Here is a 62,974-nt window from a genome sequence, read left to right on the forward strand (position 1 = left end):
CCGATCCAAGCCAGTTTTCTAAATGGTTAATTCACTTGCCTGATCTAGGGTCTAAAACACTAGACTAATCAAACCCGGGTCCTCTTTTAAGAGTTGAGGGTTTCATAGTGATTTGGGGTGTTAGGGACATTTCTAAGAAGTTTCCCATGTAGTACATTTATTTTTGGAGTGCCATTACGAGAGCCAACATCGTCAATCACGTCCGATTCCACAATGGGAACACAATAATTGAACCTAATCCCTTGGACAGAAAATTGTGAAAACAATTAATAAGAGAAGGCCATGTCTTTGTAACTATGACCTTTCAGGCAACCTAACTTCAAAAACAAAGCAATTATATGGAAACGCTATTTGATTTGTAGACATAGGAGGCTTTCACAAGAACGAAAGCATTAGGAAGGGAAATTTGGCGCGTGTAATATTTCGTTAATAAATGAATGCGCACTAGTTAATTATTGGAAAAATAAGTAAATAGGCGCAATTAGTGTAAGTCCTGGGATTTATGATAAAACTAATCACTATGTAGAAACCACTTATAGTTTCGGCGCTTGAAATGGCCCAAGAGTTTATCACATTCTTATTGTAAAATTTACTTAAAAAATAATACAGATGTGATAGAACTATGAACACTTAAACACAGACGATATCACATTTTGGAAACATGAAATCCATTCTATCCATAATGTTGAGGTCGAGATCATGGATATCATAACAACTTTTAAGTTGATTCTCAACCAAAACGCCTGAGCTATATAAACTTTCATTAAAACTTTTCTCTTATATTTAACTTCTTACCTAAAATCGTGGAGATTTATCAGTGATTTTAAAAAAAGATTGTATACAAGGGTAACGCTATGTTAAAAACAGAAGGGGGACGGAGGGTATGAATGTCATTTTTGGGGGCGTGTAAATTCCGTGTTTTGGACACGTCACCATTTCACCCCTCCCTCTTTCTCTAAAACAATTTAGAGGCGAGAAAACATGGAAATGTCACCTCATTGCAGGTCCCATCTCATAGAGTTCACAACCGCCTCGGCCCTACTATGAACACGTGTCAGGATATCAGGCTCTAGATGACGACACGTCGTTCCACTCCACGTTGTGGGCCCACTTCCTCGAGGTCCACGAGGCTTCGTCCTTTTAAATAATTTATAGGGAAAATTTTTATTTTTTAGATATAGCCACCTATTTTGTAAAATTTTCCACTCAAATATGAGTATCAACATTTGAATAAGTGTAATACTAAAAAACTTGGGTTTCTAATCAGAAAGTTTTATTTTTTATTTTTTATTTTTTATTTGTTTTAGGTTTCTGATCAGAAACTCCTTCTTTTTAGTTTACAAAGAATTGATAATTAGGAAATATCACCCGCTCAGAATCCACGATGTAGACCCCACGCCGACCATCCGCTGTTTTCAACCGTCCGATGGAGGACGTGTCTCCATCGGGACACTCGTGGTGTACCACATGGAAAGCCGGTGATGACGTCTTTTTTGTACACGTGTGGAAAGGCAGATTTTTCCCGTGGGTCAAAGATTGTTAATACCGGTCAAACCTCCATTTGGGTCAAATAAATAGACTGATTGACAAATAAAAGATACGTTAGCGTGATAATTAATATTTTATTTTAGAGAAGATTAAGAAGCAAGCTTCTATTCATTCTCTCTAGAAGTATCTTGTCTATTTCCTAGAGAACCTCTTCGATAGATCTGGGCCGTTGATTTAACAAACCGAGACTATCGCAGTTGTTTGATGGACACCTGGGTCCCACTCTTGTGCTTTACACATGTACATGAAAGCGTGTGGGTCTTCTGATTATTGTAGTCTCCAATAGAATCACGCCAAGGCAACGCGCTTTTGTACGTGAGACTTCACTATATATTTGAACCGTGGATAAAAAGTGATAAGATATTTCGTTTAAAAAAAGGAAATGTTTTAGTTATTTGTACACGTGTAAAGGTCTAAGTGATACTAGTACTAAACGGTCTAGTAAGTAGTTACCATGTCTAAATCTCCTCCTTTCAAAATTACGGATAAACACTTGTCGAATATCACATATCTTAGAAGCATCCATAGAGCTTTCTTAGAACTTCGTAATTAAAGAAAAAAAAAAAAGGTTAAATCTTGTGGGAAGAGATGGACCTCTCTCCCAATATTACTAGTGGTATCGCGAGACTTGAAATAGTAGAGATTAAAGCCTGTTTCAAAACAATGAGAATTCAAAATTGATTATATGGTATACCTCTCCATAACCATGAATCCGAGACGAAAGGAGGCCGTTCTTCAAAATTCGGTTGAGTTCCTGAAATATCTAAGAAACATGGCCCTATAATTGTAGGAGGTGGGTAGTTATTTTCTACTCGTTAGATAACGACACTTTCTTTCTTTAAGAAGCCTCCCTATTTTAGTGATAAGCATTAAAATATAAGAGAGAGAAAAATTACACATTTAAAGACCCCATGGCCACACGCACATATCAACATCTCTCACTTGGCTATGACGACCGGATATATTGAAATATTATAAAGTCTTTACCACTCAGTGAGTTTAACGTTTATGAGCATATTTTTATCATGAAGCTTTTCACGCTAGTACGGTTATACATATCATAACAAAAAATATCCAAAATCATGTCATGGCGTTTCTCATGCAGCTTTTCCTTACATGACCAAGACATCAAAGAAAAAGATCCAATGTGTAAGTTCCATACGTGAAAATTCCTAAATCCCATCAATGCTACATGCTTTGATAATATTTCCGCACTCAACCCCTTGTTAAAGGGCCTGCAATCATATCTGAAGATGACAAATAACTTATAGTTATTTTATTCTTTCCAATAATATCATAAGTATAATGATAATCAATTTCAATGTGCTTACCCTTGAAACTATAAACTTCATTTCCAATTGATGAAATAGCAGTTTAATTATCACAAAAAAATTTAACAGGTTTGTCGGCTATATCCAGCTACAAAACATTATGAAGCGCTTAATCCATACAGCATAAGTTGTAGCAATGCTACAAGCAATATACTCGGCTTCCATAGTATACCGAGCTACACAACCTTGTTTCTTGCTAGACCAAGAAACACATCCACCTTCAAAGAGGAATACAACTCTTGAGGTTGATTTTTTATCATCTGGGTCTCCTGCAAAATCTTCATCAGAGTACCCAATAACATCTAAATTGTCAGTTTGGAAGCACAACTTGTAATTTTTAGTTTTATGAATATATTTGAGTATCCTTTTTACGGATTGCCAATGAGCCATCCCAGGATTACTCTGAAATATACTTACAAGACCATATGTATGACTCAAATCAGGTCTTATATACAACATGACATAATTTATGCATCCTACAGCTTGAACATATGAAATTTTTTCAATTTCAGTTTTGTCACTATCATTTGATAAATACATTTTTTTTGATAATTTCAAGCCTTTACAAACATATGTATCTATGGGATTACAATTTTTCATTTTAAATCTCTTTAAAATACTTTCTAAACAATTTTCTTGAGATAAACATAGAAGTTTTGAACTTTTATCTCTTGTTATCTTAATGCCCATTACATATGATGTTTCTTCCATATCTTTCATCTCAAATTGGGAACTTAACCATGATTTTGTATCGTTAATCATGTCAATATCATTACCGTCTATCAAAATATCATCAACATATAGTGGCAATATAACAAAATTGCTCCCACTATTCCAGACATACACACAATGGTCTAACCTATTGGCTATATAACCAATTTCAGTGATTGCATTATAAATGTTAAGTACCATTGCCTAGAAGACTGTTTTAGACCATATAAAGATTTTTTAAGTTTATATACTTTGTCTTTTTGGCATTTAATTACATATTTTTCTGGTTCTTTTATGTATATATCTTTTTTTAATTCTCCATTTAAGAAAGCTATTTTGACATCTATCTAAAATAATTCTATATCATAATATGCAACTAATGCAAGGATGACATAATAGATGAAAATTTGGCGACAAGAGAATAAGTTTCTACATATTCTATTTACATAACAATTGTTATTGTTTAGCATATTTATCATATGCTTTGGTCTCTTTAAGTGAGAAAATTTATGATCTTGATTTAGTGAACACAAATTTTTTGTGATTATGTTATGCCATATTTTTTGTTGAAAAATATTAAATATTATTGTAAACTCTCTTTCTAGAGCTAAAGCATATTTTATGAAAATTAGTCTCATGCAAGATTTGAGATAAAGTAATATCCTTAAATCCTAGTTGAAGCATATAAAAAAATGTAGTAGCAGAAATACAAATAAATTATTGACTGCAGTTACATGTGTCTTTGTCTCTCTCTTTAAAATTCCAGCAGCAATTCCGTGGCTCTAAAAATATCAAGAGTTTTGACTTTATAAAAATTATAGCAATAGCTCTATAGTTATCTTTAAATTACAGTAGTACTAAAAATTCAAAGAGTCCCTTGTTTATATTACAAAAGCACGGACCTACTTGTTAGTTAAGATTTTATTTATTTATTTATTTATTTAAGACACTGATTTTCAGCGGCAGTTATATCTCTGTCTCTAAAATTTCAGCAACATAAAATTACAGTAGCAATTTTTATTTATTTATTTATTGATGACCCTCAAAATTCGAGAGAGAATTACCGCTTCACTATGGCCGAGTGGTTAAGGTGTGTGCCTGGTAAGTGCACGAGGTTTCCAGGGAAAAACTTGAGTGAACTATTTTGGGCAATGAGTTAAACAACAGAAAAGAAAAACCTTGAAATTCACTGAAATTTACTGAAATGTAGTGAGTTTCATTGTGATATTCAACGAAAAAAAAAATGTTCAAAAGGGCTTGGCAAAAAAAAAAATACGTTGAGCTTCTGCTAGGATAAATATTAATTCACTGCAAGAGGTAGGTATCTATCCAGATATATACGAGATCTCCTACCTATCAGTTATTGACTTGATACATATGGGAACAGTGAATCAGTCAGATACGATGGCTATATATCTATGAGCGTCAATAATTTCTATCCATAAGATATATATGAATCAAGAACAATGAATCAATAACTTTATCAATAAGAGCATCAAGGTCGTTAAATTATCAATAATGTTATCATCCAATATGTATGAGTGTCAAGATAGGGGTAGTAAAACACCGTGCACCAAAAATCGTCAACAGTGGAAAAAACCACGACTCAGGCAATTGTGACTCACAGCTCAGGCGACAGCATTAGAGAGCCAAAATTGAGGATATAAAATTTCCAGCAACCTTGCTCTGATACCAATATTGAAATCTTGAGGGAAGAGATGGACCCCTCTCCCAGGATTAATGGCGGTGTCGCGAGACTTGGGATTGCAGATATCAGGCCCTTTCCCAGGACAATGAGAATCAAAATTGATTTTGTAGTCTACCTCTCCATGGCCATTAAACCCTTCTTAAAGAAGGATGGAAGGATGCCGTTCTCCAACGTTCAGCTGAGTTCCTGAAATCTCTAAGAAAGGTGACCCTGTAATTTTAGGAGGTGGGTAGTTATTTTCTGCCCGTTAGATAATGACATTTTTTCTCTTTAAAAAGCCTCCCTATCTTAGTGATAATCATTAAATTATAGGACAGAGAAAAATAGCACATTTAAAGGCCCCATGGTCACACTCGTACAAACAAAAAAGAAGCAACAAAAATCTAAACCCGTGATGGTGAAATCTTTTGAAAATTTTGATATTTATTAGATTATCTGGGTATGCTTGGTGTGAGAATGCATGACCAAATATATTTTGGTGCCTTTTCGTGGGATAAAAATTGGAAAAAGTGGAATTGTCTTTTTATTGTTTTGTTTGTTTGGGGTTTTCCTTGGAGTAGGCACTCATGGTATTCCATGTTATAAAAGATCATTTATATTTGAAACAAGAAAGTCACAATTATTCAGACAGGATTTGAAATCTAACGTACTGAGATGTGTTATAAAATATAATAATAGTTTTTAAAAGGTACATTCGAGCTATTGTCAGATTTTATATTTGACAATTAAAATTGATTGTGACTTCCTGATACCAAAAGATAAACACTTTTAGGGTGTTTTCTCCATTTTTATTTTGGAGTGCTCTATCTTTTGCTTGGTTTGAGATTTTGCATAAAAATTTGGTTTTCATCTGAAATAAGATAGAAATTTGGAGGGTGTTTAGGATGTTACTTGGTGATTGAGGTGAGGGTCTAACCAAAACGTAGAACATTGGAATTGTGTATGTTGTCCCACATATAAAGAGCACATGAATGACGGATGAGAAGCTATCCACGTGAGATTCATCTCTACGTAAGTGTGCTTGTGCGTGTGCGTGTAGAGAGACAGAGAGAGTAATGTGAAAGATTGAGGAGCGAGAATCACCGTAGACATGAACATAATCTCATGTGTATGCCAGAGAGAAAGCAGTTGATCTCTTTGTGTGTATTTGCATGTAGGTGTAAAAGAGAGAGTAATATGAAGGAATGAGGAGTGAGAAGCGTGATAGACGACATGAACGTAACCTCATGTGTGTGTGTTAGAGAGACAGACAGAGTCACATTGATCTTAAGCCTTGCACTCTTCAAAGAGAAGAAACTCTAGCATTTTGGAATTTTGGTGGGGAGAAAAAGGGGCAAAAAGATAGTATAAAGGAAGAAAACTAAAGCTTGAATCCTTCTTGTTTTCGGGCACACATGAGCACTATCTCATGACGATATTTGTTCCCTTTCGATACTGTAAAATGTGTGCATAAAGAAAGAAAATTCGTCATCTAGATACAAAAAATATAAGGATATCTTTTGATGCTCAAAAACTCTATGCATCCACGCTTGAAACACAGTAGACACTAGAGTCTTGAATTGTTTACATAGAAAAAGAGAGAATCTTGAAACTTGCAGAGAATAATGTGAGAAAAGATATGAGAAGAGCGTTGCAAGAGTATATTTTGTATGGGAAAAAAGACCTATTTAATATAGCTCCAAGAGGTTGCCCATTTGTTGTAGGAGTGGTTACATGCACCATTAATAATCACAAGTTACATGCACCACCAATAGTCACAAGTTACATGCACGCCCTTAATTCGACGATTGCTGTTACAAATCTCTATTTTTTCGATAGCTAATGACCGTTGGATGTCTCACACAAATCATGCCCACAAAAAGATATACCATCAGTCACAAGTTACAAGCACACCCTAACTCGACGGTTGCTATTACAAGGTTCCATTTCTTCAACCAATAATCATAAGTTACATGCACACCCTTAACTCGACGGCTGCAGTTGCAAGCCTCCATTTCTTTAACGCCCAGTGACTGTCGTTGGATGTCTCACAAGAGTCGTGCTCACAAAAAAATATCGAGCCTCGAACTCAAACTATACTCAGGCAAGGGACATCTCATGTGCTCATCTCATGTGCTAATGAGAGTGCAAAGTGTGACATCAAGCACCCTTGCACCACGCTTGCACCTCACCTGAATCATGCTCTACACATACACTATTATTCTCTCTGTTGTTCTAAAAGTATAAAGTATGAGAATCCCTATACTTGAATACCACTCAATCATCTCTCATCTTCAATATGGGACTAAAAACATACATATTTCTCTCTACAAAATATTGCTTAGAAAAACTATACAAAACCATATTGAAATACATACAAACAAAAAATTACTACCATAGCATACACAAAGCTATGAATGGTAGGTAGGTAGTGTTGGACTTATTAGGGAAGAGATGGACCCATTAAACTCCCAAGAATTAATGGCAGTGTCGTGAGACTAAAGATCGCAGAGATCAGGCTTTATCAGAACAATGAGAACTTTGTGATTTTCTGTGTTCCTCTCCATGGCCATAAAACCCTTTTTAAAGAGGGATGAGAAGTGGTCATTCTCCAACATTCGATTTTTTCCTGAATTTTTTGAAAAACGTGGCCTTCTAATCTTGAAAAGTAAATAGTTATTTTCTATCCGTTGAATAATAACATATTTTCTACCTAAATTTTTTTTTAATTGATAAATATGAAAAATATTAAGATAAAAAATAAAAGAGAAGAATATGAAATATGTGAGGCCCCATGGCTATCACAAGTACCAACATGTAGATGGTGACTCATTTGGCAATTCAACGAAAGAGAAAGGTGACTCTTTGTGCACCTGTTCTCGTGAAAAAGAAGGCATCTTGTGACGCGCTTGTTTTTGGTGAACGAATGTGGCCTCTTGGTTTCCTCGCATGATTTGAGAAAGATTTCGCCAAAATCATGGCCCTGTTTTTTTACTGTTAATATGCCCTATAATCACACTGTCCATGGAAAAATCATAGTCCTTAGAATCATCACCATCTGTTGAGATGATGGAAGGTGATAGAAAGAGGGTGGGACAAACTAAACAAGAAAAGACACCGGTGGCAGATAGAGCAGGTAACGGGCCGGGCAGAGGGCTATAAAAGAGTTAAAAAGATAAGAAAAGAAAAAGAAAAAAAAATTGGGCTGGGCTAGCCCTAACTTGTGCAATCCATGGCTTAGGCCCGCCCCATGCCATGGGCCTAGGTTTTTAGGTCCGGGCCGAGCCGCTCTGCCTCAATAGTAGGTTCCTAAGTACTGAGCATATTCCCTAGAATCTTAGAATTATGGAGTACATATTTTTGTGTGGTCCACGAATCTCCATATAGGGAGAATACTTGTCCTACACTTTGTGCAATGATTTTACGTTGGCATGGTTAATGAGAAAAGAGACCAACGGTCAGACTTTTTGTCGTGAAAAAAGAAAAGGTTTCGGCGGTGATGTTCCCAGGCCCTCACTGTAGTTGTCGTGCTAATTAAGAGAGGAGAAACTAAGCGCAAATAACCAAAACTATGCGTCTCCTGCAACTTAACTTTCTTTCTAACACGATGGGGGCAGCGCTTCAGTCCTTAGTAGCAACCGACAAATCCAAACTAGGGATTTTATGGATCGGAATCGGACCCTGGATCCACATAAATCGGTTCCCAATTCACTTGAACGACCACTTCTTCCTGAATCAGATGGGTGTATAGAAGCAACAATGAAAATAAAAAATTAAAAAGTAGGGATAATCACATGATTTTTTTGGCTGCCCTAGACTTGGTACACTTCTTGAACTTTTCTGCTTCAGATATTGTCTGTTTGAGCGATTTCTTAAAGGGAAATGCTTCAATGGATTCCCACCTACATATTTAGTATAGGTGACCTCTGATTTCAGCCCTATGATCTGAGTAGATCACTGAGATAGCTTGAGTCATAATATCACAAATTAGCTCTTAATCGTTAGATCTTGATCGGACATATCATATTTTTTTTATTTGTAATTTTTATTCTATAAATTATTTTAAATCAAAATTTGGGGCTGACAATATAAATAAAAAGAAAAAATTTATGGTGATGAAAAATTACCAAAATATCCCTAAAAATTGTAGAGGCATTTTGATCATTTGTTTTTATGGGAAATATTTATTTTTTATTTTTTAAGTTTGACCTAATTTTATGATGGGACGCCTAAAATTCATCGAAAGAGGTTTTGTAAAAAAAATGAAAAATAAAATAGTATTTAGCGTGGCATTGTGGTATGAATAATCGTAGCCGTTCGATTAAGATGGAATGGCTAAGTAGTGGGATTACATATACCTTATATGTTGTCGGGTCACACAGAAAGTTCCCCTTTTTTAAAACCCGATCCCACCTGAAAGTTGCGAAAAATAAACTCAATTAATAACTAGTTAGAAGTTGGCAACTTTTGCTGAAATCAAGGATAAAACATAGGGGGTAGTGAGTCTGGTTAACCCGAACTGATTAGGTTTAACAGGGACCTGGACCCACCCCGAAGTTGAGTCGGGTCCAAGGCTTGGACCTGGACCTGGGGCTAGTATATATATTCATATATTATATGTATTTTATGTCGGGTCAGGTCAACCCAGACCTGGACCCACCCCAACCCAACCCAACCCCTTGGGGGTCCATATTATTACGATATATAATATTTTTAAGACTTGAAATATTTTTTAATACACATACATCTTGAAATCATGATGATCAATTGGAGGATTTTCTGGCATTAAAAAAAAAAAAAACCTTTGTTTTGTTGCCGGAGTAAAGTGCATGGTGATGGCTTATATAAGCTTTTTGCTTTCTAAAATCAAACGCCTACCCATAACAGTAGCTATTGTTAAAGATCGGAAAAGGAATTGACGAGTACAATGTGGATGCAATGTGATAGATATTGGGAAATTCTTTTTTCCTATACTGCACACACATAACATTAGCATTGGGAAAGGTTTCTAATTTTTTGGGTGACAAGCTTGGATGTGTGTTCAAATTGCAAGCCTTCAACCCTAACTCCCCAAATGTAAAAGGCAAGAGGCCAAACCCCATTACAAGATGTCTCCTCCTAAATAGTATGCCTCATGTCTCCCTCCATTTCAAGCTAAAAAAAATTCACACAAGGCTATTTTAGTCCCTATCTTTCCTTGCTCAAGCCTCTCATAAATAGACATGTGAAGGTATTCTAATAACTGTCTTGCAACAAACTTCATTCTGGGGAGCAAGGGGAATCTCCTCTTGCCCTTCTACGAGGCACCTTTTTGAAAAGTAAGTGTTGAAACTCCTTAGTATTTCAATCTAGCTGAGGGATTGGTTCCTGAAACTGATCGCAAATGTTATTTCTATCTAATTTTGAGGCACTGGTTCTAAAGAAATGAGTTCTTTTTATGCATTTTACACTATTTGGTTTATTCTTCTAGTTACAAACATAGAAGGAACGGGGATATGTAATATCAAATAAATCAAGAGTAATGATCCCATGAGACCCTCCCACATCCATGTGTGTAGAACTCCAAAGGATCACCATTAAATCTGGCATATATCTCTAGAAAAATCAAGTCTCACAATCATGTGATAACTTTTTTAGAGATCTGTACCAAATTGAATGGTGGTCTTTTGGGGTCCTACACACATCGGTGTGGGAGGGTCTCATAGGATCATTATTCATAAATCAAAATGGAGATGGATGTATAAGCGGTGTATAAAAAGCTCAGGCTCGCCTTGCCTGAGTTACCCGGTTCGAAAAATCGAATCAGCGACAGAAACTGGCCAACGGCCGAGTCCAAGTAACCGGTGTACCGGCCAGTTCAACCGGCCTAATCGAGCAGGCCCTGACAGTCCAAAAAGTATTAAAAGAATAAAAAAATACAAAGCAAAATAAAAAAATAGGAAAAATATATTTAAAGCTTGATTAAATAAAGAGCATCTAAATGAAGTTGAAAAGTAATAAATATATATATATATATATATATATATATATATATATATATATATATATATATATATATATATATATATATATTTTAAAAAAGGGTGCGGTTTCTATAAGGTTGCAACCTTAAACAATCCAATTAAAGCGCACCTCCAAAATTTATCATAACATGTATTTTTGGTGAAAAAAATTCTTAGGATTATCTCAAAATCTATTTTCATATCTAATTATAAAATTTTAAACTTCAAAAAAGGTTAAATCAAGTAGATCTATAAATATATGAAAATCTTGAAAATGGACGGTTTAGATAATGTATTGCAAGATGCATTATTTTTGGGATTCAAAATCTTTTTTTTTTTTTTTTTTTTTATATTCATGTATCAATTAGAGGTTTTTTCGACCTTAAAGTAACATTTTCCAATAGATTTTTGAGGTATACCTGTAATTCTACATTTTAAGGTTGCAACCTCATATAAACTTTTCCCTTTAAAAAATCTCTTTGTGCCCAGCGTTATTGTCGAAAGGTTCCAAAAAAGAGGGGAAAATGGTAAAGCTTTGTATTCTTGCCCAAACACTTTCCAATCTTTAATCAAAAGATAAAAAAATATTGGAAAACACATTACAAACAAATCCCTTATTTTTAGGATTGTATTTAGTTATTTAATTTTTTAAAAAAGTACTTGTTGGGACCACCAAAACTTATCGGCCCGTGCCTAGTTCCGGTTTAACTGGCCGGTTCCGAGTTGGACCAGCCAAGTTTGCTAAATATTGATCCGGACTGACTCATGCCTGAGTCACCAGTATCTACCCAAGCAGGTCGATAGTCAGACTGGTGATCTGTAAACAAAAGAATTGGGGTTAGGGGGCTTATGTAATGCGGGTCTCACAACCATGACGTTTAAAGTTTCATTATCACCAGGTTTAAAGTCCACCAATGCTTTGAAGAAACTCAGTCATCTTTCTTTAACATGGTTTTTTAATGTTTTAAAACACATGAAACTTAGAGATCCAACTTTTTCATTTTTAGATTCAAGAATTAAAATACATATCCCAAAAAATAATGGAAAAATACACAATAAGATCTTTTATCTTTGTGATAAGGTGGTCACAAATAATCTTGACCATTGGATGTGAAATTGGATGGCTGAATTTTATTCTATAGACTAAACTCAAAGTTTAAAAGAAATTTTCTCGAACTTTGTGATACATCCAAGCTATCATATTTCATATTGGATGGGTACAAAATGTAAATGGTCTCATTGGATTCAATCCCAAAAATAATACAAACCTTTTTAAGGCCCAAAATTCATTTTCATCTTTAAATTCATTATTATGGTAGTCTAGATGATAGGCATGTAAAGTTCATTATTATTCTGAATTGTTAACTTGCTATGTTTCCATTAATCTGCAGAAGGTAGAGCTGTTAGAATATGAAAACAAAAATCAAAATCTATCAACTACCAGGGAGTGGAGGGAGATGCCTCGTTTCGCCAAGGCATCAGCTAAAGTGTTGCATTCCCTATAACAGTGGTGTAGTTGCAATTGATGAGCCATCAAAATGTCCCTTATCTGGTAAAAAACTACGGTTAATCATCACAAGATTTGCTGAGCCCCTTAAACCCATTGAATTACATTTTGAGAGTCCTCAATAATAAGTTCCATGCCACTACTATATAGGAGTACGAGTCCCTGCAGCAGTGCTTCTGCTTGTGCCCGATTTGCGGAGCACAGCTTTAGTGGGCCTGTGAAGGTGAAAACGTTGTCTGCTTGCAGAATCCTTAGAACTCTGCTGATACCTGCTATTCTTGGGTCCCCCTAAAAAATTACCGTCAAAATTTAGCGTAACTGTACCAGGTCGGAGTGAGATCCAGTGTGCTCTTTTTAGAGCCTGCCTCAAACCTCCAATGCTTTAGAGATAATATTGGTTCTAGATATACCTACGCATGCCTTAGTGATGGCATATTATGAGACAATTTATCTGTTTTATAAGGTGGTCATAATTACTCTGAGACGTAAATTGGATGGCTTGCGGTACCGCAAGGAAGTCACAATTCTTTTGCCTGTTGTTATACAATAGCCTAGACATTAGATGTCAAATTGGATGGCTTGCGGGACCGCAAGAAAGTCACAATTCCTCTGTCTATTGATTGTTATACAATAGTCTATACAAGGAGATGACCGAAAAGGTTCCATTTGGGGAGACCTCGATAACTATTTGATCATTTCTATCAAGGGAGTGGTTAAGTCTGGGAGAGAAGGCTAATCAGGGACGTGAATACTTGAGCAATCTGATCATTCACCCTTCTATAACAACAAATTATAATCTAAGATACAAAATGTTAGCCTAAGAACTTTTGCCACAATCTTAGCATGGCCTCTTATTCAGCTCGTGTGCTTCATCAACCGTTGGATAGCGTCATATTTGGGCATAATTTTGCTCCTCCTTACCTCGATATGGGAGTTACTACTCAAGCCTTGCAAAAAGCAATGGTTTCAGTCTTGGTAATAAGGATTTATGTGAATTATTTTTTCAGAAAATTTCAATCCTGATGATATTTGTGAAAGGTTTTAGGAATGGATTGCATTTCTATAGGGGATGGTTTGTATAAGGCTGAGGCCCTAAACAATCCTCCAAACAGTACTGAAGGATGTTGTTTCAGTATTGAAAATCTTTGTGATGGCCTGAAATTTATTTTCATCTCTAATTATAAAATTTAAAGGTTATAAAATAGTGTAGATCGACATGATGCACTATTTCCAATACTTAAAATCTATTTTTTCTCATGTCCATACGTCTTGAGGTTGAGATGATCGATTTGTTAATTTTTGGGCATCAAAACAACCTTTTTTAACGAAATTTTAAAGTGCACCTTAATTTGATTGTTTAGGGCCTAACCCTTATAAAAACTTTTTCCTTTTCCATAAGGCCTAGGTTTTATGAAAACAAGGTAAAGCCTCACCTCGTATACTCATATGAGAAGCACTTTGGGCATAAAAAAAATCTCTATGATAGCTCTAATATCAAAATTTGACACCGACAATGAAGTTTGAAGCTAAAAAAAATACACATTTTTTATATCTGTGAAGACTTACTTTTAGGGTGAAATGGACGGTCTAGATAATGTATTAGAACATACACTATTTTAAGGCTTGAAATCCTTTTTTTTTTTTTTAACTATAATTGTCAAGGCCAAGATGATCGATTTGAAGGATTTCCTCCGCCAAAGCTGCAATTTTCATGATTTTTGACATGACTACAACCCTATCAAAACATATTCCTTTAAGAATTTGAGTTTTTTTTTTTTTATTTAAAAAAAAGCAAAAAAAGCGAAAAGTTCAATAAATTTTAATTCAAGCTATTTAAATTATGAAAAAAGTTTATATAAGGTTGCAAAATGTAGAATTAAAGATTTTTTTTAGGTAATATAAAGAAAAGGACAAAAAAAAAGGTACGCCAGTGGGGATTTGGGACCCTATCTTTTTGGTGAGAAGGAAGTTAGAGACTTTATCATAGAGCTTGTTGGTACTACTGCCAATGCCCCAACCCATTCTCTAGAATTAAAGATTGACTTAAAAAGTACATCATAGAAGGTTGTTTTGATGTTCGAAAAACATCGAATTGATCATCTCGACATCGAAATATATGAATATGAAAAAAAAAAACATTTGAGTCCCAAAAATAGTGTATCTTGCAACAAATTATCTAGACCGTCTATTTTCAGGTGTTTATAGATGTACTTGATTTGAACCATTTTTGGAATTTAAGATCTTATATTTAGAGATGAAAATATATTCTCAAGCCCTCCTATGAATTTTTGACACCAAAATTATATTTTATGATAAAATTGGGAGGTGCTCCGTAATTTGATTGTTTATGGTTGCAACATTATAAAAACCACACCCTAAACTTATATTTTCACAGTTTTCTAATTTTAAAAACGTTGTTCATGTACATAATTCATGTAAACGTGGATTTATCTTTCAAAATACATCATAGGAACGCAAATAAAGTAAAATTTTCTAATGTATAGTAATATTGGTTTGCTATGCCATGTTTTTCTTTTTAGACGTTATGGTTTGCTATGCCATGTTTAGCATACCTGAAATACCACCCGATAACGAATACGATATGAGAACACTGAATTATATCCTGATTAATATATATGCACAAAAATTTAAGTATTTATTAGGGAATGTTATATAGACGTGAATACATCTCTCTGCATTTTATTGACATGTGTTATTAAAGTATCAGTATCAAAATTGAATTTTTAAACATGACATATAAACATATCGAAACATCATTTTAAGAAAAAAGGATGGGAGATTTTAAGTAGCGTTAAATACTTTTCTATTGTGATTTCGAATTGAAATCTTCAGAAGAGTCAATGTTTCTAGGTGTGATGCACATGTATCACATTATTGGTGTATCGACACGCAAAAAGAATCATAAATGCGATGAGTAACTCTATGATGTTAAGCTGACATACAAATAAATAAATAAATAAATAAATAAAATTAGATGAACACTCATGACATTAGAGGGAATAGACAATAGGATGAAGTTTTTATAAAGCCTAGGCCTCATGAAAACAAAATAAAGCGTCACCTCACTCTAAGTAACAGAAGTTTCCATGATGGTTCTAAATCAATTTCCAACACCAATAATAAATTTTGAAACTAAAAAAATGGTGCAAATCTTGTGGATCTATGAATGCTTAATTTTAGGGTGAAAATGGATGGTCTAGATAATTTGTTACAATATACATGATTTTTAGAGTTAAAATCCTTTTATGTTTTCACAACTATCATGTTCAAGCCAAGATGATTGATGCACTTGACTTATATGTTTTAATGAATTATGAGGTGAGACTTTTTATTTTTTTGACAATGTTACTAAAGCTTTATCAATCAGTCAAAGGTTACATCCAATCAGAGAAGGAAAACATCCGAAATAAACAAATTCGGCATAGACACCCCTCGTTTTGCCAATCCATCGACAATGTCATTAGCCTTCCTATACACATGCTGAAATGAGATTTGGAGACCTTCATACATATCCATAATATTTAGCCATTTCTTCCTCAAGCTCCATGGTGGCCTGGATATCTTATTGCACCAATTTATCACATTCAAATAATCCCCTTCTACAATACGTGGTCTTCGGATATTCTTCTGACTCCCAATCTGAACTCCACACTCTAACGCAACCAATTCTGCTTCATTAGCCGTTACCTCCCCACAAGGGCCAGCAAAACAAAAGATCGCCTCTCCAAATACATCTCGCAAAATTCCTCCAACTCCAGATAGGCCTGGGTTTCCTAATGAGCTTCTATCAAAGTTAAGTTTGATACTCCCTAGCATAAGTAAGCTCCACCTACCTTTTGGTCTTTCATTACTTTTTGAAGCATCAAATTATGAAAATTAATCTCAACATCCACTTTGGTCACTCCAAACCCTTCTTTTGTCACAGAGAACCAACTCCAAACCGAATGTAGAATCTTTCTTTTAACCAATTCCACCTCCAGAACTTTATTATCAAATTTCCTCCTATTGCGCTCCATCCAGATCTCCCAAAGAACATCAACTCTTACCATCTCCCAAATCATCTTGCCCACCATTGATAAAGAATCCAACTCCATGTTACCCAAAATATTCATATGACTACTCGGCACCACCATCATATGTCCAATTTTTTGAAAAACCCATATCCAGATGTGAGAAGAGAAAGGACAATGAAGGAAAAGATGATCTCTATTCTCATCATTTTCCTTACAAAGAATGCAAATATGTGTAATAATCCTGCCCCTTTTTATGAGCTTATCCACAGTAAGTGACTTTCTTTGGTACAAAATCCATAAGAAAATTTGAATTTTGAAAGGGACCTTCCAACACCATATTTTCTGCAATAATGGCTTACTCCACTGAATCCTATCATGAAACAACAGACTGTACGGTGATTTAACTGAAAAAATAACGTCATTCTCAGCCTCCCAAACCAACTTGTCTTCCCTCTCTCTATGCGGTGTAAACCTATGAATATCCCCAAGCAGCGAAGTATATTGATCAATCACTGAGTCCGAAACTCTGTTATACCTGCAGTTTAAAGACCAGACATTTGCATCTCAATCAAATGTCTGAGATGCCATAATATCTTGTTGATTTGTCGCCCCAAAAACCAGCGGATATGCCGATTTTAAGCAACAATCTCCCACCCACTTACTATGCCAAAAAGATATATTTCTCCTATCACCCAAAATCCATTTACAACCACCAATCATAAAAAGCATGTTTTGAAGAATTCCTTTCCATATCGGTGATTTAAGAACATCCATTCCCCCGTTGCCTATCCAAAGATTATGCTGGTCCACACTATACTTGGCTATTAATATATCTTTCCAAAACATCCCATCATGGCTCATTAATATCCACCACCACTTTGAATGCAACGCTTGATTCATATATTTGAGTTTTTTAATTCCCAAATTACCTTTTTTTTTTTGGTGTGCAAATCCTCTCCCAACTTACCAAATGATATTTATTGCCAAAATCTCCCGAACCGCATAAAAAGTTACTCATCTTCTGTTGAATCTTTTTTGACACTGAACTCGGCATTACTAAATAGGACATTTGGTATATCGGTAAATTTGTCATTGATGACAGAATTAGAGTAACTCTCCCCCCAATGGATAAATGCTTAACTTTCTACAAGTCTAGTTTTGTGTTTACTCTTTTTAAAATCGGATCCCACACCGACTTGGGCATTCTGTCATCCGAGATTGGCATGCTAAGATAATTAATTGGAAACTTCTCTACTCTACATCCCAAATGAAAAACCGACCGCTTTAGCATTACATTCGAACACTCCACCCCCACCAAGGATGTTTTTTGACCTTAAAGCCGAGCACCACTTCACAATAGCATAGGAACCTTCTGATATTAATTATCTGATCCACCTTTGCATCACAAAATATCAAAGTATCATCTGCATGTTACAGCTAAGTCACTGTCAAAGGAGATGTTTCAGATACCTTAAATCCATAAAATCTTCCCCTCCCTTCTATATTCCTTATCATCAGACTCATAACTTCAGCAACAATTGTGAACAAGAACGGAGAAAGGGGGTCTCCCTACCTCAATCCCCTTGAGGCCTTAAAAAAGCCTTTCGGGCTTCCATTAACCATCACTGAATATACGCTAAAGAAATGCACCCTTTTATCCACCTTCTCCATTTTCCCCCAAAACCCATACATCTCAACGCCTCCAGCAAAACATCCCAATCGACCAAGTCGTAAGCCTTTTTCATATCTAATTTAAGCAATACTGCTAGCTTTCTTTCCAACTTTCTCGAATGAACACATTCTTGTGCAATTAAGACTCCATTTGTGATAATTCTCCCTTCAATTAAGGTTGATTGTGTTCCTGAAATGACCAAATTAAGGACTCCCATAAGTCTATCAGCCAATAATTTTGTTAAAATTTTATACAGACAAGTCAGAAAAACGATAGATCTGATATCCGACATTCCTGTTATAGCCTGCTTTTTTGGGATCAAAGCAATATAGGTTGAGTTTATGGTTTTATTTACTATTCCTTTGGAAAGAAATTCATTAACCATAAACATCAAATCTAGTTTTGTGAGATCCCAAAATTTTTGAAAGAAGACCACTAGAAATCCATCATGATCTGGGGCTTTATCCCCTGACAAAGCAAAAATAGCCTTTTCATTTCCTCCTCTGATGCCATTCCTTTCAAAGACAAATCAACCGACCTTAGTAGCACTTTAAAACCTAAACTATTCAAATTTGGCTTTATATGTAAGTCCTATGTAAAGACTTTTTGAAAATGCTTCACAAACTCCATCTCCCATTCATTACTTTTATTATCCTCCACCCCTTCAAGACAAATACTTAACACATCATTTTGATGATGCCGAGCATTCACGATGGCATGAAAAAACTTGGTATTCGAATCACCCTCTTTCAACCATCTAACCCTCGATTTTTGCCTCCAATATATTTTTTCTGAACGCAAAAAGCCATGTAAAGTCAACATAAGCTTACTCTTTTATTCCTCTAAAGCAGTCGTTAGTACTCCTCCATTCTGTACCACACTCTCCACTCCTTCCAAATACATTAAAGTATCCCTGATTTTATTTTGCAGGCAAAAGTGAGTTTATTTTTTTCCATCGGATTAGCATATGCTTCACACTCATAAGTTTTTTATGAATGTTGAACCCAAGACAATAGCATTGGTCCATGTCGTCTTTATCATATCAAACACTCCTTCCTCTTCCAACCATGCAAGGTCAAAACGAAGAGGCTTTGGGCCTTTAAGATTATCATCAGTACTTAAGCAAATCGAAACTTGATCAGATGAGAACTTACTGAGAGCATTTACTTTAGCCAAAGGAAATAACGTCTCCCAGTCTTTCGACACAAAAGACCTATCAATTTTACTCATGATAAGGTTCGAGACATTATTATTAAACCAAGTGAAAAATGATCCATTTATAGGGAGATCCAACAATTCGTGTCTAACAATAAAATCATTGAATAAACGCACGGTTCTATTCAAATACGCATTAGAAAATATTTTATCCGGCCATCGTATCATATTGAAATCACGAGCAATATACCATGGCAAATTCACATTCAAAATAACATTAAAAAGTGATTGTTTTTTATAGGGCTGCTATGAAGCCATTTGCCAAAACGAAATATGACTACTTACTTTAAGAGATAAGAAAGTGGCGGTGATTTCATATTTGAAATTGGGCTGCTATGTGCGTGCCATTGAGGTTAAAACTGGAAGGTAAAAATTGTTTACATATTGAAATTGTTGGATTTGACATTCGATGATGGCTAATTACGATCGCTTTGTACCAAAGTTAAGGGATCATATTTGAATGAGATGCCAAGTAGACCGTCAAAACGGCCCCTAACATCAAAATATCAAATCTACAATTTTAAGCAAAGACAAAAGATATTTTACTCCCTCGAGTAAAACACAAGTCAGGATTAAGTTTAAGAACCCAAATTTTTGGAAATAAATTTTTTTTAATTATATCCCTCGAGATTGAGCATAAACCGTCCAATTTTTAGAGAGTGAGACCTAATAGTTAAAAAACTCAAATATCAAATTTTATCTCAAATATCAAATTTTAATTTTTAAGAATAACCATATCTAGTCTTACGGTCGTTCTTAAAATTTCAGATCGAAAAACTCCTCCAAGTGGGTTATTTTAACGAGGGAGTAGAAATAAACCATGCTCCCAAGCGAGCATAATATACGCTTGGAGCATAATATACGTGCTCTGTTAAAACTGTTCGATTCTAGTGTTCTACGCAAAATCGTTCCTCTCTCTAGAAAGAGAAAGCTCCATGTCCATGTTTAGAGAGAGAGAGAGAGAGAGAGCGCGCGTAAATTGTGGAGAGGGTTTCAAAGGAGGGGCTCTTTTTGTGGGATGGAGACCGAGTCGATTTAGAGAGAGTGAGAATGAGAGAGAGAGTCTTTGTGTGAGAGCGGATCCTCCTCTTTCTCCTATGGATCAGATGGCCGAAATCCCTGCACCTTCTTCTTCCTCCTCCTACCACACTCAAGCATGTCCTCAAAGAGCACCACTAGCTCCACAAAACCCTAAAACACAGCACGAAAAAAACCCCAAAACAAGACCCAGTCTTCTCCATTCCACCTGCTCATGGAGCCATCGGTGAGAGAGAGTTAAACGAGAGGGTACATTGGTTTCTTCTTGGAATTATTCCCTATGATTATTTGTGATGTAACTTTGGTTTCCTTTGTATATGCTCACAGGCAAGATTTACAGACCAGACCTACGGTGAAATTTGCAGAGTATGTGAGAGTTTTGTGGGGTATCAGAAAAATGGGGGTCCCTTTGTGGCTTGCGATAGCTGTGAATTCCCCATTTGTAGAGTGTGCTTTGAATTTGTGAGGAAAGATGGGAACCGATCGTGCCCAAAATGCAAATCTTGTTACAGAAAGCATTCAGGTCGGTTCCATTGCCTCAATTATTGGAGAATTTGAGCGCAATTTATCTACAAATTTTATTTTATCGAGCTATGCAAATGGTACCATTTCTCGCTTGCTTGATGAATTCCTTTTCCTTATTTTGTATTCTGAAATTGCAGAGTAGCTTAGTCTATATTCTACACTTGTAGCTGTTAGGAATGTAGATTAATTTTGAGGGTATCGTGACTTGATTGGTTTTGAATGTGTTGATCAAACCACCATTGAATTGATAGAATAAGTTGTATTATGAAAGATTGAAAGATGATAATTGGGATTCAGTTACTCTAAATGAAAAACATTAGATGATTCTTAGAACATAAAGAACTTTTTTGGGGTAAAATCAGTGTAGCTTGGAACATAAAGAATGCCTCTAAATTTTGAGACTTGCATTCTCAATACTCCCTTAGGCTTGTAATTAGTACTGAGGATACGCCAAAGGTCCAACAAAGCCCCAGTTTATGTCGCTAAAACTATAAAAGTTTTTAGGACTTTTGAGTATTTCTTCCAGAATCCTTTATGCCTGCATTGGAGCCTCCTTTGAGAACCCTATAACTTTATCTTTCAGAGATAGTTTAGGAAAAACATTATTCCAAAGAACAGTGTGCCTTTTTTTTCTTTTCCTTACCTCATTAAAGTGATTCCTAACAAAAATTTTCCCCAACAAATAAAGAAAGGAAACTCTCTTGCACTCCCAAAAAACTAATACTGGTCATCAATTTGAATTTGTCATGTTTGATAGAGAGCCCTTCCATTGATGGCGAAGAAAGCCAAGGTGACACAGATGATCTACTGCGTGATTCTGGATACATTCAGGGTTCAAAAAATGTGAAGAATCAGAATGCTTATGAAAAGTTGCATCACTGTGCTAATAATGATGGACCAGAAGATGCTGAGTCATCTCATAGTTGGAAGAAGAGTTCCAAACTGGTGGATGTGGCCAAAAACCAAAGGAAACCCCCAAAGGTAAAGAGACTTATGACATTTTTTTTCATTTGATAATCTTCAACTGTTAACTTTTTGACTGTCGAAAAAAATCGTTAATTGTTGTCAATTATCATAAAAAAAAATTGTAGTTGTCAATTATTAAAAGGTTGTTAATTGTCGTCATTGTTACTGTTCATTCAGCCTATTACTATCTTTGCTTTGACAAAATTCCAACATTGGAATACTTTGTTTCGCTATTAGAAAGGCTAGCAATAGATGGGTGATCTGATGCTTTTGTCATTGGTAATTGGGGAATTGCAGGCTGTTTTCCCAGACAAATGTGCAGGTTCATTTCCAGTGTTTGGTATCTGTGTTGGGAAGCCATCCTGTCTTTCCCCATCTTCTATTTCTAGTTCCTCAGGTATTGGCACCAAGGGTCAGTCATTTAAATGAAATATATGTTTTAATTTTGTTTGTCTGGGAGTCGTCTTATTTAACTGTGCACCATTAAAATCTTCTCTTTTTGTAATATGGTTCTTTCTTACATAGAGTTCAAAGTTTATTTATCACTCTCTCTCTCTCTCTCTCTCTCTCTCTCTCTCTCTCTCTCTCTCTCTCTCTCTCTCTCTCTCTCCTTTTTATGCAGTTAAAGGAAATGGTTTAAACTACCAAAAGGTGCCATGCCTTTCTAGATCTGGGTCTCTTCTGTGGGAGGAGAGACTTCGGAAGTGGAAGGACGTACAAAAAACATACTCATGGAAAGTGAGGAACAGAAATCCAGATTTGGATGGCTCCAACTTTGATGACATTGAGGAGTGCAAAGAACCAACTTTGTATGAATTTCTTTTATCTCTCTCTCTCTCACACACACACACATGTACACACAGTTCAGACAATTTGAAATTACAAGTCACGGAGAATGAATTAAATTATTTTAATTACTTGATTGTTCTATTATATTTACACTTGCAAACTGGATTATCCTTTTGTGTAAAACAAATATCTGGAAACTGTTAGTCAGATCTTTGATATTCTGCAGTTAACTTGTTACTTGAAGTCTTGAAGCAATCTATTATTTGGATATTTGGATCTCATATTAATGGTTTGCATTGTTTGTGTTTTTTTAGTATGCCGAGTAACTTTCTAATTGTCTTGTGTTAATTGCATCATGAAAGCCATTTAGAGTAATTTTCTATGGTTATCATGTGATGGTAGGAATGACGAGCTACGCAAGCCTCTTTCAAGAAAGGTGCCGGTGTCTTCATCAAAGATCAATCCTTATAGAGTCATTATCATTTTCCGACTTATACTTTTGACATTCTTTTTTCGGTTTCGGCTTGTCAATCCTGTTAAGCATGCGCATGGGCTTTGGTTAACCTCGGTTATTTGTGAGTTCTGGTTTGCCATATCTTGGATTCTAGATCAGATCCCTAAGTGGTTTCCAGTCAACCGTGAAACGTATATTGAAAGGCTAAATCTAAGGTAAAACTGTATCCCGCATTTTCCAGAGAATCATTTTAATTGTAGAAATGAAAAGATGTTTTCACTTTTCGCCACTTTTTTTTTTCCCTTTTTCTCCCTTTTCTTTTTTTTGTGTTTGTGTTTGGTGGTTCCTTTCCATGCTTTGTTATGTGGTTATTTGTCTTTGGTCCAAAAATGACTTGTTGTACAATGTTTGTCGTCTAAGGTACAAAGGGAAGAAATGTAGATTAGCTTGTGTGGATGTTTTTGTTGGCACTGTTGATCCTCTGAAAGAGCCGCCACTTGTAACTGCGAACACTCTATTATCAATTCTTTCTGTAGACTACCCGGTCGACAAGATTTCTTGCTATGTTTCGGATGATGGAGCATCCTTGTTGACACTTGAAACTCTTTCAGAAACCTCTCAGTTTGCAAGAAAATGGGTGCCCTTCTGTAAAAAGTTCAGTATAGAACCAAGATCCCCTGAGTGTTATTTCTCACGGACTGTTGATTATTTGAAGTCTCAAACATATCCAGCGTTTGCTAAAGAAAGAAGAGCTATGAAGGTGATGAATGTATTTTAAATGAAGTACTAGTTTATTTGGGATTTTTTTTTCTTTCTAATAATTGAAGTTTTTTTTCCTGTAATTAATTCTGAGTTTTAGGCTTGTTTTCATGTCTTGTTGATATTGTGAATTCATTGGCTTTCTTGAAAGTTCTCATGTAGGGTAAAATAGTGAGTAAAAAAGAAGAATAGTAATCTTTCTCACGATGCACAATTCTTAAGAGGTTGGATCTATTTTTTTTACTGTTGATGAGAATTATGTCAAACATATTCGTTAGAAGAAATTCTGAAAGGAACTTGTCTCTAAAAGCATTCCGAATTTTTAAAAACCATAGAAATTGTCCACGCAATGCAGCTTTACTAAGATAAAGGAATCTATAGCTGTTTATTCCTTTGCAGCATTTAACTTCGACAAAAACCATGCATAAGCTTTTTTTCATTGGACAACTCCTATGGTAAAATGAGTTCTATAATGGTGGTTTAGTGGCATGATTTGCTCTCCCATATCAACTTAAGATATTTTTTCTTCTTCTGATTACTTGACCTTCAATATGGGCTAGATATTTGAGTTTCTTATCCTCTTTCCTGGTTGCAGCGTGAATACGAGGAATTCAAGGTCCACATCAATTGTCTTGTTGCCAAATATCAGGCTGTCCCTCTTGATGGTTGGATTATGAAAGATGGGACTCCCTGGCCTGGAAATAATGCTCAAGACCATCCTGGAATGATTCAGGTCTCTCTCTCATCTCTCTCTCTCTCTCTCTCTCTCTCTCTCTCTCTCTCTCTCTCTCTCTCTCTCTCTCTCCATATGTGTTTACATGTGCTCGAATGTGTGCTAGTCATAGGACTTGTGAATGTCAATTACTACACAACCTTCTGAGAACATCTGTTTCTGAGGTAATACTAGGGGAATAACTCTGATTCATGACAAACCAAAATCCTTTTCAAGTGTTATGTTATCTAGTGTCTACAGCATATTTATCAGATAATTCTGCACATTTTTTTTAATGCAAAGTTCAGTTAACTTTAATCTATTTTTAAAAGTTTCACTGAATTTATGATGACTTGTGTTTGATTCCGTACTATCTACCTAGGAAGGCGATAAAGAGTCTTCTTTATAGTCAAAGAAAATTCTTATTCAGACGTCCTCTCTGAGATCCCAACCGATTTTATTTACCTTGTTATTACTTTGTCCTCTTGTTCTCATTCTTCTTTATATCGTCTAATTTTATTTTTTATTTTATTTTTATTTTTTATGCGAACTCCCATGTTCCGTAAGAGTCAGATGATATATATATATATATATATATATATATATATATATATATATATATATATATATATATATATATATATATATATATATATATATATATATATATATATTATTTTTTTATTTTTTTCTTTGCTCAAAATCACTTGATCTTCCCTTGAGATTGTCAAAACACCTGCCATAGATCACCAAAAATGACTTACAAATAATATCTTTCAGGTTGATTATTATGGCCAGTGTACAAGTTGTTTATAGTCCTCTCATTTTACTAGATTGCTTGTAAATAGAATCTGTTAAATATGTCCTGAGTTTATTATTTGTCTCCATTTTGTTTTTTATTTTCATGCCTACAATTTTTCTTTATTTTTCTTAAAATTTTACTTTTTTCCAATTGTTTTTTGACGATTTGCTGCAGTGATGGTATGTGCAAGGGGAATCCACTCAGCATTAATAGTTACCAGTTTACAATCTTCTAAAAATATATTAAATTCTAATACAGTTTTAAAAAAAAAGATATTGAAAATTTAATCATTACGAGTTGAGCCCCAAAATCTTAGGACTGAAATATCCAGTGAATAATTCTCATCCTTTGTAATGAAACCTCACATATTGTATAAATATCATGCATCTCAATCTTTGCACAAATAACCCATGTATCTTGTTTTTCTAAAGGGTGCAGTTTGTATAGAGCTGAGGCTCTAAACAATCAAAGTAAAGCACACCTTCAAATAGTGTCAAGATATGTGGTTTCAATACTGGAAATATTTGTGATGGCCTTAAAATATATTTTTATTTTTAATTATAAAATTTAAAGCTTTAAAACTAGTGTAGATCGAGCAGATCTATGAAAACTTGAAAATCTTGAAAATTGATGGTCCAAAAATACGTTACAAGGTGCACTATTTCCAAAATTTGAAATCCATTTTTTTCTCATGTCCATGCATCTTGATGTCGAGATGATCAATTTAAGGATATTGGGCATCAAAACAAACTCTCCTAGTGGAATTTTTGAGGTGGGCTCTAATTTGATTGTCTAGAGCCACGGCTCTGTATAAACTTTTTCCTTTTCTAAAATATTATAGTTTTAATGTAAATATCATAGTTATTGCTATACAAAGTCAAAAATGCATTATTCAAATGCCTAAATGTGCCCCAAAGGTCCGGAAATTTTTTATGTAGGTTTCTACTTTCTTGTTGTTTTGTTTTATGGTATTTCATATGTTAATTATTTCCTTTCAGGCATTATTTCTGATATTGTTTCTATCAATCTCATGATGCAGATTGTGATTGTCTGGTAATCTATGCTTATTCCTTCCATGTTGTTTTATCATTTCAGATATTATCAGGCCATAGTGGGCCATTTGATACAGAAGGCAAGAAACTGCCAGGATTAGTTTACATAGCCCGTGAGAAGAGGCCAGGTTTCAAGCACCACAGGAAGGCTGGTGCCATGAATGCTCTGGTATGTCTCCTAATTTTGAATCTTTTGGGTGTAGTTCCAGGGAATGTATATAGATTGTATAAAAACCTACTGTTCATTGGGTCATCATGTCGAATAATGATAGTTGGTAATGGAGAGAGTGGAACCTCGTAATTAGTTATGTCATGTTAATTCAGGGCCCACTCACGTATCACTGTTCATTTTAATGGACGGTGATGACCAAATGGACTATTTTATGTAATTTCCCATAATTCTCTAGTTGTGGATTGCATTTTATATAGATTTATAAGGGATCTCATCCTGTTAAGCCTCAGCTACGTGTTTCTGCAGTCCTTAGCAATGGGGCCTATGTGCTGAATCTCGATTGTAACCACTACATCAACAATAGCAAAGCTGTCCTTGAGGCGATGTGTTTCATGCTGGACCCTGAAAATGGGAAGAAAGTCTGTTACGTACAATTTCCTCAAAGGTTTGATGGTATTGATGCAAGTGATCGGTATGCCAACCACAATACAGTTTTCTTCGATGTGAGCATCTTGTACATACTATTCACTCTACATAATAATCTGAAATGTGCACTATTAGTTTGGAACTTAGAAAGAACTATTTCCTATGTTAATATATTGCATCACAGTTGAATCCCTGATATTTCTTTTGTAAGAAAAATCGCTTTACCAGTTTGGCCATGGCTTGGGTGATAGCTCTCTAAATGCGGCTCACTACTAACATGTGAACAATTCATGAGTTGGGACAATCAGCAATGAACACTGAATGCTTTATTTGTAATTGAATCTGTACATTTCATTCTGAACAAATTCATGTTTTCTCTTGCTTCTTGTATATTGCTTAAATGACTATCAATGTACTATCTTGCAAATGGCTAATTTTTCCTGACCAAACTGACACTGCAAGGAAAAACTTTTCATGTTACTCAGATTAACTTGAAAGGTCTTGATGGGATACAAGGCCCGATTTATGTGGGAACAGGCTGTATATTCAGCAGGACAGCTTTATATGGCTGTGAGCCTCCTTTGAAGCAAAAGGGGTTTAGATCAAGTTGCTTTGGTCTAAAGAAAGAAAACCCAAACCCAGGCTTTGATCATAAACCCTCTACTCCAGTTTTCTCTATGAACTTCGCGGCTATACTTGATCCAGAAACCATCAGTCATGATCGAGATTTTCAGGCAATCTTTTCGAGATTGGAGAAACGCTTTGGTCAGTCAGCTTTTCTCATTGCATCTACTCTTGTAAAGAATGATATGTTCTCAAGGTCTGCAACTCCTGAAGAGCTTTTAAAAGAAGCGATCCACGTTATTAGTTGTGACTATGAAGATTACACAGACTGGGGAAATGAGGTATAATTGATGAAAAAATTTGGCTATTGCATAAAGTTACAAATTTGTTACTCGTCCTTATTTTTTTTCTTGTGTTGCTACTGGATTAATAAGTAGCCACAAATAAGAACTACAGTCTTTATGGCATAAAAGCTGCTACATCTCTCTCTCTCTCTCTCTCTGAACAGAGTTGCTAAGACATGATTGTTTATTTATGATGGTTTATTCTGTAAAGATTACTCTGTATAAAAGAGCAGTGCCTTTCATTAATGTTTGGTCCTGCAATATTATTTACATCGCCATTTGGTCGAGAATGTATTTTTCTCCCAGTTCTTAAAGTTATTTCCTCTACTAAGTACTAAAGCTAAATGGGAATATTGAAACCTGCTACTTTTATTATTGGTACAGATTGGTTGGATCTATGGCTCTGTAACAGAGGACATTTTAACTGGTTTTAAGATGCATGTTCGTGGTTGGAGATCAATATATTGCATGCCCCTTCGACCTGCATTTAGAGGTACCGCACCGATCAACCTCTCTGATCGCCTGATCCAGGTGCACCGTTGGTCTATGGGCTCCATTGAGATTCTTGTCAGTAGCCGCTGCCCCATTTGGTATTCTTATGGTGGGAGACTTAAGTGGTTAGAGAGAGTAGCGTATATAAACACCACCATCTATCCTCTAAATTCAATTCCTCTGGTTACATATTGTACTTTGCCTGCTGTTTGCCTACTCACCGGAAAGTTTATCATCCCAGAGGTATGTCTTTTCAAGCTACATATTAACAGAAAGTCATCTATTTTGTTAGGCTTGTATGATCCATATGGTCATCATGATGACCATATGACCATGAGGTTATCACTTTCCGTTCAATGGTTGGACATTGATGGATTGGCATAGGTCTTATTTTACAATTCACTTCATGAATATACGTCCCAACTTTCTGTCCATCACTGTCCAACCAATTAATGAGGTGATGATACACTGCCAACTAATCGGACAGTCATAAACCACACGGTCATAGTTATTGGCATGACCATATGGATTATATGATTCTCTCTCTCTCTCTCTCTCTCTCTCTCTCTCTCCTCATAGGGATGCTCATTATTTACACTTCCTCACATGCTTTCAGGTTGATAGTCCGACAAGCATCTGGTTTATGCTGCTTTTCCTCTCAATTCTCCTAACTGGGATCCTTGAAATGCGTTGGAGTGGTGTTGGGATCCAAGAGTGGTGGAGAAACGAGCAATTTTGGGTTATCGGGGGTGTTTCTTCCCATCTATTTGCTGTTTCTCAGGGGTTGATTAGAGTTTTTGTTGGGGTTAACCCAAGTTTCACTGTTACATCAAAGAAGTATGCTTCTGGGGAGGAGCATCTAACAGAGCTCTATAAGTTCAAGTGGACATCTCTTTTGATCCCACCAACCACTTTGATCATCCTTAATGTAGGGGCTATTGTGGCAGGATTTTCGTTTGCCATTTACAGTGATCATGCGTCTTGGGCTCTTCTTTTTTCTAAGTTATTCTTTGCTTTTTGGGTAATTGTCCATCTCTATCCCTTCTTGAAGGGCTTGCTAGCTCGGAGGCGCCACATTCCCACGATTATTGTCATGTGGTCTCTCCTCCTTGCAACATTGTTCTCTCTTGTGTGGGTGAGGCTTGATCCTTTCACGACTAGGTTTCGTGGGCCTGACCTCAGTCAGTGTGGCATTAACTGCTGATCTCTCTCTCTCACTCTCTCTCACATTGCTGATGTAGGAAGATTTGATATAATCAAAGAGTTTGGAGGGACCATTTTCATGCCATTAAGAAGTTATCTGGCTCCAGTCCCAATGCTCTCTCTCTCTCTCTCTCTCTCTCTCTCTCTCTCTCTCTCTCTCTCTCTTGTTGCTGAGTCTGAAGGTGAGTTGCTGAGCAATCAATCCATGTTGAATGATATTTGGCCTCATATTGTCAGTAATTGTCAGAGGGTCCTAGTTTTACATTGGAAAGTACTCGTTTTATTGGAAGCTCCGCAACTCTACTGACAATGGTGAACCGATGTTTCATTGTCCTCATTCCAACCTGGAACATGTCAATTCTGATCATGATTTTTATCTACCTTGTGCTATCTACTTTGGTGTTAATTAATTGTATAAAGTGGTTCACATAAATGAATTTGAGCTCCAGTTTGTGAACCACTCTGCAATGTCCTATTAACAACTTAAGGCATCTCATTTTTTATCATTGGCTATTTACATTGGTATTAAGTACTTGATTGTTCACATAAATGCGCGTAAGCATGAGGTTTTGCTAATCCATACTTTCCCTTGCGGTCTTGTTTGAAAGAACACTTAAACTACTGGGGTTATTTTGATTATTTTCTATGGCTTAGATGTCTATGAAAAATTCAAAGCAAAGGCCACTTTTGAAACACATGGAAAACGTTGTGTATGTGCCCTGGACAGATTTGGATGGACGGCCAAGATTCATGGAGCATGGCAAGGCCAAATGGAACATCCTTTGTTGCCTTAAAATATAGATGGAATGGGTGTATACGGTAAATGTTAGTCGGCAGCATATGAATTGCAGGGTCATCACATCTATGCGTACATTGTTGACCACGAACTTATGCAATCGTATAATTAAGCTTTTCATCATGGTGGGTTTACCGAGAGATAGAGAGAGCTGGTTAATTTGCTATGTTTTTGAAAGTGTTGCACTGACAATCCCCAATTTTTGTAGGAGATTTTACCAAGGGGCCACTTTTATCTTTATTTCATGGATTATGTTATTAGCAGACATCCGATCTTATTTGTTAATAAAGTCGTATATTTGACATTTGGTGTAATCATTTTCTTCATACATGAGTAAGATAGATGTAGCTTTCAACCCACCCCTAGAGAGAGAGAGAGAGAGAGAGAGAGAGATAAGAGCGGGGGTCAAATGCAAATGAAATAAAATCGAGACCCATGTTCCACTCACATTTGGGGGAGAGAGTGGAAAGAGGGAGGCAGGGGAATTGAGTGGGATGAAGAAAAAAGTGTACAATGTATATTCAAGAAAGCATCAATTAAACTAAAGCATGCATGCATACGAACTGGCACACACGCACATACGTAGAGAGAGATGGATTCTTTCCAAAAGCCAAAGTGCAACCATCAAAAAGACCTGAACATGAACATGGATATATTGTCAAAAAAAAAACAAACATAATTGAACATGGATATTCATTTGTAGAGAATAAACAAGAATCCTACACCACTCCCAAACATTCAATATTGCTTCTTTTTTCTTTGAATGACAACATTTGGCATTGCTTCTTATTTTGTGACTCCTTTCATGGCTTTAGTATCTTAATCTGGTTTGTAATTCATGCTTTCACATCACAAAATGTAATCCAAATCACCCATCACATCCTATCCTCATCACAATTTTACGCACCGAACCCAATTTTGTTCGAATTCATCAGCAATTTGGAATATGATGTCATGTTTTCAAAGTCGTTTAGCCATTTTTTGTACCCCAAATTCTAATTCCATTATCTTCCACGATTTAATGGAAACCACTAAATATGAGATTAGATGACCTGTAAAAACAAAATTTTCTGACTTTCCCTCATTTACATAATGCCAGTCTTTACTTTCTCTATGAGATGCGTTTCTCTCTCTCTAGGAATCGCTTCATATCTCTCTAGCCTATGGTTTCTTGTTTACATAGATAGATATGAATCTCCTTTTGCACGCATTTTGATCGGAACATGAATGTCAAAGCGAAGCCACTTTGTATCAGCATCAAGGTGCCAATCATAGGGTAAGCACTTCACCTCAAGGCTCCTTATGTGCCAACCACGCAAGGGGAAAAAATATTGAAACCACTAAGAGAATGCCAAGTGGACTCACTGACTCTATATTTTTTTTCCGGCCAATTGTTGAACGCCACATGGCGTTCCACATTAGGATCCAACCAATCAGAGGTCGACACGTGGAGGGGCGATAAAAAGTCCATTTATGCTCATGCTCATAATTATTGTGCACTAAACTCGAATTTAACCCAGAGACGAGAGAATACCCGCAGGTTCACAAAAAGGGAACACTTGGTTAGCAAGTTTTTACAAAGTGCTTATTGTGAGTGTTACCCAATCAAGTTGAGATTCCTTAACAAGAAACCAACCAGAGACAATTTGGCAATCACGAGATGGAAAGTCACTATCCTTTTAGTAGGTGAATATCTGTGTATTATATGTGTTTCTCTCTCTAGATTCCTCATGTGGTAATAGGCCCTGGCTTAGGTGAGTATGAGTGTATTATATATGTGTTTCTCTCTCTAGATTCCTAATCTGGTAATAGAACATGGCTTATAATAGCAACCATATTCAGCCAGCCATTTGTTTAGAGAGCTTCTAAAGAAAGTAATAATGGGGCAGGCTCTTTCCATGGCAAGGCAAAGGAGATTCTGATATATAGTAGACAACTTTAGGCAACCTTCTCAAAAATGAATACCAGTTGGTTTAGTTTGATAAGAACCCATCAACCATTAATGGACATTATGAGGCTGCCATTTTAATGGGTCATCTCTATTTTCCTAGAATTTTTTTGGAGTTTATAATGTGAGGTCATTGGCTGACCCAACAATAAAAAACATTGATTCATATGGAATTTTTCAGATAATGAATAAGAGACTGGCAGGATAATAAGAACTAAGAGAGAGAGAGAGAGAGAGAGAGAGAGAGAGAGAGAGAGAGAGAGAGAGAGAGAGAGAGAGGTTGACAAACTTAACCAAAGATCACCAACAATTCAAAGTAGATAATTTGGAGATGATACAGCCTGAATTCAGACACAATTGCAATCTGTAACTGCAAGCAAGAGGGAAATGAACAAGCATGGGAAAGAAAGAAGAAAGAGGAAAAACAGTTGCCACTGAAACAAGCTTTATTTTTCACTTTTGCCCACCAGTATGGACTGGTGGGCTCAGCCTGTTTCTGCACAAAATATTCAGAGATTACAAACTCAATCCTGTACCAGAACCTATTTACAGAGAAAAATCTATGGCACACCTGTAAATTTTTTGAAGCTTTTTATTCAGACCTGTAACGAGAGGAAAATCTTTTCCTGATTCCAAGCCTTTTTCCATAAGAATCAGAAGTTTCTCCAAGCAAATTCTCTCTTGGGTTAAATTTGTTCAAAAGCAGCTGCAATTCTCTGAAACTCCTTTGCGAAAATGTCGTTGCTCTGTAATTGTTGGCTCTGGTCTTGATGCCATGAGCTCAAACTGAATTGGTCCTCTGATTTTATCTCACTATATAATGGCTGGTTCTGGTTTTGAATTACTCCTGATATTTGGTGGACTAATGGGAGATGGAGATAATCACACCATTTCACATCCTCTGTTTCTCCCTCTAAACGAATAGGTGCATTTTTCTCAGAACTTATATCCAAAGAGTCAACCCTGCCATCTGCTGAGCCCCAAGAAAACACACTGTTCTCAAATAAGGAGGTGGTGTTAGTGCTTTGAAACTCAATGCTACTACTGCTCCCACTGTTACTACTATTGTTACAGTTTCTTCCAGCTTCCCAATACTTATCAGCCATGAATTCTTGGTTAATGGAGGGCTTAAAGTTTGGAGATGGTTGGATTATTGGGGTTCGCTTGCAGGCAGGAGAATCCATTAAGCTCGAAGTAACAGGAGATATGTCGGTTAGAGGCCTGCAATTTTGATTGAACCATGGATTTGGAGTTGGGTTTATCGAGAGATTCATGGGGTTAGCCTGGTTGGTGCAATTTGAGCCATAATTCACTGGGTTGAGTGGGAAATAGGGACTGCAATCTGATGAACCTCGACAACTCGAGCTTTCATGGCTGTTTATGAACCTCTCGAGGAAGAACTCTTTGGAGAGAGAATTTGTAGGTCCTGTATTGGTGCTGGTGGTTTTGAGTTTGGGGGTTAAATCCTCAACTGGGTTTGTCATCAGCGGGGGCTTCAGGTTAGGCTTGACTTCGGTTTCGGGAATTGAAGATGGAGCGAGGAGCTTCAGTTCGTTGGACCCAGAAGCTTTCTCATTCTGGTTTTGAGTCTTCTCTTCTCCATTTTCAACCTCAGAGAGTGGTTTATGAGTAGTGGGGTCTATACCTCTCTGCCTGAGCTTTTTCTTTATGCATGAGTTCCACAAGTTCTTTATCTCATTGTCCGTTCTTCCTGGTAACTGTGCAGCTATCTGAGACCACCTGCAAAACCCAAATCTTTAAGGTAAATTGCTACCATAAATGAGAAACAAATGAAGAAAGTTCTGAATTCAAATTTGAAATTACCTGTTTCCCAGAACAGCATGGAGCTCAATTATCATGTTCTCCTCTTGCTGAGAAAATGTGCCTCTCTTTAGATCTGGCCTCAAATAATTGATCCACCTCAGCCTGCAACTCTTTCCACACCTCTGTAGCCCTACAAGTTTAACCAAAGATGAAAACTTTCAAGCTTGAAACAAAGAGCACCTCTCTCTCTCTCTCTCCCTCTCTCTCTCTCTCTCTCTCTCTCTCTCTCTCTCTCACACACACACACACACACACACACACACACACACACTAAACTGAAGCAAAGACCAACCAGCCTGTTTAGGCACTGAGCTCCAGCATCCATGGCCATATTTTGTAATATGTCTGAGAAGCTTCTCATCTTCCTCAGGAGACCACAGGCCTTTCCTGAGTTTTTGCTTGTAGCAACAGGAGTGGCGCCCCATTATCACCAAAATTCGAAAAGCTACTACTTCAAACTTCGCCTGCTAGAACTTTCCAAATTTGGAAAGTTGCAGGCTTGAGAGCTGAACTATAAGAAAGACTCAAATCTCTCTGTTTTCCATGGGTTTCTGATGAAATTGGGATATGGGTTTTGGTCCTGGTGATATAAATATGGTGGGAAGAAGATGATGAGAGAGAAAGGGAGAGGAATGTGGAGGTTTCTTTTAGAGTTGCAGAGGACTAAGAAAGAGTCACAGTCAAGAGGGTGATTGGATTTGAGGTTTGCAAAGAATGGAGAGAGGGGTTATTAATCTGAGTTGCAAATGTCTCATCAATCTCCAAGTATTAATGTCTGTTGCAGCAATGGTGGGACAATTTTGATGATATTTTAAGAGAAAAAACAGCAAGATCCTTGAGGCTCCCAAGGATATATTAGCCATGCTTAATACCCAAGTCAGTAAAAGATCAAAACGTTGAAGTAATTTAGATAAAAATGTCTCATTTCTGAAAGAAGGAAAAAAATATTTACATGGATTTCAAAATTTTCAAAAAGGAAAATTATGGAATCTTTTTACATTATACACTTAAATTGGGTGTTAAGCAAACAGCTGTGTGCACATTAGCTAGGAATAGTCCTATATAAGACAGGGAGATGGGGGAGGAATAAAAGAGACAATATATATATATATATATATATATATATATATATATCAGCAATTATATGTAGAGTGTAGACATTGCAATTTTAGAAAATATAAAAGAGTAAATTATATGAAGACCTTAAAATATTAGAAAGACCAGTTTATTATTCTTGGTAAACTACAATAAAGGAATAATAATAAATTTGGAACAGATTATTCTTGGCAGAAAATGTCAAAATTGCTGAGAAACCATGGTGTTTTGGGGCAAGAGATCAATGGAATTATGCTCATTTCAGTAACCTTTTTCAGTGTCACCAAAATAGACCAAATTAAGAAATATTTATCATTTCTATCAGTATTCTGGGGATTGAGAATTCAATTTATTTCTCAGTTGACAGTTATACTCTTCTCTCTCTCTGTGTATCTGTAAAAAATACCAAGTGAACCTCTCTCTCTCTCTCTCTCTCTCTCATTTATGAACACAATCCAGTAAGAATACCAAGTGACCCCCCACCCACCCTTAGTAGAAATACCATTGAGCCCTTCTCTCTCTCTCTCTAAAAATACATGGGAAAAAAAGATTCTGCAATCTCCACAGTATCTTTGAATTGAATTTTATTTGCTTCAATGATTAGAAGGTCTACAGTACCCAAAACCCATATAATTCCACACTGTACTCAAAGGAATGAATAGTTCCCAATTAAAAAAACAGGGGACATAAAAGGATGAAAAAAAATTAACAGCCTCCATAGCCATGTTTTATTTGTGATTTACTGAAATGGCCCCATAATTACTGTTAAAGAAGATCAATCCCTGTTGTTTCCAGCCTATCTAAGGCCCCACAATAATAAAACCTCTAAAATCACAATTAAAAAGTAAATAAAATAAATAAATATCAGCCCCCAAAAACCTTCTATCTCATTGAATATCAGCAACCCAAAGCTTCACAGACTCAATAAAAACATAAAAATATTAAATCAAATGTTTTCCATTAAAATACTTGGAACCTATATCAAGAACCCAGTACTACCCAGACTCAAGAAGAAAAAGATTAAAATACTACAATACATAGAAAAAATTAAAATGAATAAAATACTTGGAACCTTAGCTGTCTCCTGTCACTACCTTTGGATTGCCAATACGTCTCTAGACTATCAATTTCATGGCAGAAATTGCAGTAAAAAAAAAAAAAAAACCAATGGATCCAGTTTTTTATGGGTCCCCCGACTTATAGTATTTTTATGCGGGATCCCTTGAATACCCATTATTTGTATTGGATCCAAATTTGTAGTGATCCATGATCTACAATGATGATCATGAATATAAACAATAAAATATAATAAAATATTTAAAATATTTTTATGAGAATTTTTCCTATCCATCGGATAGGAATCTTTAGTTGTGGATCTTCATATTAAGATGGATGTTTGTGATTCTGCGGGCTAGTGTGTCCGCTGACTCACAAAACATTTGTTCTTATTTTATTGCATTGTTACTCTGTTTTGTTTGTTCTTTTGCTCGGATAGTATATAGACAATAAAAAGATACAAATAAAATAAAAATATTTTTTCTCCACTTTGGTAACTGTGAAATTAGCAGCCATGTCCCATTAAAAAGGGTAAAAAACTTAACAGAAATAATTTGAAAATTGAATTTCTTTCAATAGAGGGGCCACTAAAATCAGATTCTTTATTTTTTCTTTTTCGATTTTATTTTCTCCACCGACAAAAACAACTGATCACATTTATTTCGCTTGGTTTCTCCAAGGATAATGTCCAAGTTTCGTTTATTTTGTTCTTTTTTCCTCCTATATAAATTGGAAAGTTGGTTTTATTTTGTCGATAAAATGGCTTTTTTTATTTTATTTATATTTTATTGCATCAATAGAGGCCAGAGTAGCGTCGGTGACATGAGACGAAAAATTCGTATTTATTTCTTTCAAAAATTTCGGTCCGAAATTTCGGATATCATAACGGAAGAGTTCGACCTCTATCTCCCCCAAAATAAGAAATTTAAATAAACTAAATGTTTTTTTTTGTTATGCAAAACCCTTAAACGTTATTCCCGCAATGCCCTCAAATACAAGGAAATTTCCGAGGATAATACCGAAATCTGTAAAATAGCGGTATTTGGTCGATAATATGATGAGGTTTCTATAAGTTGCAGCGCACATCCAAATTTTAATACAACGTATAATTTTGTTGTAAAAAATTATTAGGATTATCTAAAAATCTATTTTCACATGTAGTTATAAAATTTTAAACTTCAAAAATGGTTAAAATCAAAATCGTGATAATGGACGGTCTAGATAATATGTTGCAAGATGCACTATTTTTGAGACTCAATTTTTTATTTTTTATTTTTATGTTTATTTTTTCATATTCATACATCTCGATATCGAAAAAATCAATTAGAAGAATATTTAAGATGAAAATAGCATTTTGCAATGGAGATATGGTGTTAGTAAGAATCGACACCATCCATTCAAATAACAAAAACTATCTATTACCGGAAAAAGTTTACATAAAGTGGCAACCTTTTAAAATAGAAGTAATGTGTGCCTCAAAAACCCATTGGAAAAGTTATTCCAATGTTAGAAAGCCCTTTAATCGATCATCTCGACTATGAGATGCATGGATTTTTTAAAAGAAGCACAAAAGAATATCAAGTAGAACTATAAGTCCTAAAAAATAGTACTACAATACTCCCTTTGAAAGTATAAAAAGTAGTGTATCTTGTAACAACATTATTAGATTGCCATTTTCAAGATTTTCAAGTATTTATAGATATGCTCGAGCTACACTTTTTTTAAAGTTTCAAGTTTCACAATGGCGAAAATATATTTCAGGCTATCCCAAGAATTCTAGATGCCAAAATTGCATCTTCCGACAAAGTTTACATGTGCATCGTACTCCGATGATTTATGCTTTGTGGTTTACATCTTATGCATCTTACATAGTACTTTGATGATTTATGTATAGAAAGTATGCTAGAAGATCAATTATATTTGGTACAAAAAAGTCACGGTTATTCTCACTTATTAGTTCTGATGTGAAGTCTGACATTCAGAGGCACAAAAGTATAACGTCTTTTTTGAACTAATTACAATTTCTTGTACAATTCCAAAAGGTAAGGGGCAATTTATCAAAATACCTAGGAGGGATGAAATATTTAACATTCTACTATATTTTTTTATGGGTGCAGTTGGCATACAGATGCATCTGTAGCTGTAGAGGTAAGGTGCAGCCTCAAATTTTATCATGGTATATAATTTTGATGTAAAATATTATTAGGATTATCTCAAAATCTATTTTTATATCTAATTATAAAATTTTAAATTTAAAAAATGGTTAAAATCAAATGCATCTATAAACACATGAAAATCTTGAAAATGGACGGTGTAGATAATATGTTGTAAAATGCACTATTTTTTAGACTTAAAATTTTTCGTGGTCATATATCTTGATGTCAAGATGTCCAATCAAAGGGTTTTAAAACATTAAAACTATCTTTTCCGATGGACTTTTAAGGTGCATCGGTAGATGTAGAGGTAAGGTTGCAGCTTTATATAAACTTTTTAATTTTTTTATTCAGTTTTAAAATACCCATCAAAGTTCACATTATCAGAGAACTTGTAAATGGGTTAGATATTACATCTACAGGTTTACAATCATTGATAAACATACGGATATGAATGTCTGTAGAGAGAGAGGAGGGGGTGGGGTGGGGAATCAATGAGGCTTTATGTCGTATATTTTCTCAAGAGCATTTGATGAGTCTTTTCATATGATCCAAGGGCTCTTCTTCATAACAACATGATCCAACGACTGTCAGGGAGCATTCCATATAATTAAGCCAGACTTATTTTCTTTCATTCCCACTAGAAAATTGAATGTTCAAGTGCATTCCTTGGTTCGTTTTTTTTATCCTGTAGTTTTTTTCGCATCGTTCTAAAAATTAATTTGTAGATATTTAAATTTTAGAAAGGGGATTGCAAATAGAAAATAATTTTGTTTCTTTTGAAATTTCAGGATTTTTCCTAGACTGTATAGCTCTTCCTTTCTCAACTTTTTCCAAGATTTTCAATCTTCCCAAAAGAAACCCCCCACCTTCTCTTTTTCTAACACACACAATTAAAAGCCTCTCTCTCTCTCACACACACACGCATCCAGAGTTCCAGACAAGAATGCATCTCTCACACACACGCAAATGAATGCAGGTTTCTCTTTTCTCTCTGATTCACATACACATGAATGTAGGTCTCTCTCTCTCTCTCACGCATACACACAAATGAATGCAGTTCTCTTGCACTCTCTCTCTCTCCCTCCCCACAATTAAAAAAAAAACACACACACACATATGAACGCATGCCTTTTGTGCATGGTAAAACCTAATAATTGTGATTTCCTTTTGATTGGGAGAATAAAATATTGAGTCCAATGCTTAGCATTTTGTCAACAGTGCAGTACATACAAGGGCCCATGCTTACTAGTTTCCTTTTTGAGTTTTTACAATTAGAAATTCTCAAACACGTTATGCCGACATTTTTATTGCATTATCAAACAAAGTCAATAGTACTCATGCGCTCTATCCCATAAATTTAAAATAAAATAAAATAAAAGATATATTTCCTATTGCAATTTGAAATTAAGGAATTAATAAAAAGATGCCTTCCTACTAATTATTTTTTCCCTAATTTTTTTATGGGTTTTGGAAGGCAAATATTCCATGCTAGGCCTGCATGGAATCCCGACAACCAAGCTTCTAAAAGGCATCTTCCTTTTTTAATTCTTTTTTTTTTTCCCACATCCATGCTTTTTAAACTCTAAACATAATATTTAATTCATACTTTTTGATGAATAAATTGTCTTCTTCTTGGGTATTATGAGGTGTCTTGACCTTTGCAATGTACTCTTCTTCCCTATATATCCAAAAAGATTTCAAATAAAACCATAGAAAAAGATATTGCAAAACCCCAAGAATCTCATTAAAAACTCGTGACCTTATCATAGGGTAGCTAACCACCTTTGTCAATGTACCCAACCATTTTATATGTATATTTTAGCACTCTTAAAAGTCTCTCTCTCCCCTCTCTCAAGCTCATTTCAATATGTGATTTTGTGGGTTTTTACTTTTTGTAAACAAGGGGGGCTCTTTTGGGGGGCCCAATTTGACATATTAAGTGAAAAATGGTAAGGGTGGAGAACCCGCTGACCTAAAAGAAGCCTACTTAATGGTACACATCATTTATGCCCTAGAGAGAAATCCTAGGTCAAGACAACAAAGTATTGAACCCCAGTCCCCAAAACTTTAATATTCACAACCTAATTTACCTAGACAAAAGCTTAAATTCCATAAGGATAAAGGAAAACAGTCGAACAAAATAAAAACATTTCTGCCTACAATCAGTAAAGAGAGAATAATAGCCAAACAAAATAAAAACATTTGTATCTATAATCAGTAAAGAGAACCATGAGACACCCATTGGTTCTCCTTTTACCTATCTTGTGACAAATGCTCAAGGTCCATGAGATAAAAAGAACGGAAAATTTGTCAAAATATGGCTAAAAGTTGAACAATTTTAACAATTTACCCCTACGTGCAATCCGATTTGAAACCCCAAATTGATGTGTTGTTTATTCGATGAAAAAGAAAATCGGGTACATTAAATGGTTGAAACCATGGGTGTAGTTTGGTAAATATCCCTAGAAAGATATGCTCTCGTGACTTAAGCTTGAGAAGGTAGGAGACATTTACTTGTAAAGTGAAATTAATGTTTTTCAATAAGCTAATTGATTGTTCTCTAAGCAATGGCAAAGACCCACTTAGCAAAAGTCATAGTGAAAAAGGCAATGGAGGTGGCCATTGTGGGGGCTTGATAGGCAACGGTGGTGGTCATGTTGGTTTCCCTATGATTATGATTTGGTCGCCGACAACTTACTAAGATGAGATTGAGATCCATACACATCCTGGCCATGGAGGACCCATGAGCATCTCCAATCACTTGTTTTCTAAATTCTCGTTTTCCCTTTAATTTCGACTTAACATCTTTGTATGAGGGAAGTATTGGGTGTGATCTTGAAAAGACAAGCACCGACAGGGCCCCGGACGACAACTTAGAGGCCATGATTTGAATCAAAGGTAAGCCGAGATCGTGGCAGCGGCCGATACAGCTGGGGCCGTTGGGAAACCCAACTGCAGTTGGTGCTATCTCCTTGTGTACGTATTTGGCTCTCAAGGGATTTTTGGACCGTTCAGGTTTAGAGCTCTCTTCTCTTGTACGAATGCATGCCGATTTTCCTGGCTTAAAATGCCTCAGTTGTCTTAAAAAGAAATTCATAAATTCCTTGTAATTTGAAAGTTACGTGGAATTGACACCGGTGATGAGGCAGAAATTTATAAATTCCTTTTAATTTGAAAGTTATATGGAATTGAAACCGGCGGCAAGGCATAGGAGTCCTAGACTTTCGAGAAAACAAAGACTAGGTCGGTTCTCTCTCTAGATTGGTTGTCAATCTAGTGGGATTCGTATAGGGTGTGCTTATACTATACAGGTAAGGTGCACCTTTAAATTTTGCCATAAGATATAGTTTTCGTGTCGAAAACTTTTACGATGGCTTGAAAATCATGTTCAACTCTAATTATAAAATTTAAAAATTTTCAAATCTATTTAGATTGAACATATCTATAAACATTTGAAAATAGATGGTCTATATGACTTATCCCACGATGCACTATTTTTAAGACTTGAAATTTATATTTTTATATTTATACATCTCGAAGAAGTGAAGGTGATCGAAGTAGAAGTCTTTCCAACTTAGGACTTCTATTTGAGGTCTCTCCATATATACTTGGCAATCAGCTCTCTCTCTCTCTCTATCTATCTATAGGAAGCTTTACTTTATAGTATTTGGGCATTTCGAGCAAAGATTAGGTTATCCCGAGTGACTCAAGGAATTTGGTGGACGGGACCGATGGATCCCAACTTGGATCCTATGAGAGAGAATTGAGAAGGCCTGCACCTTTTACTATTCTCCAAGGTGGTGGTGTAGTAAGGAGTGAGAGGGTAATGCCAAAAAGTAGCCCCTCAAGGGGCCCTTCTCGATAACGCTACCCCCCACTATACATTGACCACAATGGGGTCCTTGAAAGCTTAGTACGTAAAGCTAAAAACATGGGTGCTCACCACCACACGTGCAAATTTAGTGTATTCATTCACACGTGTCAGGGATAACCCCCCCCCCCCCCCCCCCCCCCCCGTTAAGTTTATGGCCTACCCTTTTTTAGGGTTCCTGTTCCTGAGAGTCACCGTTGGCTTCTTTTCGATGCCACTTATGAATTATGATTGAGAAAGGGAGGGGGATCTTGTGTTATTCAGGGGTGGACTGCTCCCTAAACCCCAAAAATATCAGCCGTTGTTTTCTCAATTAGATAGGCAAATACAACGGCCATTTTTCTATTATAACGTCCCCTGACCATCTACGATATACATGCAGTGTATGTATCAAAGCACAAGGCCCCCTCCCATCTAATCCATAGAGGAGTGGATAACAAAGAGCTTTATTTTTAAACAGTTTTGGTTGTCTGTGGACCCAATACTTTCCAAGAAAGTATCCGAGTGGTCCACTTAGCTCCAACAACAAATCCTAGCCGTCGGTCGGCATGAAGGAAATAGGAGTGGGTCCCCCAAAGGCAGGAGTGACCAAAATCCTCAGGGATGTGTCACCATAGATACATCAAACCTTCCTTGTAACATGGCCTTGTTGGCATCATTAAGTTCAGGAAACTTCCACTATGCTTTTCTTTCCATCTTCAAGGGGTGATGGGGCCTTAGAATAGACACTTATGGAGAGATGTTTTCTACAAACACATTCATAACCTAAGTCTAAAGAGTGGATTTCAAATAATATAGCACCCATCATTCCCCACCCCCACCCCCAAAAAACAGAAAGAAAAAAAAAAAAAAAAAAAAAAAAAGAAAAAAAAAGAAAAGAGAAGAAGGATAAATTACATTATAAAACCTAGATAGAGGTAGCCTTAAATAAATAAAGAGGAGAAAGGGATAGGATCCATGATAAACCCTAGATAGAGCTAGCCTTATCCCAATCGGTCAATTTGACACAAATGGTAAGTAATAATACGAGGCAAAGTAAGGTTTCTATGGGCTTTATGCATGAGAAGGGAATTCCTTGGGATGGGGGAACGCCGTTTTGAGTTAGTTGAAAAGATAAGAGGGAAGTTCCATAAATACCGATGTAATGTTACATGGTCGATCGAAGAGAATATGCCGTGTCAATCTCTATTCAATCAAAAAGAGATGGCACATATTGACTAACTTGTTAGAAAAGTTCAGGGGTACGTAAGTAATTCCCCTTTCACAGAGCGAGAGAGGGGGGCTAATGGCTTTTTTTTAGAAAGAAGTTCATGGGATGGTATAGAATGAGACCATTTATATATCTTACAAAGAGGTTACAGCTAATTCTAGTCATTAGATGTCAAATTCTATGGCTTGGAGTTGTATTATGAAGTTCGAAAAATTCTTTTTGAGAGAGAAAGAGTGGAAAAATAGGAAGAGAGAGGGTTTGGAAAAAGCCATAGATAGAGAGATTTAAGGGAAAATCCCTTGAATAGAGAGAAATGATGATGTTTAAAAATGATATGTTTTTATTATATTTATTTGGGATAAAAAAATAGGTTTAAAAAGGATAAAGTTAGCTCAGGGGATTAGAAGATACAAGATTTAAAATTTCTATGACTTAGATATATTTTGAAACCTTGGATCTAGTGAGATATAAAACTTAAAAATGGGGGGTATGGAGATAGTTTCCAAAAAAAATTAATTCCTAATCTACTTAAAAAAAAGGGTAAAAGGCATGTCTTCTCCACTAAATTACTCAAAAAAGAAGAAGTAAAAAGTCTATTTATATACTTTTGAAAAGTTTATATCAATGTAACTTTATGATGTAGAAGTAAGGTGCATCTTAAAATTCCTGTAGAAAAGAGTATTTCGAAGTTAGAAAACCTTCCAATTGACCTCGAGATATACGACTTTAAAGAAAAAAAAAATATCAAATCATAAAATAGTGCATATTGTAATAAGTTATTTGGATAATAGTGCTTATAGAATTGCTCATTGTGTACGTGTTTTTAGAATTTTCAAATTTTAAGCCATGATAAGATTTTTTACCCTAGAACTATATCTTTTGGCAAAATTTAGATGTATCCCTTACTTGTATAGTATAAAGTGGGCACCTTAGATATGTCCCTTTTTTTTTATCCATAGAGAGAAATAATCCCAAGATCATACAGATTTTATGAGGGACTCCGTTTTTACGATTCCTTGGACTTGTATATAGAAATGAGTCAAACCTCTTAAAATTCCATTTTGGGGATAATTTTTTGACCTAATTTTTTTGGAATATTTAATATCCAACATGAGATCAGTAACCAACAAATTTAAATTTTTAAGAACTAAAAATTATAATTTTATGAAAGACATATTTACATAATTAGTTTTTTTAAAAAAAAATTTGTAGGGACCACCACATGCATCCATTTTTAATACGGATGTTTTGTTCTTGGGGGGACTAAGTGTGGATGTTCGCCCCCCCTGATGCATACAACAAATTTCCTTTTATAAGCTACCCGTTCAATGGAACAATATAGGCTGGAAGGCCACTTTGTATTATCTAAGATGACCTAGGGCTTGTGCTTACAAATTTTGGCTTAGTTTTTTATGTGTACACATTTTCTTTTTCTATTTTTAGGGAAATATCATTTAAGGGTTCATAAATATACCAAAACCATTAAATGGGTCAAATATTTCAAGTAACATCAGAGGGTCAAGAATTCCATTGGGTCGGGTATTTCCTCAAAAATATTTTCAAAACCTTCCAAATTACCCAAGTTCAGGATTGGGAACCCGGGGCTTTATAGTAATTTGATCCATTTAGGAAGTCCTAACTCCTAACCAAATGATACGGTAGGTAAAATTTCCAACCATGAAAAATGGTTATCTAGGTATTTCTAAAGATACTTTTTAGGGAGAGTCGTCAAAAACACCTTAAAAAGGACTAGTCATGAGATTTACCCCCAATTCAATTTTTTCTCTCACTTTTATCCCCCAAACAAACTTTCTTTGCAAATAACCCCCCAACCCAAAGGTAGCATCAAATAAGACTAAACTACCATTGTTTGTTTTAACACGGTCTTCTCTTTCCTGTTTTCACACGTGCTCTGGTAGTCTGAATGTGTGGTCTGGCAATGTAGGTCTAAGCCGTAGTGGCCCGGCATTATGAGAACTCGTTCCGGTAGTGCAAAGACGTGCTCCGACAATGAAGTCTTTAGAACCACAGCGCTCCAACAATGGAGAACCGCGCTTCGGTAGTATAAACAAGCGCTCCGGCATTCTGAATGTGTGCTCCAGCATTGCAGGTTTGAGCCATAGCACTCCGGCATTATGAGAATGCACTTCGACAGTGTGAAGACAAGCTCCAGCAGTACGCTACTTGAGACTCGTGAATTGATTTGATTTGTATGGAAAGGGTATTTCCGTCAAAAAAATAACAATTTTTTACCTTTGGGGGTTTTTGCGAGGAAAGGTTGTTTTGGGAGAAAACGTGAGAGAAAAGATTGGGGTGGAGGTAAGTTACATAGATTGTCCATTTTAGGGTGTTTTTTTGTAATTTTACCTACTTTTCAATGGAGTACTTGAGTGAAATGAAAATTCGAAAGTAAATTGTATAATGTTAATTTGGGATCTTTTGATGGCCGGAATAATTTTGGAAGATTTTTTTTTTCTATTCGCACGTGTTTTTATTTGAAGCGCGTAGATTAGGTATATATGTGTTTAAATTTTTGGCTCTATCAACAAAAGGAAAAATTCATTGCAATGTCGATCATCTTGGTCTCCTAATGTCAGTATGGATCATCGGTCCTACACTATTCCATCAGCAGAGCGGTCTATTCGATGTTTTTCCATCGTCAAAGGTAGAGAGAGGTGATAATTTGGTGGAGAGAGAGAGAGAGAGAGAGCTCTTGAATAGGTTCATTTACCCTTTCTTGTTTTGGGTGTTACAGTTTGGGATGTGAATCGAAGCTCTAGAATGGTGGTTATTGGGTAGAAGGAATATGGGAGGCATGAGAAGAGCGAAGTGACTCTTTTTGTGATAAATTGGAGAGCGATGGATGGTTGGCTTTCTTTTGATGGGTGTAATCAAAGGTGCCACAAGTAGGTGCAAGGAAAGAGAGAGATCATATCTTTCCCAATTGAAAGAGAGATTGTTCAAGCTTTCAATCCCTCCATTGACTTAAAAAGAGAGAGAGAAGGGGTTTTTTATCTTAAAGAGAGAGGAGGGCTTTTAATCTCGTAGTTATCAATATTGAGGTGGATCACGTGGTTAGATTGCTAACGATTACTTTAGCTAGTCTAATTCAAAAACAAAAAATAGATGTTTGATCAGTTTTAGTTTGGTAGGGTTAATTGGTTTCGAGTTTCGACTATTAAATTGCCAACTCTAAGTTGGGGTTTTGAAATTATTTATTTTTAATTTTTAAAATAAAAAATATTTAATTCTTGAAGGTACGACCGATAGAGGATAGTGACCAAACATATTGAAGAGGAGGGTTTTTCATCTTTAGGGCTTTTATCATTCTTCTCTTGTCTACTTCTCAAGAATAGGGAGGGCCGGTCTTTTTCAGTTAAGTTGCAGCAGGATGGCGATGGAGAGAGAGATTGAAAGTCACGTGGGGTGGTGAAAAGGGCCTCAATTAATGCATGGTGGCCGCAAATGAACACCACCAACAGCTAAGGGGAGAGAGAGGAATGGCTCCTCTCCCCCTTAATGATTGATCGTCCTTATAAAACAAGAAAGAGACGCCTCTCTCGCTCTCGCTCTCGCTCTCGCTCTCGTCTCCTTATATTTCACCGCACCGAACCTCACCGCACCGCACCGCACCGCACCGCACCGTGGGATGGTGAGCTGACCCACCAGTGTCAAGCGTCATGACAGATACCGCACTGTATCCCTTTTCCACACATCCGCTTACGTCTCCAGTACGGTCCACGTCGGATACGGCAAAGTGCTGTCGCCTTTCAATTGGGTACTTTCTGGCCCCACGTCCCCCTACGCACTCCTCGTCTCCTATCCGCCTTCCACGTGCCCAAAGTTTGTCCGTTGCGATCAGCGATAAGGGCCGTACTTGTCAGGGCGAGATCTATCCGTTGAATTCTTGAGCTACAACGGTGCATCGTAGGGTTCTCATTCTGTGGACGCTTGAAAGACCAAAAGTGAAGGGCGAACGCATGACATCTTTGGCTGAAAATTTAGTTCCTCCAATAAATCAAGGGCATCGGGGTGTAGTTTGTATGGAGCCGTGGCGCCACGCACCGAATATGTAGTTTTAATATAAATATTCTTTGGTATAGCCTTAAAATATATTCTCATATCTAATTATAAAAGTCAAAGCTTTAAACATCTGTCGCTGATCGAGCGGATCTATGCAAACTTGAAAATTGACAATCTAAAAATGCCTTACAAAATGCATTATTTTCATAATTTGGAAAATTTGTCCATGCATCTTAGTGTCAAGATGATTAATTTGAGGATATTTGAGCATCAAAATAACATCTTCTACTGAAATTTTTGAGATGGGCTCTAATTTTGATAGTTTAGAGCCTCGGCTCTATATAAACTTTTTACATAAATAAAAACCTGTCTCTATTTAGGGATAGAAAAAAATTATATAGAGCCGAGGCTCCAAACGATCAAATTAGAGTCCACTTCAAAAATTTCACTAGAATAAGTTGTTTTGATACCCAAATATCCTCAAATTGATCGTCTCGACATCAAGATGCATGGACATGAGAAAAAAATGGATTTCAAGTTTGGAAATAGTTCATCTTGTAAAGCATTTTTGGACCGTCAATTTTTAAGTTTTCATAGATCTGCTCAATCTACATTATTTTGAAGCTTTAAATTTTTATAATTAAATATGAAAATATATTTTAAAGCTATCATAAAGATTTTCAATATTGAAATCATATTTCCCAATACTATTTGAAGGTGGGCTCTAATTTGATTGTTTAAAGCCTCCACTCTATACAAACCGCACTGGATAGAGAAGGTAATAATTTTGTTTGTATGAGCCACCAATCTGAGGCTGCACTAATCTATATATCGTTTAATTTAGTTATATGGTATAAATTTTGACACTGTTTTCAAAGATATGCCAAATTTACATTGTCCATCTAGAATGGATATTGTAAACACCACAACATACTTCTATGAGTAACCTTGACGCTTTACAGAGAATGGGTACGACTGTTTACTTTTGGTACGACAAAGTAACAATTGTCCATAACGATAACGAGTAGATGAGCAGTCGGGGGTGTATCATACTTTTATACGACTTTGAGAATTTTGTTTTTTTTCGACATCTATGTCATGTGATTTCACATACGGACAACTGAAGGTAATTACAGCCTTATTCTAGCAAAAAATAAATGATTTATTATATTTTTGAAGGTAATTATACTATTGTGCATGGTGTAATTTTAGTTCTTCCTGTTCAAACAAAATGAGTATATGGTTCAAAATGATATAAGTTGCCATTGAGTTTGGCTTAAAAAAGCCTATAAGAAAACGGATCAGGGTTTCCTATGTTTGTAACGGTAACAAGAAAATCGGCGTTTTAGCGAAAAGGGAACAAATGGAATTAGAAAGGGAAATAGGGAAAAAGAAATGTGAAAATAACCGGACCATGGAAGATAACATTGATTGGAGAGAAATTAAAAACCTCAAGAAATTATTTGAGAAATGGGTTAATTCTTCTTCTAAAGAAAATAAGGGCATTTTTTTACAAAACATAGAGTAGTTTCCATCCATTTTTTATAATTAATACTCTTATGATCATCATCATCATGGCCTTATTCCGACTATTTGTTGTCGGTTACACGAGTCATGCTCTATCATTCTGGTCTATCAAGGATCATACTCTCAATGAGACCATAAGTCACATGTCATTTCTCACTACTTCCATCCATGTCCTTTTGAGCCTTCCCGTTACCCTTTAGAGCCTTCCAATTAAACCAAATCTCACCTCCTAACTGGTGTTGTATTCGATCTACACTGCATATGGCCAGCCCATCTGCTGTTTTATCTCATATTCTGTTTAAGTTCTCTCAAATGTATTAATTCCGAATTCTATCATTTTTTGTCTTGCCACTCATCCAACTCAACATTCTCATCTTAGCTACACTCATCCTACACTCATAATTAATAGTATACAATCCCCAAATCTCCAATATAAATTGAGACTCCATGTCACAGTGATGAGATTGTTTATAATAGCTGATTTATGAAAAAAGAAAAGAAAGAATAGGGATTTTTTACCTCCACGACCCTGTTCTTGGTCCACTTCTCATTAAGTTCATAGATCATAAACAACAGGTTCAACCCATTCGCTATGTAACGGCCATTATTTTCATGCAACAGCTAATTTTTAAACCCTTGATAGGATCGATGCCCCTTATGCTCCATCAGCCTCTTGGCTTAGTAGTTTAAGCTAAAGAGCCAATGTATTGTGGTATTGGCCTTGAATCCTAACTAACCAAGAGAAGAAATTTAGATTTTCTTACCGAACATGACCACTGTTATGGGTTGGTTCACTTCCAAAGGGTAAAACTAGTAGTGCTTTGTTTGGGACATGAGAAGAACATATCAGTTTTGCTTCTTTTTTTTTTTTTTTTCGTGTGCTTACAAGTCGTTAGATCATCAGTTTTAGACAACTCATCGTTATCATCTAAGCTTTATTCCAACTATTTATAGTCTACTAAACAAATCCCGTTTTACTATTCTAGATAATAATTTATGATAGAGATGTAGCAAATATTTTGCATTGGCTACCAACTTAATGCAACCATCTTCCTTTCTCATCCGGGCAAAAAAGAGCAGAAAAAAAAAAAAAAGGCTACTAGCTACCAGTTATTGTGTGTTGTTTGCGCCACCTCCTTTTTTACATGGGCCAAATACTAGTATGGTAACTAAGTCGCAGTAATCATGAGTTGTCTATACATATAATAAATAGATTTATCTTCTGAATTGGGAAGTCTTTATGCTTTGTTTATATATGTAAATTCTTTTCTATTTCCCTTTACTTCTAAATGAGGAAAGTAATGACATAGATTTCACCCTTTTATGCATTGATTACAATCTTATGTCTTGTTGAAATGGTTGTTTGTCCCCCAAAAAATTGAATAATTGTGTCTTATGCTTTTGTTTTAGTGGGGAATGACAGGGTTCTTTCATCACATTCTACATCATTGACCTGCTTGTCTAGAACCACCCAATAAAAAGTAATTAAACAAAGTGAAAAATTGACTTGGTGACATTTCGGTTTGTAACCATATAAAAGGAGGAACACAATTAAAAAAAATATTTATTTACTTCATTTTGAATAAAATGGTGCTGTCACCATAAGGCCTAGGCCTTAGTCAAGCCACACCTTAAATCCCTGCTAGAAATGCAGCACATGCACTAGAAATCCCTGAGATGATATAAATTGATTTCTGCCTTTTATCATGAAATTCGAAGCTCCTAGTGGATAGGTAAACCCTTGAAAATGGGCAATCCATACAATGTATTAAAATATACATTATTTTTAGGGCTTTAAATTATTATTTTTTCCTGATCCATATTTTTTTTCAAGGTCGAGATGATCAACATGATGCTTTTCTACCATCAAAACAACAATTTCGAGCAAGATTTTGACCCATAGCTTTAAAAGCCGCGGCCATACACGAACCTTTTCCAATATAAAATGCCAACCACGTATACTATAATGCAAGATTTTTAGGGATATTTAATGGGTGAACACCATCACTTGAAGATTCCAAAGGCTCTCAAAGTCTCCCATGCACATTATTATGAGAAGCATCATGTCAAAAGGCGCATTAGAGAGGCATAAGAATAAAAGGATGGTGTGTCTAATCAAGTATGTAGGAAAAGGGATTAGGGATAAGTGGGGACCCAAGATTCACCTAAGGTGAGAGACATAATGTCCATGTGAGGAAAGGCACAATGGAGGTGCACACATTTACTTAGGGTAAGAATATTATATGATTAACTATGCTCATGCCACTAAACCCAAATATTAATCTATTCCATAAGGTTAAGGCATGTTGACTTTGGGAAATTATTTGAACTACCTCTAATTACTAATTATGACTACTAGGGAAAGTGTTTGTTCAATGAAAAGAAAGGTGTTACTGCCCTCATTTTTGCCCTTGGTCTCCTTTTAGGCATCATAATTTCTTTTGTATTTAGATTGCTTTTGATTTTAAGTTATACTTTGTGTTTCTTCCTATTTTCACAAATGAGATTAAGAATTTATAGGTCTTTTTCATATTACAAGTATTACTGCACCAAGTAAATTAGGCATTTTAATTCTCTCTCTGTCTCTGTCTCTCTCTACGTGCAATTCAAGTATTTAGGCACAAACTACAGGAAAAGTAAGTCAGGTGGCTCATGCATCAGCCTGGTTTTCGAAGGATTTAGGGCTTAGAACACATCCCAAATCGCTGTAAAACTATTAATGCCTCTGAATCGTGAATTTGCAGCTCCAAAAACATCGCAGATCTCATGATCTTTGAATGGTCTAGAAAAAAGTATAAAATATACCATATCTAAGACTCAATATTCCTTTTTTTTTTTTTGTTTCGGATTCATAATCGCAGTGATCGTGACAATGGATCTGCCAAATTTTAAAGATAAAATAATGAGAGGGGTGGACCTAAACCATATGCTAATCTATATGAAAATTAAGTGGCAACAATTAGCACCAAGGGTGGGGTACATACTTGCCATTGCACATGGCCAATGGTGTTCAAAGGGGAAAGTTTAAGTGATATGATGTAACTTAGCATGCATATGTGCCTTCATGCTTATGTGCACATGTATCCGACCCAACATGACCACACTAGGACAAGATTGGGCTACTAAATGTCAAAAAAAAAAAAGGCGTCAACGAGCAGTATGGTCCTGTACGTTTTTTACCCAAGAGAGTAAATGTACAGTATGGTCCTGTACGAGCACTCTCTAAGCACTGAAAACAGGGTGGGGATCTCTTATTTCCAAAATTGCAACTTTCTTCCTTTATTATACCCTCCCAAATAGTGAAAAGTGTGGATCTTCGTTGAGTATCAGCATATGATCTTCACGTTTTGTCAAGATTCTTCATGAGATGGCCCATATATTATTAAATCTTTGTTACATAAAAACAATACGATTTGATTCCACATCCTTAATTGGTAAAGCATATGCAAGATGAACGTGTAATTAAACATTATCTTTGATGAACTAAGACAGTATATAAAGGAAAATTCCCACCACAATCTCATGGTCACAATCACTAATTTTAGTGCCCAATATGTGGAATTATCTTGATGAAGAAGACTGCAGATCTTGCTAGGATGTATTGTATAATATGGGAAACATCACAGTTGCCACCTCAAAGTTTTTAGAAAAGAAATTGTTAATAGACCTGTTGGTAAATTTTTAACTTGCATGAAAGATGGAATTTGTATGCATCACAGGATTATTTTAGGGAAAATATCATTTAAGGGGTGAAAACCCCTTACAAAATTATTGAAGGCGTGAAAATATCCTAATCGACATCAGCTGTTGGGTTCATTTTCTTTTTTTCATTTAGGTACATCCTCCAAGAATATTTTAAAATTACCCTAATTGCCCTTGTTTAGGGTTCAATTTCTTCAATGAACAGGGACACTTTCAGTAATTAGACCCACTGTGGACGAGCGGGTACTCCTGTCATTTGGTTGGGTCCTTTTATAGGAACGTTTAGGCCTGAATTTTCAATGTGCAAACCAATTAACCAATATTTCACGGTCGGTTTCTGTAACAGTGTCTTATGAAAATAGGAGAAAGTACACAATGAGATGAGTCAACATCATCCCAATCCTTCATATGTGAAAGGGGGCGGATGGGATATGTCGCTCCTCCGCTCAATGTTTGAAGAAATTTTTTCGGGGTAACCCAGCCGTCCGATTTCACATATGACAACTTCAAGTTTTGTTGAACCATTCCAAAAGAGATTGCTCGTAACAAATGTCTAGTTTCTCTAATACTTTTAAGCTGTGTCAACAATTCCTATATATTCATTTCATGAAAGGAAATATGGATGGGTAGGCTGCTTGGATTTACCACTAGAACACAGAACTGATAAGGTGGAACTCCTGAGAAATGGGCATGGGCATGCCTAATAGTGAAGTATATTAGCTCAGTAGATTTCTTTTCTTTTGACCAGTGAAGCCTCATTCTGTATATAGAGTGCAAATATAAAAGTGAAATTGGGAGGCAGTGAAGCACTTAACAATAGTTGTAATTCTTGTCCCATGTTGGATTGGACCGGACTGGCTGATCCAACTAGTCAGATTTCTCATTGATGCCTTACCTTGGCTGGTCCAACTAGTCAGATTTCTCATTGATGCCTTACCTAGTATAGTCTCGAGCAAAACTTGATTTGGTTGAAAATCAATGAATATGAATATTTGACAGGTTATGGCCGCTTGGATTGACCTTTTTTTACTGCTTAAACTGACTAAACAAGGTTGAAATATATATATATATATATATCCTTTATTGATTCGCCTGGCTGTCAAACTAATTGTGATTAGACTTGACCCCAACCAGTTTTGTTGATAACATTTGGTCAATTTTAGACAGCCCACATAAACATTCCTGCATCACTCTTCAAAGACAACCCATATGGATATACCTCTCTCTCTCTCTCTCTCTCTCTCTCTCTCTCTCTCTCTCTCTCTCTCAAGAGTAAGAATTTTTCTATGTTGGGTGGTTTTTCTGCTATGGGAGAAGTTGGCGTAGATGGCACAAGTCAGAAGAAAAACAAATGTTGTCTTATGAGAAAAGGTAGGAGTTGGAATGCATTTCTCCGAGGGCAAGAAAAGGGTTTCGGAACATTCAAATTCAAGACCTTTAGGATAATCATTTTTTTCTCATGGAATAAGATTCCAATATTTATTTTTCCTTTTATGCAACCTATGGCCTATTTGTCTAGCAATAACATGGTGTTCCTCACAAGAGATAATATGGTGTGGCATTAAAGGGAGCACAAACACCGCACACACACACGCACACACAGCTTATTTCTTCTCTTTTCTACATGTCATATTTGTTTCTTCATGTTCTCATACTTCAGTTTGCTGCATTAAGAATCTTCTCCAATTGTTCATTACTGGTTTACATAAGAAAGCTTTTTGATCTTAATAACAAGATTGGATCTCCCTACAGCTGTTCCTTTACTTTATTTGCAACTTTGCATCATTGTACATGTAGAGCTATTTTAAGCCTTCTACAACTATATCTTAAAACCCATGGGCTTTGCACATGGGAATCCTAACAACTGAAATAGAAGATTCCCCCTAGATACACTTCTATGATGAAATTTTAGCACTGATTTTGTACATAACAAAACTATGGAAGATTACAATCAATTGAAGTATGATTATTAGCTATGTCCAGCTTGGTTCTTCAGAGGCTCCACATTTTCATCTACCTTAGGCCTTGTGTTCATGATTACCTAAGGAAATCATGAGACAATGCCCCCGATAAGAAAAACAGGATAGACATGCAAGCAGAGAGAGACAGAGAGTCGTATGGAAGGACATACCTTCCTTAGCATAGTGTTCTCATTGATCAAGGTCGATATTTTCTCCTCCAGTTTGGCATTCATATCCTGCAATTCAATGGCTTTGGATTCTAGCTCGGTCATGTAAACTTTCTTTCTCTCCCGTGCTTGTTGTGCAGAGACCCTATTTCTCAGCAACCTACTGCGACAACAGATGGCCATCCATAATCATAAATCACATCTGAACAAAAGAATTAAGGAATAAAACAGAGAGATGTGCATATTTTATATTTGGAAAGTGCAAACAAGCTAGATTGATGCAGCACTAACATGTTCAAATATCATAAAAAACTTACAGGTCCTCATTAGAAAGTTGTAAAGAAAATGCCTTTTCAAGCCTATAAATCGCTCATGCCCTCTTTGAACTTATCCCTCACATAGAAATAAAATACAAACAACATAAAACATAGCATAAGCACTTTGCAACAGAAGCCACAAAGATTATAAAAAGAAATATGCTGGCTGACTAATATTCAGGAAATTAAAAAAAAAAGAAATTAGTCAACCTAGAGAGAGATCACTAGACAATATGCTTATACTCCCACCACACACCTCAAATCATATTTGTATAACAATTACGCAAAATAAACACAGAGTTCCATTAAGCACAACCCATAGCACTAGGTTACTGGAGACTTCTATAAAATCTTTTAAATGCAAAACTGGTCCCGCACCCTCACACTTTCACCTTCACACAAACAAACATGAAAACGAGAGTGCAGATTAGCAAAGAAAATTGCATTTATATCCCACATCATACAATATTTGTATTAAATTTATTCAAAACAACCATCGTGTTCCATTAAGCACAACCCATAGCACTAGTTTGCTGGAAATTTCTCAAAAATCTTTTAAATGATAAATTGGTCCTTCACTCTCACACTTTCACCTTCATATAAACATGAAAACGGGATTGCAGAATAGCATTTCTTCTCTTTTGTTGCATCAAAATAATGGAAGAATGAACCTAGAAGATATTGGATGGGGCAGAAAAATCCAAAGGAAACAATTAGTGGGTAACAAGCAAGTACTATGGGACTAATGGGCAATTCTGCAATTCCCTCTCAAGGATTACGGGAAATTTCTAAGGAACAATGTGCAGAGAATTTTTTCTCCATAGAATGGGCAAATTTTCCAAAATTTCCATTATAAAAAAAAAGTTGCAGGAAAGAAGCTTCTTGCTGTCATTTCAGAAACCCCTCAATTTTGGACTGGAGTATTATTGACACCGAGCGACTACAAGACGCATTTCTCAAGTGTGAAAGAAGTACATAGAGGGAAATGGAATTGTTCCAAAAGTGAACAACTGATGAACTCACTCTCAAACAGAATTGGAAAAGCCTTCAATGTAAAGAGAAAGGCTTCCCATACCATCACTCGTATAAATGCTTTGTGGCCTACACATACAAAATTTCACATGTATACTTCATGAAGCTAACTTCTCTGACATTTAAATTTGAGATATCACATTTCACCAACTTTAGTACTGTATCAAAGGGATCAAAATCAGCTGGGTTTTAAATGAAATTTGGAAGGCAATTTTATATTTGAGTGCAATTTAGAAGCCACATATCAATTACTTAAGGTCAAAACTACCAGAGGAATTATTGTATCCAGCCAGAAAATGAATACATCAGCAGAATCAGCCCACAAAGCAACAATAGAAAGAACCATCTCAATGATGATATTCATGATTTGCAAAAAAAATTATAAAGAAATACCCAATAGAAAAAACATTCAGCCAAACTGGATAAAGACCAATGTTCAAAAAGAACCATGGTAATATAACGGTAATGGCAGGACATTATCTAAATTTCCCTTTCCATCTGCCATTATTACCATTGTGATACTATTATAACAGTGACAGAGAACAACTCTTGGCTGTTCTTATTGTAAATAACATTATTTTAAATCTTGGTTAAGTTGCAAACTATTTCATGAATTAAGTCCTTTCACTTAAAAGATACACTATGCTGAGATTGTATTTGTTCCTTATGGATCAACGTTGCGGATAAAAACTCCTATGAGTTGGTAAAACCATTCATAATAATGTGACTATCTGGAGTTCATTATCAATGGCTTTCCCTGTCGCAATTGTCCATTGCTTCCATGTCAAATTTAGTTGTTTTAACTGGCATATAGATAATCTAACAAGTTTGAAAAGCAATAGGTTTGAAAGCTTGAGACTGGCTAGAAATCACATGCAAGATCTGCCAATCAAATAAGCAATGCTGGTAGGAACACACTAAGAAAATGCAGTGAAGAGGCTGACAAACTTTTCATTTATGCTCATAAGAGAACATCCAATGGCAGACACAATAAAGCACTATCAATTGTTCCTCCTTGACGGCAGTCTTACTTTTCAGATAGAACTCTGGCATCTTTCTTTGGAAACATTTAACCACTAGTGGACTCTGGCCTTTAGGCTGTTCACTCCTTTTTGTGACTTTTATGACCGAGAAGCTTTTATAATTTAGATTTAGTAGTTATTGGGGATGTTTCACAACCTAAAGCCTTTAACACTAAAGATTCTGCCAAAGGTAAAGCTTTTGTTGTTTTTTTTTTAGGGCCAAATTTTAAGCATTAAACTACAATCTGATGGCAAGAATCTTTATAGAAGATGATAGATGGTGGGTAGCAGTTGGTAGTCAAACAGTGACTGAAAGAAACCATTGCAATTTCTCAGAGAGTGACTAAGTTTCTATGGCCTATAAAGTCAATTGTTTTCCTTATACTGCCTTTTCATATTTCTAGTAAAAATATATATCCTTATCGTCTGTCTCCAATTATAATAGCAACACTGTCCATGTAATGTAACATGGCATTGTCATAGAATGTCCAACCATGTCACCAAAGAGCAAATGTCAGTCTAGGGGGAAGGCATCACAAGGTCCTGGGGTGGTTGGGGCTACCTTAGACAGAAGATGGGGTTCTCGTGAGTCCCAAAACCACCATTCGACAGCCCAAAAAGAAGGAATGTCCATTTTAAACAAGCTGAAATTGAGCCTCTCTTTAGAAATAATTCCTTGGTATCTATGATAAAAAAAGTCTAACACACCGTCCTTCCCCCACCAATGCACACTTCCCAAGAAGCCTAGACAGAAACTACTACATTCCTCATTTTCGCATAGGAAACTCAACACCTTCTAATCTACTAGAATTCAGAGGTTCCTTTCATTTACAATTGGGAGTTCATGCCCTGCCCTTATCTCCACACCCTGGAGGGAATTCTACCATTTCAAGCAGTGTAAAAACTTGGCGAGTCTAACTTGGATTTGCCAAAGTCTTGGAACCGGCACATTGCCGGTTGGCGAGTCTGACTTGGACTTGCCAAAGCCTTGGCATGGGCACCTTGCTGGTTCCAAATGACCGACTTGGATAACCTGCGTTTTAACCATGTCTTACTAAGTGTTGACCAAGTGTGTACAGCTCTTAAAAAGGAACAGTAATTTTGGTGGGAGTCATGACCAAGTCAGAACCTTGCCATGGTGAGTTCCTCAGGTTCCACGTTTTCGGACATTGATAAGAAGTATAAATATAAATTTATACAAAGTAGGGAAATGCAGAAGGCGAATTAGAGAGAAAAAGAGAACTTGATGTCAACTAGAATGCTATCAATACAAGTCCAAAGAATTATGGCAGAGAGATTCATAAACAGTAGAAAAATATTTATGTACAACAGCAAGAAAGCAGTGAAACAGGGTTGAAATGCCAATAAATGCAGATTCTAAATATTTGAGTTTCAAAAAACACAAGAATATACTGGAGATTCTCGCATGATTTTGATGATGACAACACAGTTTTTTTAACAACCTCATACTAAAGTTAACGCATCAATCCCTACTTTCAACTAGAAGTTCATATGTGCCTAATGCATATTAGTCCCCAAAAAACATTACAAATTAACTACACTACCCCAAATTACCAATCAAAGTGGCAGAAATGTGGATGCGCAAAAACCCTTTATATTTGGATATTTTTGGCAATCAATACACGAGCAACGATAACGAAGAGTTATAAAGAGAAAACCTCTTTAATCTTCTGTACTCTCTATCAGCAGGGTTACGGCTCCTTTTGCGCTGACTAATCTTGTTTTGTTGGACTTCTACCTTTGCAACACCAGACTCATTTGCAGGAGCTTCCATGTCAGGAACGGTGAAGATATCCTCATCACTTTCCTCTGCATGTAGATCTCAAAAAAATCAAACTGGATGTGTATGAAGAAGGCCTGATGTTAGAATAAGATAAAGAAAACCCAAAGGAAGCAAGACTTGATAAAATTATCACATATATATAAGATAGAAAAAACAAAATTCAAAAGACCAAAATCTTAGTCAAAGAAGACAAATAATAATTTCAAAGGAAGAAACCAAGTCAGTAACCTGAACATAGTGGAAACATGAAACCCAAGAACAAAACCATAGCCGATACCCTAGAATGAAAGAAACCCTAGAACCATAAAACCAAAACTAATTGATACGCCACAGAGAAACCCTATTCCAAATGAGAAAGAAATGCCTTAAACAAACCATGATTTCATCTGAACAGATCTCTGATAAATGCCTCTGGATGAAAAGAAACCCTAACAATCTGGACTGACAAAACCACTGAGATCATAAGAAAAAAAAAACCAATGTGACAAAGTGCGAAAAGTTTATGACCACTGACCAACTTTGCTCTTTGTAGAGAGAGGGAGAGAAGCCACCAAAGAAGAGCTCTGATTATTGCCTTGGGCCATTTGTGAATCGGGAAGCGGCATTTTTGCTGGAATGTTGGTTGGAAATTAGGGCAGCGGTCACCTGAAAAATGGAGAATGCAGTTTGAAGGAGAAGAATGGTAAAAAAGAGGCATTTGATTTTTTTTTTTGTGGGCAAAGATCTACTGGTTAAGCAAGCAAATACGTGGAAGCCTTAGCGCTACTGGTTTTCACTTTGTCATCAGTTTCATATATTTGTACAGATAACGGTCCTGAATGGTAGTTTCCTCCCCGCCAATTCTTTTTCGAAAACTCTTACAGCATGTTTGGCAGGGCATTAAACGCATTTAGGTCTTTCTTCTTGTAATTTTTTTCAAAAGGCACCTATGAAGTTTGGGAAAGCTACATAGTTTTTGTGTGGCCCTGACAACATATGAATTATATATGGCCATACTTTTCTTTTCAGCCATTTGATCTAAATCGATAGCTAGGATTGCTCGTCACAATATTACATCAAAACAATATTTGACTTTTAATTTTATTTTACAAAAACTTTTTGACTGAAGTTTGGGGTGTCTCATTTCCTTCTTGGGGGGGCACCTAGCAAATATATATATATATATATATATATATATATATATATATATATATATATATATATATATATATATATATATATATATAAAAGCAATGATTTCATGCAACCGTTATGTAGTAATATGACGCAACAACCTTAAAATACCATCTTATGGCCATTTGTTTGATTCAAAATTTATACACTCTTTTCATTCTAATGAACAATCACAAAAAAAAAAAAAAATTAAAAACACAACCTAGAAAGTATTTTTTTAGTCCAATTAACATAACCAGTCTATTTTGGTGAGATGATTAGATCTAGGTCTTAGAAGGATTTTTCCATTTCTTATTTTTTTGGATGACTTTATTATCATTAGATGAACAATGTTAAAAATAAATTAAAAAAAAAAAAAATGATTTTGAGTTTATAAAGGTTAAGATCTTGAAATTCACATAGTGAATGGTTTAGATTCGTTTTTGGAGTGTGTGTGCAAAATTTGGGGTCATACAAATAGCACAAACATGGTTTTCTAGAAGTGTTGTTTCATTATACTATGATATAACAGTTGCATTGGATCATTGCTATATATATATATATATATATATATATAACCAAAATAATATTTCATCACATAAAATATTTTTTATTATTTTTATCATGTACACCCCTACGCCTGTCAGATATATGCATGCCCCAAATCTCGATGCAAAACGATTTATAGAATTAAAATTAAAGATAAAACATTTTAAGCCATCATATCAAGATGTGTAGCTCAAGAGCCAGCTTGTAACATTGTGACTCAAGCCAACTCAACCATCTACTAAGCTTGACTCAAGCCATCTCAACCATCTACTAAGCTTTGATAGCTGAGATCATGGGTTACTTGGACTATATATTTGGGTGAGGTTACATGGAAGAAGTTCACTATTTTACATATTTCTATGTGGTTTGGTTGAATTTCAAAATACCTTTCAAAATACACATCACTTTGGGTTGGAATAGTATAAAAAAGGTAAAATGTTCAAGAACAAGTTTTCTATGAGTCCTAAGACTCATTTATAGATATGCAACCCCTCTTTTTTATCAATTTTTTAGATCGAGTTTGGACGTAATTCTTTTAGATATAGATAATCTTTAACATGGAAACCATTAATATATATAGAGAACAAAAAATTTAAAATTTAAAAATGATAATTTTTTGGAGAAATGTTTTGAACCATTAGATTCTATCCTTTTTAGGAGGGACCACACATTTACATCCATTATAAAGATGGATTTTAATACCTTGGGGTATACAATTGTAGAAATGCATCCCTGGACTCATAGACTACTTTTCACATATTAAATAAATGCAAGTTGTATTTTGATGAATTTACCTTTGTTTTTTAAGAAAGTGGGTGGGAAACTACTCTACAACATATTTATTGCTTGTACTGACCTTCTTAGTTGCAACTTGGTAAAAGTTACAATTTGGATTACTATCTAGACCTAGTTTCCATGCGGCCAAGCCGGCATATGTAGAAATGTGGGCCTTTTAATAAATCTATTTGTGAGATGGATTTTAAGACTTAATTTTTAAAAACATGTAATATCTATCATGAATATGAAAATATAAATAAAATTTAAACACTAGAAATAATAATTCTAATAAAAAAAACATTTGGACCGTTAGTTTCTATTATTTTTAGATGGAATACCTACTTGTATCCATCTTTTAGATGGATGCTTAACCCTTTCTGGACGGCATATGTAGAAATGCGATCCAGCCCGCATTAAACAATTTTCGTTACTCTATAATATAAATACACATTTCCATTTTTTGCCTAATGATTATGTGCTTCTATGGGAGCATATTGTAGATTCACTCCCTTGGCTAACATCCTATTTAGGAGTACGTTTTTCGTTCGGTAACCTCCTAGACACATGACCGACCTCATGCGTACGCTTGTTGTAAAACGCAAATTAGATGTGCTTGAAAAAAATGTTAAAAGATTGAATAGGATATTTCCAAATAATGGATGGTTTAACACTTAAATATTTGGGAACTCGAAACTCTTTTCTTTTTGTTTGTTAGAATGCTCATTTGGTGGTTCTAAAGTGGGTCTTAAAATTTCAGATTGAAAAAATGTCCACAATTTAAGATAAAAAATCATCCCAAGTAACTCTTTTGGCCGAGGGAGTAAGCATATAGTGTAATCCTACAAGAATATGCTACTCATGCTCTTGTTAAAAGAAAAAAAAAAAAAGTAAAGGAAAAAGATCTTGTGAGTAGTAAGTTTTGATTTTCGAAATCCAAACCTTACAATAAATGCACAGGACATTGTATTTAATTTAAGGCT

At 35.7% G+C, this 62,974-nt stretch overlaps 3 protein-coding genes across 8 annotated transcripts; 1 reads left to right on the forward strand and 2 right to left on the reverse strand.

The window, feature by feature from the left end:
• Positions 1–20,502: 20,502 nt before the first annotated feature.
• Positions 20,503–30,511, forward strand: LOC18430179 (putative cellulose synthase A catalytic subunit 2 [UDP-forming]). 3 transcript variants are annotated; one of them, XR_016050270.1, is made up of 13 exons: positions 20,503–20,971; positions 21,073–21,268; positions 22,028–22,251; positions 22,534–22,633; positions 22,859–23,045; positions 23,428–23,694; positions 23,900–24,239; positions 24,834–24,971; positions 26,848–26,973; positions 27,283–27,479; positions 27,888–28,307; positions 28,695–29,045; positions 29,419–30,511. XR_016050270.1 is itself a non-coding variant. In XM_020664766.2 (13 exons), the coding sequence occupies exons 1-13, from the start codon at positions 20,960–20,962 to the stop codon at positions 30,004–30,006; spliced, it is 3,162 nt and encodes a 1,053-aa protein (XP_020520425.1). In that variant the 5' UTR covers positions 20,605–20,959; the 3' UTR covers positions 30,007–30,511. The 3 variants fall into 3 exon arrangements, 2 of the variants coding, with proteins under 2 accessions (XP_088715749.1, XP_020520425.1); XM_020664766.2 differs by having other exon boundaries at positions 20,605–20,971; positions 27,267–27,479; XM_088859623.1 differs by lacking the exon at positions 22,534–22,633 and having other exon boundaries at positions 20,603–20,971; positions 27,267–27,479.
• A 2,527-nt stretch (positions 30,512–33,038) lies between these two features.
• LOC18430178 (transcription factor MYB61) lies at positions 33,039–35,159 on the reverse strand. Its single transcript, XM_006840338.4, has 3 exons — positions 34,866–35,159; positions 34,574–34,703; positions 33,039–34,489 (listed from the first exon to the last, which is right to left on the reverse strand). Exons 1-3 carry the CDS (start codon positions 34,996–34,998, stop codon positions 33,436–33,438), a joined length of 1,317 nt encoding a protein of 438 aa, XP_006840401.1. The 5' UTR covers positions 34,999–35,159; the 3' UTR covers positions 33,039–33,435.
• A 19,754-nt stretch (positions 35,160–54,913) lies between these two features.
• On the reverse strand, positions 54,914–60,448 carry HYH (HY5-homolog). 4 transcript variants are annotated; one of them, XM_088859625.1, is made up of 5 exons: positions 60,031–60,290; positions 59,892–59,952; positions 59,392–59,542; positions 55,345–55,501; positions 54,914–55,254 (listed from the first exon to the last, which is right to left on the reverse strand). In XM_088859625.1, exons 3-5 carry the CDS (start codon positions 59,505–59,507, stop codon positions 55,183–55,185), a joined length of 345 nt encoding a protein of 114 aa, XP_088715751.1. In that variant the 5' UTR covers positions 59,508–59,542; positions 59,892–59,952; positions 60,031–60,290; the 3' UTR covers positions 54,914–55,182. The 4 variants fall into 4 exon arrangements, with proteins under 4 accessions (XP_088715751.1, XP_088715750.1, XP_006840399.1 ...); XM_088859624.1 differs by having other exon boundaries at positions 55,345–55,504; positions 60,031–60,215; XM_006840336.4 differs by lacking the exon at positions 59,892–59,952 and having other exon boundaries at positions 60,031–60,448.
• Positions 60,449–62,974: the final 2,526 nt, after the last annotated feature.

Source organism: Amborella trichopoda, chromosome 2 (assembly GCF_054954075.1).
Source record: "Amborella trichopoda isolate Santa Cruz 75 chromosome 2, AtrichopodaSantaCruz75HAP2 v2.0, whole genome shotgun sequence".
In the NCBI taxonomy this organism is placed as follows: Eukaryota; Viridiplantae; Streptophyta; class Magnoliopsida; order Amborellales; family Amborellaceae; genus Amborella; species Amborella trichopoda.

Coding starts and splice junctions, on each gene's coding strand:
- LOC18430179 (XM_020664766.2), top strand. Junction 23,046..23,427: donor GAGTGCAAAGAACCAACTTT/GTATGAATTTCT, acceptor ATGTGATGGTAG/GAATGACGAGCTACGCAAGC. Junction 27,480..27,887: donor ACAATACAGTTTTCTTCGAT/GTGAGCATCTTG, acceptor CATGTTACTCAG/ATTAACTTGAAAGGTCTTGA.
- HYH (XM_011623577.3), bottom strand. CDS start 60,121: ATGCCGCTTCCCGATTCACAAATGGCCCAAGGCAATAATCAGAGCTCT. Junction 55,505..59,391: donor GAGTACAGAAGATTAAAGAG/GTTTTCTCTTTA, acceptor CTGTTGTCGCAG/TAGGTTGCTGAGAAATAGGG. Junction 55,255..55,344: donor AGAACACTATGCTAAGGAAG/GTATGTCCTTCC, acceptor TGATTTCCTTAG/GTAATCATGAACACAAGGCC.
- LOC18430178 (XM_006840338.4), bottom strand. CDS start 34,998: ATGGGGCGCCACTCCTGTTGCTACAAGCAAAAACTCAGGAAAGGCCTG. Junction 34,704..34,865: donor CTCAGTGCCTAAACAGGCTG/GTTGGTCTTTGC, acceptor TTAAACTTGTAG/GGCTACAGAGGTGTGGAAAG. Junction 34,490..34,573: donor CATGCTGTTCTGGGAAACAG/GTAATTTCAAAT, acceptor TGGGTTTTGCAG/GTGGTCTCAGATAGCTGCAC.